This window comes from Mytilus trossulus, chromosome 6 (assembly GCF_036588685.1).
Source record: "Mytilus trossulus isolate FHL-02 chromosome 6, PNRI_Mtr1.1.1.hap1, whole genome shotgun sequence".
NCBI classification, from domain to species: Eukaryota; Metazoa; Mollusca; class Bivalvia; order Mytilida; family Mytilidae; genus Mytilus; species Mytilus trossulus.
Genome location: NC_086378.1, coordinates 88,815,654 through 88,877,279, shown reverse-complemented (window position 1 = coordinate 88,877,279; position 61,626 = coordinate 88,815,654). Strand labels below are relative to the sequence as shown.

The following is a 61,626-nucleotide window of genomic DNA, read 5'->3' as shown; positions in this document are numbered from 1 at the left end:
CATCAACATCTAGTCTAAAGAAGGCACTTTAGTGAAAGACTCTAGTGAAGGAATTTTAGTACCCGAGGAACCCTATCTAGGCGGCCTTTATATCTTATTTGTTTACTGTCCAGACATCTTTAGGAATATTGAATAAAGTATTGCACTTTATTTACTAATATAGATTATGGTCTATTAGCTATAGCTTGATATTTATGTATTGAAACCTGTCTATTCTATAGTCCCTTTATCGCATTTAGTTTATAAACCACATTTTCATTATCTGGTTATAACTGGACTTTCATTTTTATCCCGTAACTATTTACTTTGTAGATCTGGTTTAAATCAGATTTATATAGAACACAAAAGTCGATTACATTAGTACAGAGATCATGTGGCCAAGATAAATATAGAAAAAACAACATAGAAGTTTAACAAGATTCAACAAGGTCAACAACACAAGTATTTACAACAACGAAAGGCAATTAAAAAAAAGCAAAAAAAAAAGCATAAGAAAAAACAAATGGTTCAGAGAATAATAGAAGGTCTTTTTACCAGTAATGATCTATTTTAATATTAGAATATGAAAAATCTTTTAAGTGTCAGTTCATATAGCTTTATGATGTATAAATATGAATATAAAGCAAATGTAAAAATCTAGAACGTCCTATTAAACTATGACCTTGACCTTAATTTCAAGGCCACAAATCAATGGTATTTAATTTCTATTGTTAATTAGTTATAATTCACTTCATGCATAATTCTAAATATAAGATGGGTGAAACGACCATTTATTGTCCACATACCCTTTCAACCAAAATTTATAAGTTACGAAATGTCGCAACTAACAATTTAGAAAAAATAATTTATCAATATGTTATACAGTTATTGAAAATTAGTGAAAATAAGCCAACATTTAGAATATGACCTTGACCTTGACCTAATTTCCATTTTTATGTACAAGGATCTCAAATCAAAAGACCCACAGTCTCTATCACTTATGGTTTACCAGGTAGAAATGCATATCACTTATATCAAGTACATAAGGGGGAATAACTCTCATATGGAGTCTCCGGATAGCTTCGGTCTAAATGGCCAACCTAATCCTGAAGATGTAGCGAGCAATTCGTGGTAATCTTTTACGGTTGCGAAAGAATAGTGGCCACAAGAAAAACAGTGTTTGGGGAGATAACTCTTACAAAGTAAAGTGTTCGGTTAAGCAGTGTTAGTGTCAAAAGCGTATACACTTTTTATCATATTCCAAATATATAAGCGACATCTTATCAAACAATAACACCGCGCAAAGAAAAAGTTAGGCGGAATAAAAAAAATAATAATCAGAACAAAATCAATAGGTCTTTCCACGGAAAGGTGAAAAGACTTAATATCGAATTAATAAATGAAATAAAATACCACACATGCGATTTTCTAACTATTAAATGTGGTGTTGTCTTTACGTTTTGATAACTGTTTTAAAAGTTAACTCAATGAATACATCTATTGTTGAAGTAATTTTTATAAATAAGTCCATTGGAATTGTTGGAAAAGAGGGACAAAAGATACCAAAGGGACAGTCAAACTCATAAATCTAAAATAAACTGACAACGCCATGGCTAAAATTGAAAAAGACAAACAGACAAACAATAGTACACATGACACAACATAGAAAACTAAAGAATAAACAACACGAATATGGAACATATAAGTTGTTAGCTTCATAGTTTACTCTTATCATTATAATTCGACTATAAGTGGTAATTTTTGTATGCTTAAGCTGACTGATACCGTTTAATTATTTTCTTTTTAATATTAATAAATAAATCAATAAAAACAATCCGTATGTTCAAAAAACCAACACGAGTGTAATCTATATTTGACTAAACACATTCTGTTATGCTATCATAGTAGTTTATATTAACTTTAATTCGTGATATGTCAAATTTCATATTTTAAAAATAAAAAGCCACCTATCAAACGCATGACTATTACAGGAGCCAAACCAATTGTGGAGATGGTTAATAAGACATCTATACATTATAATAATTTAGTTTATTACTCCAAAACCCCCGCCCAAACATCAGCACCTTTCACCTAAAAAATGGAGTCTACTTGAAATCGCGTAGTCGCACATCAAATAAATTCACTATAAACAAATATAGTACACAGCTACTTTTGCATATCTTCTATTTTTGTACTAGAAATGTGTAGTACTGGAAATTTACTTATAATACTAGTATGTTGTACTATTTCTTTACTTTAAAATCTTAACTATATTTTGGGACCTGTTTTTTACAGTACTTGATTTGTACCTAAAGTTTTGGTACAGAAATAATACCAACAATATTCCATGTTTGCAAATTATAACTTAAAGAGAATTAAAATAGACACTTTCAAAATGCAGAAAATGTAACGGTGTAACCAAAAACCTGTAGTACTTAAACATTTCAAGTACAAATAAAGTAGTGTAAAAACATGTACCTAAATATTACAATAATTTTAAAGTAACAACATAGTACTGAATGTTAAAAGTAGATTTCCAGTACTACATATTTTTGATACAGAAATAGTACCTTTGCAAAGGTAGCTGTGTAACATACGAGTCGACATACAGGTTTATTTCACGAAAGACATCGGCAAATTGCAACATAGTATCAATTTGCAATGTTGACCTATAAAGATATATATTCTGATATCAAATGTAGAGTTACCTTACAAAACTTGTCATTGTCAATCGTGAAATTTAACATGTACGTCATTTTATCAGTGATATGGTACTACGAAACAATCCAAGGTTTGATATTGACCGTGTGTCAGTAGGTAATCCGACCTCGGGAATACATCAGTGATGATGGTCATGTTAATCTTATTATTAGACAGGTATACCTCAGGTTTACTAGAACTTGACTAAATAATTCATTAGTGTTCTATTTACTAGTAGTATATTGTATTATGTGTAAAAAGTAAATCACGAAAATAATGAACTCCGAGGCAAATTCAAAACGGAAAGTCTCTAATCAAATTGCAAACGAAAAGCTCAAACACATCAAACGAATGGATAAAAACTGTCATATTCCTGACTTGGTACAGGTATTTAGTATGTAAAAAGGATAATTGTATGATGTATTCTATTCCACCCACAACAAATGGTGATTAAACCTGGGTTGTGTGTAATCATCTTTTATAATTTGTCTGGTCTAAACATACGGGATTTACTGTCCCTTTCTCTTCTTTCATTGTGTTTAAACCGTTTTGATTTATTGTCAACCAGACCGTCTAGTAACCAGCAATCAAACACATTGCAGTTCCTCAATCTTATATGTTTAAATATCCCCTGTGTGTCTTCTGCCTCTCATTGATATCATAAACGTTTTTGGGTGTACTTACTCAAAGTCTTTTCAAGGACGGCGCTAATGACACTGTCATAATTTTGGCTACTTCTGCCAATAGTACACATAGTACAGACATTGCATTTATACAAGTTATGTGAACGTATATTGAAGAAGACTTACTGACTCATCAGTGACGCTCGAATAAAAATCAATTCAAAAGGTCAAATAAAGTTCGAGGTTCAAAAGCATTGAGGATCAAAAATTCATTAAAAGTTTAGGTAATATATTTCTGAGGTCGAAAAGCCTTAGAAGAGTTGTCAAGTTAAAACCTTTGATTAGGAAATGGTTTGCACATGCAATCACAACTCATTGATTGGTATAGTGATTTCTAACATGTATTCCTAGATTATCAATCTAAAGTAACAAACCCTCTCATTAAAGATGAGTTGTCGATTTCAATTTGTAAAGATTTATAGTCATCAGATATGGACTGTACATTAGTTATCACGTGCATTACATGAAATATTCAAGGCTAAACCGAGTTGTAGGTTAGTGATATTATGAAGTACTTGATAGTACCATATGATCCACCGAAAGCATGGAAATCAGAGGGGAAAAAATATAATGTGAACGCAAGAAGACTTTGATAAGAAAATACACAACTATATCAGGTTAGTGATATACTGTGATAAGTAAAACAAATGAAATGGTGACTTTAATTTCGACGACAACAGTTGTGAAAACGTTAGTAACTTCTGCGACTAAATGAAACATCTCGGAACTCGATGTAAACTTTTGATACTTTTGGCTTTCTCAAATGTTTGTCAAGAGGATACATACTGAAAAGTATTTATATTCCAGAAACACTTATCATGAAAACCTGCACATACCTGCTCCATGTCTACGTATATCTTGATTTTAAACCTGAAACATTTAATCAAGAAAAGAAATTGTTAAACACATGAAAATATTAAATTGTGTTTTCATTTTTACAGCACTGAATCGATATACTGCTGGTAAACTATCAGTCCAGTAGTCAGTACTTCGGTACTCTGTCTCATTTTTAGAATTATACCTCGAATTTAACATACGCGGTCATCTCAGTACCGATTTCTTTGACAAACCGAAAATGCATGTACCAAATTAGGATTATGACAGTTGTTATCAATTCGTTTGATGTGTTGATTTGAATTTTCTATTTAGAGACTTTCCGTTTTGACTTTTCCTCGGAGTTCGGTAACTTTACAATCTAAGCAGTACGTAATTAAAACCCCTTTTGAAATAAAAGTACAAGACAAAAAAAATCTCAACAAAAAGTCGTAAATGTTTTATTTATATGATATTCATCAAAAGTATGGTTATACTATATGATGGTGTTCATTGCTCAGTGTGGATACTGGTCTTAACATAATATATCTTCAAGGCGCATATATTTCTTAGTTCTTTTAAAATATACATTGAAATACAAGGACAAAATCATTACGTTAACTGATAAGACCCCAAACAAATCATTACAATAAGAGGTTATTAAAGTGATCAAAGCTATCAGAAATGTCTTTTTTATTTGCACCATACGCGCGATTCATTTACAAAAGACTCACCAGTGTTGCTCGATTAAAAGAAAAGTCCAAAAGGCCAAATGAAGGTTCGAAGTTAAAAAAAACATTGAGGACCAAAACTTTCAAAAAGCACAGTATGATTATCAGTTTTACCTCAAATGTATGATATTAAATCACACGGACCTAGAAAGACCGTAATGATATGACTGCTAATGACTGTTAGTCTATGTATTTTGATATTAAGCTGTGTATCTGGCCAATTGCCCTTTGCAGTCTTCTTCTATTCACCTTTATTGTAAACTATATTGCATCTAGTCTAAAATGCGCATGATACACAATGTTTCTTTTCAACCAATCACAAAAACTGTCGTGGCTAATAAACTGGTAAGTGCTTGGTCATGTATTCACGATTTTTTCTGAAATCTTTGACAGGACCATTCCTAATATCAATTTGTCAAAAGTCTGATCAAGATCCTGTAAATTAAGGGTGGAAAGTCGAACTTTAATTGAAATATGTAGACACATTAATTGAATCACGACAACAATCAAATATTGCTATGGAAGTTCAATAGTCCGATGTTTCCAGCCTAATTTGTCCCGATTATCCCGTTCTAAATCCGCTTCTAATTCAATTTGTATCGTGCACAAGGTAAAAACAAACCGACAGCATCTGTCCCGTAGCCTGCTAGTTCCCGAGGATATCACCAGTTCAAAATCCGGTACTTCGGTATTTGCATGCACATGCAGATGTTGTATTAACAGAAGTTGCTGTTTCATTTTTATTTTTTTAAATTAATTTTAATCAAGGAACATATCTCCCTCATGCACAGCTCTGATTCCTAACCTGGCTTTTGCTATAATATGTGCTTTTGTTTTTGGTTTATGAGCTCCTTATTGTTTTTTTTTTAAATTTTCATCGAACATTACTAAAGAGACATTATATTATCGAAATGAGCATTTGATGCTTTAGAATTGATATTGTTAAAGCTAGTGAATAAGAGGACAGGCTAAATGTTTAGTCAGCACTTCGGTGTTGACATGAATATCAATTTTGTGGTCATTTTTATAAATTTTCTGTATACAAAACTTTGAATTTTTCGAAAAACTAAGGATTTTCTTACCCCAGGAGTAGATTACCTTAGCCGTATTTGGCACAATTTTTTGGAATTTTGGGTCCTCAATGCTCTTCAACTTTGTATTTGTTTGGATTTTAAACTATTTTGATCTGAGCGTCACTGATGAGTCTTATGTAGACGAAACGCGCGTCTGGCGTATAAAATTATAATCCTGGTACTTTTGATAACTATTTAGTACTGATTGCGTCAATCAATCAATTCAGATGGAATCTGTGGAATTCAAATACATGTACATATCAACATCAATGTGATCTTAATGAGGACTCACACGTGGTTACAATAATATAGATTGACACACGATTGCGATTTAAAGAATCCGTGATATGCCAAATTATATTTCACGATCATCAGAAACACGCACAACCTTATTTGTCAATAATGTGCGCACTAAATGTGTTTCCTGAAAAATGTTCTGCAGGAACGTGCATGAACAGTAGGTTAGATCTGATTTTTATAAATATTGTCGTATCCAAATTCCAGGGTACATATGCATTGTCAACCAAAAGAACAACAAATTACATGTGTAATATGAAGAAATAATTCTGTCATCTCAAGCTTTATGCCCATCTTAACATATTTTTCAAAATCTTTACACAAAGCGCTAGTGAGGTGTAAAATGTTGAAAAGTATATTGTCTACCGATACAAAATAGTCAACACAACTGAAATTCATTATTTCCAACAACAAAATCCACAGTTTATAAAGTACTCGTATACAGGTATACAATATTGATTTAGCCATTTAATAAGAGACATTCCATTTTGCTTTTCTTTGAAGTTCGGTATTTTAAGTATTTTACCTTTGCATTATATTTGCCGACAGTTGCTGTCTTTCAAAATTATTCTTTCCATTACTTTATACCACCAATCTTACCTCAACGAAATTAAGGAGAAGAACATGATATTGATGAGAGGGTGTTTTCTCATATCATTGAACAAATTGACACAATATTTTACCAGATGACGTCTAATTTTTTATGATTATACCTAATGCCATCTAATAATTGGACCGTTATTTGAAAATGTATATACATATATATGAAGATAAATGCCGAAATCTTTAAAATTTCAAATATATCAAGAAAAGTTTAACAATGAAAGATAGCTCAGGTTCAATGTTCGCAATAATGTATACATCATTTGTAAAAGTTAAGGTCATTTACCTTTTGTATTACATAACATACCGATTAGAACTTTACCTTGACCGTGGACTACAAACATTACAATCATGAGTACTCTGTCCTCGGTATATCTAGGTGTTGATAACATTTTTCTACTGCTTATCTAAAAAAAAAACATATATGTATCCGTCAACTGAAATATTTATAACCCTATTTAGTACGTAAAGGTTATATGACTATATAAAGATTAAAAAAGTGTTTTTAATTCCTTGTCAGATTTCTTCTGCATTTTACCGTAGACATTTGAGCGATATCAAATGTAGCTTGTTAACGGTAATTATATTGTCATTGATCCGAAAAGAGATATTTAAGATATTTTATTGAAAGTTCATTGAAACTGTATTGTATCGACAAGGTCCAAATAATTGTGAAACACAATTCTAACAAATAATAAAAGTTCCCAATGTGATTATGGACTTTCCAAATTGATTTTCCTCTGAGTTCAGTATTTTTGTGATTTTACTTTTTTCAAAGAAGGAATCTCTTTAACAACTTGTTGAGTTGGTTATATCTTAACAAGTTTTATCCCCTTGATTCTATCTATAGCCCTACCGTTTCACCATGTAGTTCAAAAAGGGTATACTAATAACAATAGACTCAAAGTCTTGGTCATATGAACTGTACATAACTAATCACGTGCATGAATTTACTGTTTCAAGGCTACAAATAGTTTTGCATTTTGATCCAGTACAAACTGGTGTTCTTCCGAGTATTACCAGTTATACAAAAACAAGTAATTGTTATAAATATAAAAACTCAATTTTCGCCATAGTGTGATTTTAAGGAGAGACGGATAAAAAACTAAAAACAAAGATAAGGTTAGTATACAGTTCAATAAGATGCAAAGTTAATAAAAACAAATTGTTTGTATAAATTAGGCTTTTAGTTTTCTCTTTTAAAATGTGTCACATTAATCATGTCGTTGACAGTTCAAGGTTGTTATACGATACGATTGAAGATCGACATGTTAGTATTAGGTAGCTTGATTGAACCAAAAGCTGTATACGGAATTATGAAACGCGTCGTGCAATTCCGACCAACAATAACTATACCAATATAGCTCCTTTTTTAACCATGGTGTAAAGTTAAAAAAAAGTGCTTATTCTGATCTTTTATTTAAAATCCTGATGTTGATGTGCTGACAACCATATCAACTGAATTAAAAATTGCATCCCTTTCTAGCTTGATTTGAGAAGCAAAAGTAGGGCAATCATGTGAAGTCACTTAAACACTTTTTATTTTAAGATTTTTTTATTTGATCAATGATTAAAAGTGGATCAAGCACTTGTTTTACCTACTTACTAAGCCAGACATAACGAATAAATACTAACATGAATATATGTAGACCCATTTGATTAATTATTACAATAGACACAATTATCAAGGTGAAAGAGTGAATACCGTGAACAATGAAAGTTTAGAGGGTGGACGTAGGATGTATTCTAAAAAGGTGTTATTTGTTGTTTATCTGAAGCTTAACAAAAATGCAAAATAATAAGTTATCATTTTCATATAATAAGATTTAACTTTACTACTAAATCCCCACGCGCCTTTTTAATCTATGATGAAATTTTAAACAATGCATACAAAAACGATAGATTGCATCATAACTGGACATGTTGCTGAAAATAGATTTTTAATCACAGATAGCTATAAATTGAGATCTAACGGATTATATTGAGGATAATTTGCTTTTGTATATAAAAAAATGGTTTACGAGAAATCAATATCGCAAGCATCCGTTACCTTTGATGTGATTGTAGATGTATAACTGTAAAAGTAAAGACGTAGGCATTAAATACGAACAAAATTAGACTTTTACGTTTTTTTAAACTATACATTCTGTTTTGAAACCGACGTTTGTTATCCGCTCGTTTGATGAGTTTGAGCTTATGATTTTGCCATTTGATTAGTGACTTTGCGTTTTGAATTTTCTTAGAAGTATAGAATTTTTGTGATTTCACTTTTTATCCATCTCAATTAAGGCAACAGCAGTATACCGCTGTTCGAAATTTATAAATCGATATAGGAAAAACAAATCCGGGTGACAAACTAAAACTGAGGGAAACGTATCAAATATAAGAGAACTACGACACAACAGAAAGACGACGCTAAATGAGATATATTTGCCAATATTTTTTATTTGTCGTATACAAAGACTGACCGTCTTTTGTCTTAGATATTTTATTTCTTAAATAGATTTTCACTTGTCATCAGCAATACAAAGGTATCATTAGGGAGCAATAACTGTAACCTTTGTGTCATGCACGACAAAAGAATTATAAGAATCTGTTTATTATTTGAAACAGCGTCATTAATAATTGATCCCTGTATTACTTTGTGCTTCGGACATTTTATAAAGTGTTTATTTCATTTATATAAGGACATACGTGTCATCCGAGGAACTGGAACCTCTATCCCTTTAAAAGATATCGACTTGTTTGTTATATTAATGTAAATGTTTTCCACGGCTATTCCAGTTGATATTTTTTCTTATGATATGAACCGTCAAATCAAGCTTGTTCAATCTCTATTGTAATATTGAATGGTTGTGATAAGACTTGGTAGAGTTAAAAAAAAAACCAAAGACAATGAGACAACGAGAATAAATGTGGTTATATTTAACGCAGTTCTTTCTCCTTCTTTAACATTTTAAAATAAATTGTATGCAGAATTCCCGAGAAATAGAGCTTTCTGTTTAGAGATTTTATTAGTATATTTCAAAAAAAGATAGTATGGTGCAAAAGTGTCAAAATGTGGAAGGGCTCTGAGGTGCTTTACTGAATTGGGATTCAAATAAACAAGTATCCTTGCTAAATAGAATTTACTACAAACTGATACTTTAATCCCTTATAATATTAATCTCACAAAAACAGAGATCAGTATGAAATGATTTTTTTTAAATACATGATTATAAGAGTTATAATTATACAAAAACAATTATGTGCAGAATGACATTACATGAATTTACAAAATATGATATTTCTAATTTCTTGATTTTAGGAATTGTCAATTATGGTCGGCATGCGATATGATCATGACAATTGTGAAATGTATAGTGGTATAAGTAAGTAAATTATTACTTTCATAACACACGTGTACTATTCAAAAATGATACAGATATTATCTATGATAAATATACTATAAAACATATAGCAATTAAATTTCCTATGGAAAATAGTATTTTTCCTTTGACTTTTCTTTAAGAATAAACCCATCATATATACCAGGATTGAAATTTATATTTTCGCCAGACGCGCGTTTTTGTCTACGCAAGTCTCATCAGTGACGCTCAAATAAGCAAAGATAAAAAAGCCAAAACAAGTACGAAGTTGATGAGCATTTAGGACCTACAATTCGTACAAGTTTACCAAGTTTATAATTAAGACCATATCAATGATATTTCATGTCGGCACAGAAGTACTGCCTCCTGGGCTGGTGATACCCTTGTGGAATTAAAAACTCCACCAGCATTGGTATCGACCCAGTGATTATAAATACACTCATCATAGAATTGTCTTCTTTGGAATTGATACTGTAATGCATGACATTAACTGATTGAAGATATAAGGCATACAATAGACAACTTTCGAGTTCGGTGCATTTCACTCAAACCTTTGGTTTTAAGGAACATCACGTGTGCGTTTAGGGGCGTCGTCACTTCTGATCCCATATTGAGCGAATGGTTGGAAAACTATGATGCTATATTGCACGAATTATTCGGCAAATTGAATTCTAATAATTGACAATCAGGACTTGTGTTATAAGGGAATTGTGGTTAAGTAACTACAGAACAAGCATTATTGCTAGTTTATCATGCAAAATGACGAACACTAAGACGCTTGATGAAAGTTAATAGTGTAATGATACCGGCGATACCTTCTAGCTAGAAAATTACCTCATTAATACGCGCATAATTGACGACTTTTTTCCGGTGACAGACAAACTCGAAAGTATCAGGTGCGCGTTCGGTCTAAAATATACTCATCAGTTAAAAATTACAAATAAGATGCGAAGTTGATGAGCGTTAAGGACCTAAAATTCAGAAAGGTTTTGCCAAATTTAGATTAGGTGATCTATTCCTTGGACACAAAGGCTTCAGTGTTTAGAAAACATAGAAAACTAAAGACTATGCAACAGGAACCCCTACAAAAAACTAAGGTGAATATCAAATGATCCGGTAACAAGTCTAATTCGGTAGTATCAAAAAGGTAACGGGATTTTAGTAACGACATCAGAAACTTATCCGCATCTGTGAAATGAATATTCCATAACGGTCAATCAACTTGTGATGGCGTCCGTAAAATTTACGAAGGGTTGATTTTAACTTCACTATTTGGAACTCTTGGTTTTATATACCTTCTTTTTAAATCTATGATAAGTTTTGTTCGACTTTTGATTTAGTTTTGTGTGATTTGTTGATCTTATTGAAGACTTATACGTATGTCGTATTTGTTTACAAAAAGAGGGACGAAAGATACCAAAGGGACAGTCAAACTCGTAAATCTAAAACAAACTGACAACGCCATGGCTAAAAATGAAAAAGACAAACAGAAAAACAATAGTACACACGACACAACATAGAAAACTAAAGAATAAACAACACGAACCCCACCAAAAACTAGGGGTGATCTTCTATACAGCAGTATTAATAGATGAATACCCAAGACATTAAATACAACGTTATTTGTACGATATTTTAGGTTTGCAGTTAGATTCAAAACAAACCGGACATAGCTTTATAATATAGTTAATTGCTACCTCAGTTTGCTATTAATAAGTATTGCAATGTTCATTGTTATTAAATGTTATATCAGTATTAAGTTCAAATAGAATCTTAAATCAATCCTAATTCTATCTTATTTTTGAGAAATAGTTTTACTCATTCAAATGTGAAGTCATTTTGTGTGTGCAGTTTAAGAATTTCAAATGTGATGTCATTTTGTGTGCCTTTTCACCACTTCGTATGTGAGTCACTTTTTCACTTTTTGCGTAGAGGCCTTGACTATGTCGGCTGTGTATATTTTTTGTGTTTATTTACTGTATACGGTTTTTGTTTTCCGTAATTAGTTAATACTTTTTTTACTTTTTTAACAACAAAATTAAATATTTATTTCAAATTAGTTAATACTTCAGTTTTATCATGTATATCTTTTATACTCATTTGATAAAATTTATTGATTGCAATAGCATTAACTGTTCTAAATAATAAGGATGTTCTTATCCAAAGCAGAAAACCCTAGCCGTATTAGGCACAACCTTTTTAGAACTTTTGATCCTCAGTGCTGTACAACTTTGTACTTGTTTTGACTTTCGAACTTTTATATTTGGACGTCATTGACAAGTCTTGTGTGGACGGGGCGCGCTTCTGGTGTATTGAATTTTAAACCTGTTGCCTTTTGTTATTTATTATTCATGTGTTTCTTTGTCTAATATGTTCTCATATTTATTTGTATTGTAGTTCTGTAATGTTATGTTGTCATTTTTATGTTACATTTTACATTGCAATTAAAGCAGGAGGTTTGGCATGCCACAAAACCCACTTTTTGTTTCTTTTAAAAAAAATGTCCTGTACTAAGCCAGGCATATGGCCATTACTATATTATATTTTTCGCTATGTGTTATATTTTAACGTTGTGTCGTTTTTATTCTCTTATATTTGAATGTGAATTCACATTACTATAAGACGTGTCACGGTACTTTTCTATCCAAAATTCGTTTTGATGTTATATTTGTTATTCTCGTCGAATTTTGTCTAATGCTAAGTCCGTTTTTGTGTGTGTTACATTTTAATGTTGTGTCGTTGTTCTTCTCTTGTATTTGATGCGTTTCCTCGGTTTTAGTTTGTTACACCGAATTTTGTTTTTTGTCCATCGATTTGCGAATTTGAACAGCGGTATACTACTGTTGCCTTAATTGAACCGCTATGATAAGGTCATGTCCGTTTTTATACAAAAAATAACACAAATAACAAAGAAATTATTTAGAAATTGGTAAATTACGTTGAATAATTCATAGGTACCAGCGCTTAGTTAATTTACACCAAACTTCTCTAGAATTGTGCATATGATGACATAAGCCATCAAAGTGTTATATGTTAGTTCCCATTCAAGTCCTCTTGTTAGATTATATTTATCTTTATTATTTTTATTTCAATTGATACTTATGAGCCGACTATTTTGTGTACGGTTGGTTGCTGTTTATGTTGCTTGAAAGATTTCCCGATTATATGATGATTGCAATTTAAAGAAAAACAATACAATAAAATAGACCTTATAGATCTAATAAAATGTAATAATCGTTTATAATTGATATAAAAATAAATGATTCGATTGTCAACACGTTGTGGTATTCCCTCGTTGGTATTAAGGCAGACCTTAATCTTCAAAGTAGAAAAAACATAACAAATGGAGGTGAGTTCAACAACAAAATAGGCAATCTTTTACGAGATTAAAAAAAAACTAGGCACAACTAATTGTTTAAGGGTATATTGGAGAATATTTGAAAAAAAACATCTCTCATCTAAAATATAATCCTGGTACTTTTGGTAACTAATTTAATTGATCAGCTGCATTTGTTTGAACCTATCCTAAATCAGAAACCTGATGTTCAATTGTTATCGTTTGTTGAAGTGGTTCATGCATGTTATCGACGGGTGCCACATGTTGAGCAGGGTCTGCTTACCCTTCCGGAGCACCTGAGATCACCCCTATTTTTTGGTGGGGTTCGTATAGTTTTTCTATGTTGTGTCTTGTGTACTATTGTTTGTCTGTTTGTCTTTTTCATTTTTAGCCATGGCGTTGTCAGTTTGTTTTAGATTTATAAGTTTGAGTGTCCCTCTGGTATCTTTCGTCCCTGTTTTATCGTTATTCGTTTTTTGTACAGATTAGAACGTTGGTTTTCCTGTTTGAAAGGTTTCTCACTGGTTATTGTGAAACCCTGTATGGCTTGCTGTTTTGAATGAGGCAAGGCTATGAGTTGAAGACCATACTTTGACCTATAATGTTTTTGTGTTACAAATTGTTACCTAGATGGAGAGTTATCTCATTGGAACTCATACCAAATCTTCTTATATCAATGTACGGTTGATTGCTATCAATGTTGCTTGGAAGATTTTTCAATTGTATAATGATTGCAATTCAAAGAAAATCAATATAATAAACTAGGCCTCATATATCTGATAAACGTGTAATTATCAATTTCTCGTTCATAACTTATATAAAAATAAATGCTTCGATTGTCAACACATCAAAGCAAAAAAACAAACAATATAAACTGAGATGAGTTCAACGAAAAAATAGGCTATCTTTTACGAAATTGAAAAAGTAATCCCAAAACTTTGCCTAAAGTATTTTCGAGAACTTAGTTTATTTGAAAAAAAAACTTTCATTTAAATTGATAAAATACAATAGACATTTACCAGAGAATATGTAACGTGAATTTAAGCTATGGATCACCATATTCAACAAATACTTTTGTTTACAACTAATTGAAAAAACTAGTTAAAGATTTTGATTGATAATCAAATAATCGGACAGGTACACAGGAAGACTTTGAAGGCCAGTTTGAATAATTTGATAGTTAGACAATAAACGGTATGAATTTCACTATATGTATTTGATAATCATTGAAACAGATGAGCTGCTGTCTATATACGATTTTTCACCATATATTTAGTTCTAAAGCTTGCATTGTGTATATGCAAACATTATTGTCTTGATAGAGTGTTGCTACTCACAAGAAAGCTATTAAATCAGAAGTTCCAATTGCTGAATTCGAAAGCGTGCCTTCCAATTTACAAACACCATTACGAACTAGTTGACTGTTATGAAATATATGTTACACAGATGACAACGGAAATGTTCCAATTGTCTTTTGGTCATTACCGGTTTTTATTTACTATGGCGTTGTCAGTTCTTTTCGACTAATGAATCTGAATCCCCCCCTTTTTTTTTTTTTTATCTTTCGCATCTTTTTAAAAGTGTTTCAGCTTTTTATTTAATGCAAGGAATTCGAAGACTGAGTAAAATCAATTCTTTTTAATTTTTTAATTATTTGTTACTTTGAACTACCTTTTAGTGTTTGTGAGTACTCTCACAACTGTGTCTTTGTGTTTTTTTTTATGATTTTGTTTTCTTTTTGTTTTCTTTGGTCTGACGTTCTACTGTTACACTGTAGTCCTAGGTTAGGGTGAATTTTGTCGCCAGGAAACATGTTCTACACCATACGATTCTATTATTGTCTGCCCCAAGTCATGAGCAGATTATTGTGTGGTTGTCTTTTAGAGTTGTAAAACAAATTTGTACATCTTTTACTGTTTTTTTAAATGAATCAAACCATTAGTTTCCTTGTTTGATTTATTTTACGTTTGTCATTTTGTTGGCTTTTTAAGCTGACTATGCAGTATGGATTTTGCTCATTATTGAAGGCCGATTGTCGAACTTTGGTAGTTAACCTCGGCGTTATTTGGTCTCTGAAAGAGAATTGTTTCGTTGGCAATCAATCGACATCTTCTTATTTTTATATGAAAAATAATTATTAGTAAGAAAATTATAAAAAGTAATACATTAAAACAAATATGATTCTTTTGTTACCGAATTAGATAACTCTTGAATTTTAAGATAACTCATAATCTGCCACTTTTATTTGATCATTAAATCTCATTGTAATCTCAAAAGTGTTAATATACTTTTTAATTTAAAAGGGCCATAAAATGATATATCAATAACTACTTTACATGCATAAGCCATACATTTTCTGCAGATGTATTTTTTGCATATAGTCTTACGGTAATGTAGAATGTATAATAAAATTATACGAGCATGTTTTTCATTTAAAAGTCATACTTGAAGTTGAATTAAATTCTGTTTGTGCAATATATTTATCTATATAGAAATTTTGGCCAATTGTTTTTATATACTAAATGTTTAAATATTTAAAATAATGGTAGATAAGGCTTGATAATTATATAGAATAATATGTGCTTGTCAAATATCTAGGGGGGTATTGGTATATCGTCTTACTTAAAGTAATCGTTCTACATAAAGACATATTTGGTAAACATTAAATGTATACCTTAAAAGAGAATAATGAAATATCCTTGACATGCTTTGTGCGCATGTACTTGTAAAAGTACACAAAACATTTAGAGGTGATTAATGAATAACAAATATATGAAACTCAGACATGAAATTTTTTTTTGTCACCGTGTTGAGGAACCTCAATATTTTTTCCCCTCATAGTAACATTTTGGTGTGAATGGAATATAATGAAGTATTTTTAAAATCTTTTTGAGTACTATAACATTTTGTTATTTACTGACAACAGCAGTGGCCTTGTTCCTAGTGGTCATATCAGACGTCAAGTAATGCTAAAGTAATTTTAATAATCATAAATAAAGGCAACAGTAGTATACCGCTGTTCAAAACTCATAAATCCATGGACAAAAAAAAACAAAATCGGGGTAACAAACTAAAACTGAGGGAAACACATTAAATATAAATATGAATATCTATTACAACATTTGGAAAATGAAAATTAAATGCACTTATAATATTCCGTTTTCTGTCCAACAATAGATAGAAATACCATGGGGAATAGCATAATTTTTATGTAGATGTGCAAAGGCGATTGTTCACAGTCATCTGATATATAATTAACATCAAATAAAGTATTTGCGATCTACTGACAAGTCTGTGGGAGCATTGTCGACAGTCCATGACGGGATTTTGGGTCAATGTTTTTAAAATATGTATGCTAATGTCAAAATGTATTAAAATAAACCTCATAAATTTTTAAACTGTAAGTCAATACCACAAAGTACTTCACGATCGATATGTAAATCACTCACCATGTCTTTAACACAAGTCATTTAAATGTAGGCTGCCATATTTGGAAAGTTACAAGCTGCCATATTTGGTATGTATAAAATGTATACCTTATAAGAGATATATAATTTCGATTTGAAAAAGAACGAGATTATGGATGAATATTTTGAATTGTTTTAATTTCCTAACAATAAAAATGATAATTGGCTTTCATTTACCTGTAAAATATAACAATTTCTGACTAATGAATTTCAAATGAATATAAATTGAAAGTAAGCAAACTATCAATTTCTCACGTGTGAATTAGAATAAATCTCTTTCTTAAGCACCAAACAGTTCTTGGGAAGAATATTGAAAAAATATATGCTTTCTTTGTAAATGTTACTTGTTTGCACACAGGCTGATTATGCTTCCCCACTTACCGATTATATCGAATTTTTCACCAATATATATAAACATATAAAAAAGGAGATTTAGTAAGCTTTCAACCACGAGTTCAAATTCAAATGAAGTAGATATTAGCAAATATAGGCAACCTTACGGCATTTGACAATTAAGACATTCTGTAAAAGGAACCGAAGTGAAAAATGCAAAACAATTTAAACGCAAAAAATTATAAAAAAAAGTAATTTAAGACACACAAATGTGTTAGATATGAGCGAACAACAACCACTAAACTAAAAATAAAACTTGTGTGTTAGCGCCCAACCCTTCTCCTAGCCTGGAACAGTGATGTAACAACATAATAACATAACAAAATCAGTTGCAATGAGCTTTACTCATCGGTACAATGCACAAATACAACAAGCATAAAAACAAAGCATCGAACTAAGAGTACTCGCAGTTACTGAAACTATTGCAACATGCGGGTAAAAGATCATGTATCTAGAGATATTTAAATTAATTTAAAAAGCCGGGTTAATTGACCGTATGTCACTTTTCATCAAATCTTTACACCGGTGTCTCGATTTTTTTAACTTTATTTATATAATAGATATTCAGATAATCTTTCGATTCAATTATAAATTATTTTTGTTTGCATGGACATTTAAAAGTAAATGCTAAACTGATTATATAATTGGTTTGTATGTTTACTGGATCCCACTTGTCTACTACTTGTATACGTTTTTAGCACACAAAAAGACTTATCAACGGGTTTGTACTAACATAATCAACACGACACGTTCCAAATGGGGAACAGAATCTGCTAATAATGTGGAGCACCTGATGTTAGTCCCTGTTTTCGGTGCAGTTCGTGCTGCACAGTCTTAAGTTTTCAATGTTTTGTTTCCTGTAATGTTGTTTGTCTGTTGGTTTTTTTCTTTTTCTTTTTTTTATCTATGACATTGTCATTTTATATTTGACTAATGGGATTGAATGTCCTTTATGTATCGTTCGCTTCTCATGTGCGATTCAACAGATTACGACAATTTACGTATAACTTAAATCATTTACTTACGTTTGATTCTTAAAATTGCAACAACTCAATTCCATAAAACAAGTGTTCTCTCCGATAACACGAGGCGGATTAACCTTGTCAACTATCATATTTAAATGGAGCTCAGATTGTCTGTCTAGAACAAAGCAAACTTCACATCACATTAATATGTTCTTGGCCGGAATATGCACTTAATTTGTCATCTGTTTGTAACGAGCAAGAAAATATTTATAATTTTCCGCGTTTCGAAATATAGAGGAAAATTATTGTACTAACGGTTCTTTCAATATATTTATGGACACGTGATATTAATTGTAGTATCACGTGAATGGTCATTTTGGCGGGTTTATTTCCCTATCAGACCATTCTCTCGCCAACTTCGAACTGGTCAAGTTCAGATTTAATGTTGGTTCATTAATGTTTGATTTTTTTCTTGTTTTTTGTACTATATATTATTGGTATTTTTGTTTGCTATTACACATTTTGATGGTATTTTGTTTATGTAAACTTAAGCTAACTTTCAGTATTGTCCAAGTACAGCTCTCGAGACGATCTTCCGAGCATTAGGGTTTGGACACAGGTTTCCATATCGACTAAGGTAACTTGGTTGTTGGTTTTTCCTGGCCGGCGGGTTCGTTTATGACGGAGTCAATGTTTTCATTTCGTATTGAAAGCATTATATATATATATATGTATATAGATATTATTTGCATAAATATTATGTTTGTTATGTTGTTATGACAGATTATAATAAAATCCGGTGTCCTTCTAGTCTTGTGGGCGATCGGCAATTATAAATTGTGTTTGATATATTTATTGTTATATATAAGTATAGTGTGTACCATATAGTATTAACCAAGACCAGATTAACAAAAAGCTAAACAGGCTAGGTATGAACGATGATATTGAATGTGTAACAAACAAAATGTTTCTTTTATTTATTATCATTGTCTAATTTGTTTTTGATATTTGAAAATAAGATTTTGATTTTATATTTTGTAGTCATTGGTAATGGTTTACCTGTGGTAAAAATGAATTCAGGTTTTGACGCACAACATTCTTATGCTATCAAACCAAACGGACACATTCCAAATGGTAACTCAACCAAAGGACAAAATGGAAGCATACATCGATCTGAAAAATTGCTAAACGGAAATGAATATACTTCGAATGGCAATGGTCATATACATCATAATGACGATGTCAATGAAAAACATGTGCCGCTTCCGGAAGATGACGTTCGCATGGAGAGAAGTCTAGGGCTAGTTAGTGGAACTGCTATTATAGCAGGCACAATGATCGGTTTGTTTACTACTTTTTAAGTTTGCATGTACGTTTTAAATTTGAATTAATAGAGGCGAGAAGTAATCGTAGATGACATAGAAACCCATAAAAACATGTATAGATGTGTACCGTTCTCACTGAAATTAGACCCATTACTTGATTTGATTACAGAGCAATACGAACGGTTATGCATTTCGGTAGTATACATTTTTAATTTTTTAAAGGAGCTCGTATTTCATAAGTTAAGATTTCAACGTTATGTTGAATACACATAATAATGTCCTTAGATTACTGGATACTTATAAATAGGGACGTATTGGTTAATGTCAATGAGATAAAACAACAATCCGTGACAAATATAAGACAAAACACTCAATTAGAGGTCAAGAATAATAGATAATATATAAAGCTTTAATTTGAAGTATACTTTCAAAGATATTTGATTTTGTTACGAATTTTTCTATGTTAACAAAAACTTGAAAACCACCATATATATCCATTTTCCCAGAGTAACATATGCTAATGTAATTGTAGGTTCCGGTATATTTGTTTCACCTAAAGGTGTATTGGAAGGAGCCGGATCTGTAGGAATGAGTTTAGTCATATGGCTCAGTTGTGGTATAATATCCATGTTAGGTAGGTAACTATAACGATTATCATATACCTCGGTCATTTTCTTATAGTCTCTTTCTGTTCAATTTATGCAATTGTGTTGCTCGGTTATTAAAACAATTACAAAAAAATCCATTTCAACTCAATTTATAACATATGGGAAGAGAATATCCCACACCTCCAATACTGTCAGTAGTATAACGTCAGTTATTGAAATAAAAAAAACCAATATGGCCTTAGTGATGCTTTATTGATTTATTTTCAGGAGCCCTGACCTATGCTGAATTAGGGACAACAATCGCCCGTTCTGGTGGAGAGCATGCATATCTCATGGAAGCATTCAATCCAAACGAGAAACACAAATGTTTTGGAAGAATACCAGCGTTTTTATTTGACTGGATCAGTGTATTTATAATTAGACCGTCCATGTTTGCTATCATGTGCTTCACTCTCGGGACTTACGTTACTCAGCCTTTCTATCACGACTGTGTTCCTCCTATATACTTAACAAAAATATTCACAGTTTTAGCAATGGGTAAGATATGTAGGTGAAATATAACAAATTAAAAAAAAATACAAGTAGAACAATTTCTCTTTCTTTTTTTAGTTTTATGAACAGTTGCATAAATCACATGTCTCAATTCTTGTCGGCAGTCACGAGTGCCAACACAATTTCTTAGTTTATAATATGCTATAATAAAAAGAAGTGTTATTCAATGCAATAATTTAGAAAATTACTGAAAAGATGAACAATCACTTCAACAAAAATGTAAATAAATCAAACCACCATAATTATACTAGTATAAATCTAGTTTTAACAATTTATATTCTGTTTACTTTAGCTGTCTGTGTTTAGATAGTCAGAAATAATCGTGTGGTGCAAATCTTAACATCGTCATTTCAGTCTTACTTTGTGTCATCAATTGTATGAGCATCAAATTTGCTGAGAGAATTCAAGTTGTCATGATGGTTGTCAAACTGTTGGCAGCTGCCATTATAGTGGGTGGTGGATTTTATAGTTTGTCGCAGGGAAATACAGAAACCATTGCCAGTGGGTTCGAGGGAACAGGGACAGAAACGTCGATTATAGTTCTGTCATTTTATAACGGATTGTGGGCATATGACGGATGGTAAGTTTCAACAGCAATTGTTTTGTTTTGATTGACTGGTGTTTAAGTTCATCACGTTCAACACTATTGTGCTATTTCTTGGCGGTTACTTTATTGGTGGAGGAAGCCGGGGTGTCCATAAGAACCGCCGACCTCCGGTTGGAAAACTATTCAAAGGATTTGAGCCAGGCTAATCTGCCTCGTGCGGAGATATAACGCACAACCTCCGTGTTGGCGGGCTAGTGAAACAGTAGTTTGACTACTTGAACCACTCGCTTATTAACACTCATAGCATAATTATCCAAGAAATTTTACAACTAGTTCGCTATGCCCGTGTTTGTTGTGACGGTTTTGATTTTAACAAAGCAACACATGTATTACTGGTAAATTATCTAACCAGGGATATCGTTACCATAAGTTACTTAAACCTTTACTTAATTTTTCCATAGACAAAACGATTTGGTTTTGAAGTTTGGTTTTACCTGTAGAAAACTTATTACAAACGGGATAGCACATCCTCATTTTTACGGAAATGATGTTAGCCGTGCCCGGAAACTTGTAATGATCCATGTAAACGTTTTGCTCCTTTAGATAGACTTATTCTAAAAGGTTACCTATTCAACACTGAAATAAGATCATTGAATATTGTTTTTATTGGTATAGATATTGATTTTGTTATCAATAGATTAAAAGCTAACTAAATATTACTAGTATGTTATATACATATACATATTCATGGATCTACAATCTGTTGATACCTGTAACTTGGCATTGCACAAGGTCTCTTTTTGCTCTGGCTGTTTATGATGTCTTTACACTATATCAAATGGATGTTGGATGTGTACGGATTGATAGTTTAGTCTTAGATGCTTGATTTTTTATTAGTTGTTATTGGCTTTGAACTAGCTGTCAGATAACTGCGAGTACTCTCAGATCTATTCATTGTGTCTTTTTATGTCGGGATGTATAAGTACCCGACCACGTCCACTTGTGTTTTTGTCCATCTGATGAGGTAAGACTTTTTCAACTGATTTTGATAGTTTGTTCTTATATTGTACTGTTATAACACAGGTTAGGGGGGATCCCACTTAAATGTTTCACCCCGCCACATTAATTAGTTGTGTGCCTGTCCAAAGTCAGGAGCTTGTTATTCAGTGGTTGTCGTTTGTTTATGTGTTACATTTTTGTTTTTCGTTCATTTTTTTCAACATAAATTAGGCCGTTGGTTTTCTCGTTTTAATTGTTTTACATTGTCCTATCGTTTTTTTTTTATAGCTGACTATGAGGTATAGGTTTTACTCATTGTTGAAGGCCGTACGGTTACCTACAGTTGTTAATGTCTGTGTCATTTTGGTCTTTTGTGGATAGTTGTCTCATTGGCAATCATACCACATCTTCTTTTATATATAATATTAGATATAATTTATACAAGGTAATTACAGAAAAGTAAAAGATGGTAGCTGAATGTGTTAACTATGATTTTATTACTACGCCTTCTCCAAATAAAATAAGTTTAAACACAACCTATGATTATTTCTCCTAGTGATGTAGAAATACTAACGATACCCCATTGACCCACTTTCTTTTTAAATCAAAGAAAAGGTCTCTTTTTGTACAGAAATTAACATACTTTGCTCATTGTTGAAGGCCGTACGGTGACCTAGAGTTGATAATTAATTTGTCATTTTGGTCTCTTGTCGAGAGTAGTCTCATTGGCAATCATACCACATCTTCTTTTATATATATATATATAATATTATATTAACAAAATATCAACACAATCTTTGAATATCGCGATAATTTTTTATGTGATTTGTTGTCAGGGTATCTAAGGAGTTGTTCAAGATATTCAGATATAGACGATGCCCTATGATTATATTGCGTGCAACAATTTGAAAGTTGTGCGCATCAGGTCGAAAATCTTATTTTTAAATCTGGTGCGCACTATAGTTAAATCTCTCATCAACGAAAATAATTAGGATTCATGACACTGAAGGGGCTAAATACAATCATGTCCAAACGAACGCCTTACTGACAGATTTAACTACAATGAAACATCGTGCTTATTTCAGATAACCAATTTTTCTCGAATTTATAAACTTTTATAATGTTCTAAAGGAGGTTTTCCTTGATATCATTCTCATTGTTTGATATGTAAGTTTAAATGTGTCTTCTTTCATTTGATGTAGGAATAACTTAAACTTTGTGACTGAGGAACTTCAGAATCCAAGAAAGTAAGTTGTTCTTTAGAATACTTGACATCTTTAATATTGTTTACGTTCTTTAATTTCAATAATAATAGTAATTTAAACAGAGGTTATAATTGAGTGATATATATATTAGACTAAAAAGGGAGATAGCTTACGGTAAAACAACGTTAAAAATTCCAACAAACTCTACGGAAATGTAATTTATGTATATACTAGTAAACACATTAGCATGAATTAACGAGACAACATATCTTTTATTGAAGAAAGCCACAATTTGAAAAGTTTACTGAAGATTTAAGCCATTATAACCTAGACATTATATCACTACAGAAATATTCCACGAGCTATATGTATAGCAATACCTCTAGTCACAGTGGTTTATATAGTAGTAAATATTGGCTACTTTGCTGTACTTACTCAGGCAGAAATACTAGAGTCGGGAGCAGTAGCAGTGGTATGTTGTATATACTCAAAACAATAAATTGATTTCATTAATTGAATTCATAAATGATTTAAATCGAAGAAGCTATAACAAAAAAAAACCAAAAAAAAAAACTGATAGCATCAGAACTCAAAAGTGTCAAAATCAATCATTTATTCAACATTGCATGCACAGTACATTAAAGTGATTTGAATTTATGTCAAGTTCTAAATAGTTGTTCGTAAAAACTAGAATCGCAATAAGCGAATTGTTAAAGCAAAAATCTAGAACGAAAAATGAATTAGTAATTGATTATTTTTTTTAGTATAAAAATACTAGTATGGAAAACATAAAACTATAATTACAGGAACAGAACCATTTTTACCAGATGCACATTTCGACAATTAATGTCTCTTCAGTGATGCTTGAGTCAATACTATTTTAAAAAGTCATAAACCTACTCAATTTTGAAGAGCTGATTAATCTGACACACTTTGCCATAAGAAATCTCAAACATGTGTTTGAATTCAAAACTTATTTGATTTTACTTACAGGAATGGGGTAAAAGAATGTTAGGTGTTATGCAATGGGTTATTCCTGTTTTTGTTGTTTGCTCGTGTTTTGGTTCCGCAAACGGATCATTATTTTCAAGTGGACGGTAAGCTAGCATGTTATTTTACGTTAACAATAGGTGTTTGGTAAATTCAATGTTACTAACGTTTAAATTTAGTTGTCTTGAATCATATCATGTTATGAAAACATTATACAAAGAAGATGTGGTATGATTGGCAATCAGACAACTCACCACAAGAGACCAATTGACACAGAAATAAACAACTATAGGTCACCGTACTCTCACCTGATTTTATAGTTTTCCTTATTGTTGTGCTGTAACACTGTCCCAGGTTAGGGAGAAGTAGGTCCTGCCACTTTCTTTAAGGTGCAAGTTCCAAATGAGGATCCTGTAGTTAAGTGATTGTCGTTGGGTCAGGACTGTTAAATAATTATTTTCGTGAATTGTTTTGCTTTGAATAAGGCCGTTAGTTTTTTCATTTAAATTGTTTCATATTTTTCATCTCTGCCCTTTATAGCCGACTATACGGTGATTTTCTCATTGTTGAAGGCCGTACGGTCGGTTATGATTGAAATGGGGGATACTTTTCTCATACCACATCTCCTTACTTTTTGTAAAAAGTTGTGTTATGTTTATAGATATAAAAAAGAAATGTGGTATGAGTACCAATGAGACAACTCTCCACTCAAGTCACAATTTGTTAAAGTAAATCATTATTGGTCAAAGTGCGGTCTGCAACACGAAACCTTGGCTCATATCGAACAGGAAACTGTAAGGGTCCCAAACATGAATAGTGTAAAACCACTCAAATGTGAAAAACAGCGGTCTTATCTATATAAAAAACGCGAAACGAAAATACACTTATATTCAACATCAACAAACGACAACCACTGAACATCATGTTCCTGACTTAGATTACCTTGGCCGTATTTGGCACAACTTTTTGGAATTTTGGGTCCTCAATGCTCTTCAACTTTGTATTTGTTTGGCTTATTAACTATTTTGATCTGAGCGTCACTGATGAGTCTTATGTAGACGAAACGCGCGTCTGGCGTATAGAATTGTAATCCTGGTACTTTTGATAACTAATTAGAATAGATGCAAACAAATGCAACTGGTTGAAGCGTTTTAATAGGTACCAACCTTCACCCTTACCTGAAACTAAATAGAAAGACGGACTATTAAACATCAATCAAAAATATAGTATCACACAACAAGTGAATATACACTGAGCAAATAAATGATATGTGACACAATGTAAATAAAATATCAATAAAATAAGGGGTGAGATGTTAAACAATTTCAGAAATACCACCATCATCTTGAACAAAATGCCGCCAAATAGAATATTGTATACAGGTAAATGAAAATTATGTTATTGTTAGGTATTTTAACTAGGTACATTAACGGAGAATAATATATTTTACACATTCATTATACGGGAACAGAAATGGAAATTTATAGTCATACTAAACACTTATCAAAGCTTGTATATGTTTTAAAAACAGAGAGACGAGATTTAAGTACACATTACATTATAAAAAGCATTACAATTTGTATCAACAGGTCAAATCAACACAAAAGAACGATATGAAAGTACTCTTGTCTACTGACCTGAATTTTGCAGGTGAACACCAAATATATTGACAAGTCTTTTTTACCAAATGGAAAATATATTAGAGAAAAAAAATTCTAACGTTATCAAAAATTAGATATTAGACGAAAAACAATTTCTTGATTGCCATAAATCAATGGTACAAAATGGTACAATATGTTTTATTATACGAACTGTACTTTGAATCACGCAATATTGACCTTCCAACATTTCTTGTCAAACAGAATTCGATAGCAATGAATACCCAAGAAATGAGTTTGAAGACTTGATGTGAACATATAACTATGGTATTCACTAGGGTCCACATACAAACTTTATAACTTTTTTTTCAGATTATGTTATGTAGCCGCTTATGATGGTCATTTGCCGTCTGTGTTATCATTCTTACACTTACGGAGACACACTCCGATCCCGTCCATGATATTTACAGTAAGTTAGCAAGCACATTGATGCACGTCGTATTTAAGTTACAGTTATTGTTATTTTTGAATAAAGTTATAAATACGACGATTTTAGGAGTTCTGTTTGGAAACAATATTATTTAAAGTCATATGAAACTTCGAATTAACCAAAAAATATGTATATAATTTTTATGACTGAATAGCTAGTTTTCCTTATACTTATATACTAATATACTCTTTTGAGGATCATTCTTTAATTTTTTCAAATTTAGAAGAAATTTACTTTTTCTAAATTGTTGGCTTCTTCGTCGACATGTTTTCCGTATGCAGTTACCTCTGCCTAACTTTATTCCTATTAATCGATTGGCTATTCATAAAACCAAGTTCAACCCGACGTATTTTCGTAAAATATCCTGTACCTTTTCAGGAAAATGGCAGATGTGATCCGATTTTATGTAAGTTGGCGTTTGCTTTTGTTGCAGTTGAGTGTTTCTGTTCTTCCGTTGTTTTCCTTTTACAGTTTATGTGTTTCACTCAGTTTTGGTTTGCAACCCGGATTTGTGTTCGCTTAATCGATTTATGACTATTGATCAGCGGTATACTACTGTTTCCTTTATTTAACAAATAATTTGGTTTTAATGTTTTTTTTAGGATTCATGTAAACTATATGAAATTTCGTTGCAACAAATAGATGTAAGCCATCGTGCGCAGTTAAAAAATGTTTTTAAATCGTCTTACTTTTCTCCTTTTTCAAAAGCACCATTGATTAACAAATTAAACAGTTAAACGTGCAGAAACCGTCAGCTTTTTGATAGGTGTTTGAATATTTTAAATATGCTACCATTAGAAAACTAAATTCTCCGTAATTTGTCACAAAAAATTGTTTCACATTTTTTTCTGTTGTTACTTATTATTATATCTGAGTTAAAAACTAATGCCTTTTTTTTTTATTTCAGCTTATAATCTCAGCACTTTTAGTTGTTCCTTTTGACCTAAGTTCGTTGATTGGTTTCTTCAGTTTTACTGCTTGGATATTCTATGGTTTAACTGCCTCTACAGTACTCGTACTACGCTACAGATTTAAGCATAAAACTGAACACGACAACTATCAGGTACTTAACAGATAAAACAACTCCATTCATTTTGGGGTCCACGTCGGACAAAGTAAAAAAAATCCTATTTATATTCCCCGTATTTTCCCCAATCTATCATCCAATCAGGTCAAAGTCATTTTCCCTATTGGTCAAACCTTAGATAATTAAAACGTTAATTGCTGTGGTGTGGATGGAGGTAGAAACACAAGTTTTTGTACAAAAGACACATATCAGTGGGTGTATTGGGTAGATAATTAACAAGTAACACCACTCTGCAGGAACATTTAATATTCATTACATTTTCAGCTGGGGCAGATGATTAAAAAAGAAGCCGCCCTGAAGATCATAAAAAACATTTTATTAAAATTAAGTATGTCAACAAAGGCTTTGATTTTGTAAATATTGCCGGTATATTTAACGACCATTCTGTTAAAGAACAAATTCCTGGATATTTTGACAATACTGAGCTACCTCTTATTTGTTATATTTACAAGAAATCTACCCGGAAATTTGTGTTTAATTATAGTCAATTGTGTAAAGATGTTAATATCAGTGAAAATACACCTACTTCATGTAATTGCAGTAATTCCGAATATATTTATGGACCCATTTCCCATGTTATAACAGGAGATCTTAACATCGTTCAAGACCGAGAGTTAAAATCATTTCTCAGTAAAGGACCTAAATATCGTCCCCCGTCAATTATTAATTGGAATGAGTGTCGTAATATCATCCACGACTCACTCCTTACTTACTGTATGAAATGGATAAAACGGGAAAAAGCTGACAAAAAATCTTTGGACTCTTTTTTTAATTCAGTAATGAAGATAGTTGATATACGTATTCAACATTTTAAAGAACATTTTACTATTAACAATAACCACAATAAACCTATTTCTCGTATCAAACATAAACTAAAAGAACTAGCCAAGGAATTTGTTTTTGTCCCGGCCGATAAAGCTGCTAATAATATTATTATTGTTTGACGTAAATTTTACATCGAGGTTCTGAAAAAGGAAATCACCAATTCACCAACATTCCAACTGACTCCATTTTCAGAAAACGAAATCTGTAACAAACATAAACTTTTAGCCACCGCTTTACAAGCAGAGCCAAATACAATGAAAGTTCCAACTATGTATTGGCTTCCGAAGCTACACAAAACCCCTTACAAATATAGATTTATTTCGTCTTCAAGCCATTGTTCAACTACTAAATTGTCTATTATTCTTACCAGCACACTTGGTACAATTAAAAACCTTATAATAAATTGTTCAAATAAGGCCTTCGAAAATAGTGGAATAAATTACTTTTGGAGTGTCAAGAACTCGTTGGAAGTACTTGATAAATTGCATGCTTATATTGGTGATTTTGAATCTGTTCAAAGTTTTGATTTTTCTACCCTGTATACCACATTGCCTCACATTCTCATTAAGAAAAAAATCACACATCTAATTAAATGGGCATTCAAAAAATCAGAATGTGAATATATATGTTCAAACTCTTTTAGGTCATTTTTTAGTAGCAATAAACAAAAAAACTATGTTAATTGGACATGCTTTGATACTATATATGCCCTTGAATTTTTACTAGATAACATTTTTGTTCGCTTTGGGGATTCCGTATATCGTCAGATTATCGGAATTCCAATGGGGACTAACTGTGCACCACTTATTGCGGACCTCTTTTTGTATTGTTACGAGTTACAATTTATGACAAAAATAAGCAAAGACCCATCAAAACAACATCTGATAAACAAATTTAATAATACTTTTAGATATTTGGATGATATTTTGGCTCTCAATAATGACGACTTCAGTATGTATATTAATGAAATTTATCCTGGTGAACTCACTTTAAATAAAGCTAATACTAACAATGACCACTGCCCTTTCCTCGATCTTGATATCTATATCACTAACGGAAAGCTGAATACTAACATTTATGATAAAAGGGATGATTTTTCATTTCCTATCGTTAATTATCCGTTTTTAGATGGTGACGTTCCCTTGTCACCATCTTACGGTGTTTATATATCTCAACTTGTACGATTCGCTCGTGTATGTAACAATGTTTTAGATTTTAACGAGAGAAATTTATGTATTACTGAAAAATTATTACACCAGGGTTTTCGATATCACAAACTAGTCAAAACATTTACTAAATTTTATCATCGGTATAAAGACATCATTCGTAAATATAGCTCAACATGCAGACTTTTTATACGTTCAGGTATTTCACATCCAATTTTTTATGGAAATATTCTTTATAAAGCACAAAGGTGTCAGTATTCACCTCATAAACTTACAAAACCTTTGAATAGACTTATTAAGAAGGGATATAATTACGATACTGTTGTCAAGTCATTAAAGATTGCATATTTTGGCGTTAATATTGAGTCACTGATAAGGTCTTTGCGTCGGAACTAAACACATTTATTCTAAAAACAGTTGTTGGCATGACACGGGTTATGTTCTTCTCATATATGTTATGATGGTATGATACTAAACCCCTTACGGGAAGGATTGTGCCTGATGTTCATATGATGAAATCATAATCTTTCAGTCAGTTTAATTGAAGTCTGGAGCTGGCATGTCAATTAACTGCTAGTAGTCTGTTGTTATTTATGTATTATTGTCATTTTGTTTATTTTCTTTGGTTACATCTTCTGACATCAGACTCGGACTTCTCTTGAACTGATTTTTAATGTGCGTATTGTTATGCTTTTACTTTTCTACACTGGTTAGAGGTATAGGGGGAGGGTTGAGATCTCACAAACATGTTTAACCCCGCCGCATTTTTGCGCCTGTCCCAAGTCAGGAGCCTCTGGCCTTTGTTAGTCTTGTATTATTTAAATTTTAGTTTCTTGTGTACAATTTGGAAATTAGTATGGCGTTCATTATCACTGAACTAGTATATATTTGTTTAGGGGCCAGCTGAAGGACGCCTCCGGGTGCGGGAATTTCTCGCTACATTGAACCCCTGTTGATGACCTTCTGCTGTTGTGTTTTTTTTTTTTTTTTTTTTTTTTTTTTTTTTTTTTTTTTTTTTTTTTTTTGGTCGGGTTGTTGTCTCTTTGACACATTCCCCATTTCCATTCTCAATTTTATTAATTGAAAAATACGAATAATAGAAAAATTAAGCTAGACAACGCTATATATATGCCCACAGTTATATTCACATGTTTGATTTTAATCGAAAATACACAGTTAAAGTAAAGTAAAGTAGAACCTTTAGCAGTAAAAGTTGTTTTCATGTTAAATTTCAAAGGCCATTTTACACAACTACAAATTATTTGAGATTATGTAGTGTCAGTTTGCCGAGGGACACCTAATACAAACAAATATTTTGCTGATAACTAATTTATTAGAAGTGACATACATATACACCAAAGACGAATTTCTTGAAATTGAAATGCTGGTTTTAAAAGACTTTTAATATTGAATAGTACACTTATATTGGGGATATTTGTTAAGGATACAGATCTTAATTTTTTAACAATTCTTTCAAAAGAAAAATTGCAACTTGCACAGTGAATAACAATAATATGCGTGACATTAGAAATTTATAATTGATCATATCAGTCTCATGCTCTTTGTACTTGTTAATCTGTTAGATACATGAAGATGTGGTATGATTGCCCATGAAACAACTCTCCATTCAAGTCACAATTTATAAAAGTAAACAATCATAGGTCAAAGTAAGGTCATCAACATGGAGCCTTGGCTCACACCGAACAGCAAGCTATAAACGTCCCCAAACATTTACTAGTTTAAAACGATTCAATTAAAACCTCTTAAGAATTGTTAACTCTCCAAAAAAAGTTAATACCATTATTTTCATAAGCCTTATTTCAAAAATTATATTCTTTGATAGTAGTATGTGAGGTAGTAAGAAGCACTGTCAGAATAGTAGTAGAACTCTTACCAGTTTATTTATGTTTATTAACCTAATGTTTTATGTTGATCTTTCAGGTTCCTCTTGTGGTACCTATTCTTGTTATGATTCTCTCTGTATATTTAGTGCTCGTTCCTTTAATATACTTACCGAAGCCAGAATATATACATGTTCTGATATTTATGGCTGTTGGACTATTATTGTACTTTCTGTTAGTTTACAAAGAAGTAAAGATTCCATGTGTTGGTAAGTTATGTTTGAATAATTGTGGATGTAACACTCACACCACATCTTCCTATATCTATTCCTATTGGTCAAAAGTGTTTTGTCTGTCATCTCATAGATTCAATATGGTCATGTGCCCGCCACGCCATTAACGTTTTTATCTTTATTTATTTCTTTTTAGAATTATATTATAAGGAACAACATGCATATGTTTTCTGTCTATTTGAAATAACTTACATATGGTGCAAACTTTTAAATAACACACTCAAATCAATGATTGTGTTCGTAGATAGTAGATGTTTTTGTGTTCTGTTAAATTGTTCCTTTTAAAATTGTTATACGATGATGACTGATGTACCCATATTTTAACTATTTTATTTATGGTGTCTCTTTATTTAACGCATCAATGTAAATATAATGTAAAATTTAACAATCACGTGCACTGCTTACTTATTTTTGTATTTTATCTACGTATTTTAAAACAATCCATAAAGGTTTGTAATATTTTGAGTCCTGTTACCGAATGGCTAAAGAAACACAAAAACTTACACGGACAAAAGAGGGACGAAAGAAACCAAAGGGACAGTCAAGAAACAAAGCACACTACTAGTGACTAGCAAAAATGAAAGATGATAAAAATAGGTTAAAACAATTTTCATCATCTGTTTTTTACTGTAGAGTTAAAAGTTTAAATTCACTCAAGTAAAAAAAACAGTCAGCATGATATAAAGTGTCGAGTCTTGTTTCAATATATGAGACAACCAGTTATGTGAATAATTTTGAATTGTTTCAATTACAGGTTTCGCAACTGAATTTATGCAGAAACTTTTTCTTATTGTTCCACCATCCGGGAAGACAGAATAAGATATATAGATTATTCAGCAATCAAAACTCAATGCAAATCTGTTATGAGATGCTACATACAGCAAGTTCATATGTTAAATTTTATTTGAAGTATTGTTTCGTATAATATTTGTAGCTTGAATCTTGCACGAAAATAAGGACATCGACAATATCTTTTCATACATTTTTCTATATCATATACCATTATGAACATTGCATTTATTTTTTCTCAACGGCATTATCAGTTGTACTTAGGATATTATGTGATTTTTAAACAAACTGGTATGTGTATACCATTTATCTTCCTTTTTCATATATGTATATGTACCCAACCATTTAGTAAATAAGTTCTAAATTGGAAGTTGACCTTATTTGTTTTACATTAAAAAGAAAGAGGCAGGAACCATAATTTCCCAGTAAAAACCAATGTCATCACATGGAAAGGAAATGTATTTTACAGAAATAGTCTATCTTTGTTGTACATACGACAAATGTTAATAGACACAAAATAGTCAAAATGTTACGTAATTGTTTTGACATGATGTAACAATATTTTACTTTGAATTGTTTGTTCGCAGTGGCGGATTCAGAAATTTTCATAAGGAGGGCCTGAATGTCTAAGAGGTAATGCTCAAGTCATGTCTAAGTGATTCCATAAATAATAAATAAAACATTACCACCAAAGGTGGGATAGACATCGCTCTAAATCCGCGTCTGGTTTTGTAAAATAAAACAATTATGGCCTATTGATTCGGTGAGTTACCCTCACTCGGGTTATTAATTTTTGATATTCATCTCCTTACCATGCCATTGTTGTATATTATTTGTATAGCTTATAGATAAATAATTGCTCTCCATGGAAATTGTAAATTTTGTAAAAATACATTGAAGTCATCAAGATTTTGAAGGCTTATTTGCAGTATTAAGCATGACAACTTTTGTATTGCATCTTATGTTTTTATTTTTGTTATATCATTATTTTTGTGAAAGATTTTTTTTGGTCATTTAATACAACCATTTGCGAATTATCTTTATATACTTTTATGATAATAAAGTTATTTGATTTTGTTACAAGATGAATGTTTCTTTATTATTATTTGTTTGAATATTTAGTTCATCAAATCATTAAGGCCGCACTAATTATTCACAGTTCCCCTTACTCAATAATAGAGGAGTGTAAATAATTTCATTTTTTGCACGACATCAGCGTCATTCTCCTCTTATATTTAATGCGTTTTTCTCAGTTTTGGTTTGTGACTCGGATTTGTTTTTTTCTATCGATTTATGAATTTTGAACATCGGTATAATACTATTGACTTTATTGTAATACCTGATATTACTCCCGGTTTTTGTTGGAGTTCGTGTTAATCAGTCTTTAGTTTTCAAAGTTATGTTTTGTGTAAAATTGTTTGTTTATTGTTATTTTCTTGTTTTGGTAATGCGTTGCCAGTTTTGTTGCTTTTGTGAGTTTGAATGTCGCTTTGATATATTTCACCTCACTTTTGGACTGATTCGGGTGTTTCTATGCTGTATTGAACTTAGCATCATGTATTTGGGTTTAGTTTTCTGTAATAAGTTTATACTCCAGTTTCATTATGAATATATCTTTCACATTCATTTGTTAAAATTTACTGTTTGCAATAGCATGAATCGTTTTATATAATAAGAATGTTCTTATCCCGGGCATACAAACAATGCCGTATTTGGCAAAACCTTTTCAACTTTTGATCTTCAGTGCTGTACAACTTTGTACTGTTTTCACTTTCGATCTTTTATATCTGGGCGTCACTGGTGGGTCTTGTGTGGACAAGACTCGTTTTTGGCGTATTGAATTTTAAACTTGATGCTTTTTGTTATCTATTAATCATGCTTTTCTTTGTCGAATATGTTCTCCTTTTTATTTGTATTGTAGTGCTGTAATATTATGTTGTCATTTCAATGTTATATTTAACTTTGCCATTAAAGTGCGAGGTTTGGCATGCCATAAAACCAGGTTCAACCCACCACTTTTATTCCCCTTTAAAAGTGTCCTGTACCAAGTCAGGATGATGGCCATTGTTATAATATTGTTCGTTTCTGTGTGTGTTGCATTTTAACGTTGAGTCGTTTGTGTTTTCTCTTATTTTTGAGATATTGAGATAAGACGTGGCACGGTACTTGTCATCCCAAATTCATGTATTTGGTTTTGATGTTATATTTGTTATTCTCGTGGTGTTTTGTCTGTTGCTTGGTCCGTTTCGGTGTTGTGTCGTTGGTCTCCTCTTATATTTAATGCGTTTCCCTCGGTTTTAGTTTGTTACCCCGATTTTGTTTTTTTGTTCATGGATTTATGAGTTTTGAACAGCGGTATACTACTGTTGCCTTTATTTGCGAACGACACTATTTATTATGACCCACCTAGTGGTATTATGATGTTTGGTCTGTGCGTCCGTTCATCCGTTCGTCCGTCTGTCCCGCTTCAAGTTAAAGATTTTAATCAAGATAGTTTTGGATAAAGTTGACTTTTAATTAATTTGAAATTTAGTACACATGTTCCCTAAATTATGATCTTTCTAATATATGTGTCAAACTATGATTTTGATCTCTAATTTCACGGTTTATGATACGATATTTCTAAATGTAATGTTAATTGTCCTGCGATAAATGTATCAACCGCCATTTCACATACAGTCAAAAGGTCACAATAGATAATCGGACATAATCGGTAAAATTACAGATCTCATGGCTATACTTGTATCTGAAGACCAACACAACATATCGTTAGTTACTTCAGCTGTCATACATTAAAACTTTCTTCATAATGTTGCTTTTTCAGGAAAATAAAAATATTCCAGAATATTATATCCATCAATTATGACAGTATTTGTTCCTTACAGAACAGATCAGTTTCAGTTGAGTAATTTTGATGGTGACTATAAAACGCCTGAACATGCACAATAATAGCTGGTTCACTCAGATATGTAGTCAACTTTTGGCAGAGTAAAGTTTATGTTATAGATGTCTCCATTGAAAAAATTAAAACAATTAAATGACAAATTTAAACAAAGCTGATTTCAGTATCAATTTAGAAGAGGTTTCATCGGTTCATAATGAGTCACGTCTGTCGTTACCTACCCTCTGCATAGTTTGTTGATCTAGAAAACAAATAGAATATGTTTTTTTTTTACCAAACCGTTTTATTCATATGTGTCGTTCAATATTGTGAACAGCTATACAAAAATAAACTCTAAAAATACAAATTATTATATCTTTGATTCGATTTTTACTTCATTGTTATCTAATCTTGTGCAACATAATTGCAAGAAAGAAATACTCATGGGTGTTCCCAAACATTATTCGAGAAATTCGAATTGTTCTGTCAGGATTGTGAACAGATATCGAAAATGAAACTTATTTATAAGTGTAATAAAATTTGATTGTTTCACACAAGTATTTTCAAGTTTATTGATGATTTATATCTTATACTATACAAGTACTTATTAATTTTATAGACATTTGCATATTGTATCTACCTAAAAGAGGAAGTTTAAGTTGCAAATAATTAGTTTCGATTTACGTAAAAATGCATTTTTTCAATTTGATTGTAACTGGAGTTATATTAATGAATAGGCAAACATACTGTAAGTAAAATTAAGGCACTAATAGTATACCAGTGTTCAAAAGTCATAAATCTTATTCCTTTTTAGATGTTTTGTGCTCTTTCATAATACACTGAACATTTGAAATGTTAAAATATAAACTCATTAAATCTTTCACTGTTCAATGCCTTGTATTGACTGCATATCCATACACAAAAACATCATATCTTGTTGAAACGCGCGTCTGGCGTGTTAAATTATAATCCTGGTACCTTTGATAACTATTGTCAAGATATAAAAATGCAGATACAATCCATAACATTTTTTCTAACATAACGGTTTAATGAAAAGGAAAAATGGAAATTGCCTGGATAAAGAAAAGTCAACTTTCATGTCAAATGTTCGAAACATCTTTCCGTTATAATTATAATCATCTTCCTTGACACAAAAAGTTGAAGTTTTCACTGGCCTTGGTTATCTCACAGAAAGACATTTTTGATTTACCAGCTAACGATTTACAAAATTAAAAAAAAATCCCTATACAAAAGCAATTTTATTCCACCATTGTAATAAAATGTTCATTCAGTGTTCTATTTTTTTCTGTTGTTAAACTAATCACCGTAACTGCAGTTACGATGATTCCAACATGGCGGAGCCCAAAACAGGTAAAATGTTTTTTTTTTTAATTTCTCCGTCCACACGCATTGTTTTTACAGAACTATCCAGCCGCTAGGTTAATTTGTACAGTATTTTTGTATTTTTGTATTCTTAATATAATATGTGACCTTGTTGCCGAAATGATAGCAATTGAAATTTACGGAAGATTATCGTAACTCCAAGCATTTTGTTTATTATGATAGGGGTAAATTGGTTATTAGATAGTCGTAACTTGTACATGAACATAGTAACTTGTCATAACTTTTGCATCATTGTGTGTGTCTGAAGATTAAATTTTATCGGGAACACTTACACTTGAATAATCGAAGCAAGAGGTGTCAAAAATGAAGAAAAGTTAGAAGTTACCGAGCAAGCTGAATGACCGGAAGTTATCTAAAATAATGCAGAAAACATGTTACTAGTAGTTGCATGACAAAATTATTTAACGAGCAAGCTGAATGACCGAAAGTTATCTAAAATAATGCAGAAAATATGTTACTAGTAGTTGCATGACAAAATTATTTACCGAGCAAGCTGAATGACCGAAAGTTATCTAAAATAATGCAGAAAACATGTTACTAGTAGTTGCATGACAAAATTATTTAACGAGCAAGCTGAATGACCGAAAGTTATCTAAAATAATGCAGAAAATATGTTACTAGTAGTTGCATGACAAAATTATTTACCGAGCAAGCTGAATGACCGAAAGTTATCTAAAATAATGCAGAAAACATGTTACTAGTAGTTGCATGAAAAAATTATTTACCGAGCAAGCTGAATGACCGAAAGTTATCTAAAATAATGCAGAAAACATGTTACTAGTAGTTGCATGACAAAATTATTTACCGAGCAAGCTGAATGACCGAAAGTTATCTAAAATAATGCAGAAACCATGTTACTAGTAGTTGCATGACAAAATTATTTATCTCTTTTAAATCATTTATTTTTTAGATGATATTGTATCTTGTCAAGGTGTATCAATAGTAACAGCAAGATACGTTAATTATCAGCAAGACAAACTTAAATTTGCATGTAGTCTAACCCAAGTGTCTATGTGGAATGGTGTAAATAATATCACACTCTCTAAAAATACATCAACTGGTTTTCAGGACATCGTTATGGTTTATCTTAATATCAGTACTTTCCCATGGTTGCGAAATGAAACAGTTTGGACTCAGCAAGGATGGCAGCAACGTGCCATTATTATTAAGGAATACATTCAACCACTCAATATCAATTCTGGACTTGAGTTTGACATCCGGCCCGAAAATGTTTTATGTTCAGATGAAGGAGCATTTCGTTGTAACGCTATCGGTCATTCATATACGAACGAACCAATCGAAAAAGAAGTAATTGCACCTGTGAAATTATTAGGTAAACAATTAAGATAAGATATTGAGGGAAATGAATAGAAATATTCAAATAAGTAATGTATCACAGACATTCGAACATTTCAAATATTCTTTATTTGGGTTAGGAGATAAAAACTTTCGAATCACCGTTATCATTTAGAAAATGTCTATACTCAGTCAGTTTTTCTTTATTAATGAAATTGATAGCTCTTTATATGTCAATGTATGTAGATCTTCTCTTTTGGAATGTTCCTGTGATTTCGGTTCCGTTTTTTTCCTATACAATTTTCGAGCTATTTGTTACAATTCATTCCAACTAAGGCATTGTGAGATCCCTATCATTTTTCATTTTGAAATTACTAATTACTATAAATATATGGATGTGTTCGGCATACGTCAATCAGACAGTATTTTAACACGAAGATATATATGGAGACATGTCTACATATCATCATATGGTCTCACAATACATGTTTAACCACGCCTTATGTTAACGCTTGTCTGACGTCAAGAGCCTCTGGCCTATGTTAGTCTTGTTCGATTTTTAATTTTAGTTTATTTATATTTCGGAGTTAAGTATGACGTCCATTAACACTTAACTAGTACACGTGTTTGTAAAGTTACCAGCTGAGGCAATCTGGCTGTGAGATTTCCTTGCCGTGTTGAAGACCCATTGGTTGCTTTCGGCTGTTTTCTGCTCTAGGTCGGGTTATTGACTCTTTGGAATATTCCCTAATTCCATTATCAAGTGTATTCCATAATAGATAGTTGTCAAATCAATAGTACAATGTGTCGATCACGGGAAGACTAAAACAATCAAATTATTTCTCAACAGCATATTCTTCAAATGACGTATTATACAATTACTGTCTTTTGGTGAGGTAAATGTGTGGTTTTATTGACTTTTGAAAAAATGATATTCACTGAGGCAATAAAGTCAATAAAACCACATATTTACCGAAACAAAAGACAGTAAATGTTTTATTCCATATTCCGAAAGAAATTAATGTAATGGAAAATATTTACCAAAACCAATTGTACATCAAACGTTTTTTTACCAAAATTATACACGTAAAAGCACGCGACGTTTTGCGCGGTGAATATCCTTTTTCTGCAGGTGAATATGCTAACTTATTCAAAATCCCATTCATATAGAAAAACCTACTAATATTTTATCAATATGGAATAATACAAATTATTCAAATTTGATCATTGACTATTTCGTTTATAATTGAAAGCACGCCGTGTAATATTCGCCAACAGGAATTATATAAAAAGACATAATTATATCGAAGTTTACTAGTACAAAATAATTCACATATTAAACGATTAATTCCAGAGTACTTGAATTATATGTTATTATGTTCGCTCTAAATGAGCATGAAATACTTAGACAATAAGCAATTTCAGTCATATGTTACAGATTAAATTTGCAATATTTTATTTATGCTAATCATTAACAACTGGCATTAAACAGAATAACGCTAATAAATGATTACTTCATCAAATGTGTCCCCGATCACAGAATTGCCGTAAATGGGACATGCATGTAATTAAGCGAAAAAAGACGTGAGACGTTCTGGCATTTAATAATGGACACATTTTGGCGAATAACAATTACCAGACACGTTTGGGGGTTATGAACTCGCATACGTTTGGGGAATATTGAATATTACGGAAACGTGGGGAATATTGAATATTACGGAAACGTTTGGGGATAATAGACACGTTTGGGGGAATCGAACATATTGGGGGGATGGGGAAGGACAGAATTGGGGGTGTTACATATGTATATTAAAAACACTTAGTGAAAATGCACTAATATGTATTTTGTTTCATCTTTTTATTGAACAATAAATAATACAATATTTTGCTAGTGAAACCAACAACCATCAATCAAATAGAAGTAAGTCCGAAACCAGAAATAGAAGAATTGTATAAACCTAATACATTGATTGAGTTGAGTTGTACGGGAACAGTAGGAAGAGATCCTGCTGGAATGTTAAGATGGTGTTACAAAAGAGATGATATGTTTAACTTCGATGTTTGGCCAAATCCCGACGACTATGACCATGGGACGTTGGTTCCGCTAGACTGTCAGAATAGCCAGACGTCTACGTTGAGATACAATGTATCTGATGATTACCAGTATACAGAATTCAGATGTGAAACAGGCGGTTCAATATTCAGATGTGGACATTCCAGCATAATTGCATCCAATATTACAATATACAGGTGTAAGTAATTTACACAATTAACAAAAAGAAAGTTTCATAAATTTATCTATCATAAACCATGTATTTCTTTAAAGTCAATGATAACCCGATTTAAGCTAATATACATAAGTATACGTGAAGCATTGTTCAAATCAAGAATGGAGTGCTACGTATCAATCATAAGTCAGTCATTTTGCTCTATCTTTTTATTTACATATATATATATATATATTTAGACGAGTTGTATATATATATATATATATATGTAGTAAGTATTAATCCTTAGTTATGACATTTCAAACTGAACAAAAAGTAGATTGTATCGAAAACCCTAAGAAAAAAGAACGAGTTCTCTCGGATATGAACCTAAAAGACGCTAGAACAAATTTAAAAATAACTGACCAGATTAGCCATTTTTATTTATTTAAAATCAAATACTAGAATTGTTGAGAAAAATTCTGAATGGTTACATGAAGTACAGACATCTCGTTTGACTGTCAGACACTGGATCTTCAAAACGTGTGACTGTCATGTTCTGTTTTTGACGTTTATAGTACAAACCAGCGAGTTAAAATTAACAGGGTTCGTATATAAAATGGTTGTTCTAACTCCATTCCTTTAATATTCTATTGACAATTTAAAAAAAAAATCCTCAATACATAAAGATGAAAACAGTCTGAGCTTTTTACATTTAAGCACAAATTATGAAAACTGCATTCTAAATTCAAAAAAGTAATGTCTTTTGTAAAAACTCAGTGATAATCTGAAGAATATCAAAATGTTAAATTTCAACCCACGAAACATCAACAAAAAACTATTCACAAGTTAGTTTAAGTACTATAAAGAATCAAATATTTTTTTTATGAAATACCAGAACGACGACTTTACAAAAATACTCATTTCCGGATTTTATAGTCATTTCCTGTCCGTGTACAGATGATTCTATTTTTACTTCATTCGAAAACATATGACGCCGTTTTTTCACATACGAAAATCGCAGAATAATCGGAAAAAAGTTTATAAAAAAAACCCAAAAAAATCCCGCTGTGAATAGGTACGTCATCAAATAATTTACATGGCCGTAAAGAGCAAATTTATTCAACTTGTCCTTTCATATTATTCTACTTTAAAAAAAACTTTATACTGACTGTTTAATATAACGATAACCATAGTTTACATTGTTACATACCAAATAGTTACTTAAACTGTATTGCTTTATATTATGATATCAATATCATAACAGTTTCCAGATCGGCGTATTTTCAACATCATTGATTTATTTTCAATTGAAAAACATACTAATAATAAACAATTTAGTGTTGTCTGCTTAATAAAACGAGAGAGAAAAATAAGAACATTTTTAAACCTCAAATTTGTCGCAATGAAAACTCCAATGATACGTCTGAAAGTAAAATAAGACACATACGGCGTATTTCAGGTTTGTGTTATCATTTCATTTAGATACAAACTTGTATTGCAGAGAGAGAAAATAAACATATTTTTGAAATAGTCATTATAATTAAAGAGAGATTCCTCTCCCTTGTCGCTTAACAACATTCTTAATACCTGTTTCATGAGGAGCAATTAGTAGTTGTTTCGTAGCTAAATAGTTGAAGCAAACTGTTTTCAAAAAGTTCCCTCTTCCTCTTTTTCACTGAGAAATCTTGTGAATTTTTGCTTTACATTAAAATATACTAATTCATTAAATTGAAAATAGAAATGGGAAAAGTATCAAAGAGACAACCCGACCAAAGAGCAGAAAACATCACCAGGTTTCTGAAAATACGTTTGTCTGTTTATTTGCTTGTTTAGGTGACCAGCTGCTTAGAACTGGTAAATTTATTGGTCTACAACACATGCATTAGATAATTCTTGTACCAAGTTTGTTATTTCAATTGATAACCATCCCTGTAGCCTTGAGTGATAGAAACAAAACTCTGTCTTAAATACGCCATATTGACTACAATATAGCAATATTCAATCATCCATAAGATGCGAGTCTTTTTTTTAAGCAGTGACATGTGCCTCAAAGAATTTTCCAGTCCAAAGTCAGTACTACATTTCAAAAGCAAAATAAGGATAATTTAGAACCAGCTGAGAAATCTAAGAATTGCAATCATTCATGAATCAGTGACAACTTCTAAAAAAAGGTTCACACAATTGGGTACAGATGCTCAATTAATTTCAAGTAGGCAGTTATGGCAGTCTTTTTCTCTATACCTTATTGTAAACCTGGATATGAATGATGGCTCTTCTGCAGCTACTACATTTTTCATATATTTAGTTACATTTCGGGGTAAGAAGTGCGATTCTTTTTTCCCTAATTACGCACAACTCGATAAACCTTTAGTAATGCGTCATCCTGAGGTTATTGTTAACAAATTATTCTTTGAAAAAAATACTTATATCTTCTTACAATTAAAATTAGATTTGTCTGTGTGCTTTTTTTTTTAAATGAAATAAATTGCATAACTATATGTTTCGAATAATAATGAATAAGACAATGTTGACTGCTGTACCCTATTTTTGACATTTTTACTTGTTATGTCTGTTCGTTTTGTCACAAAATCGTAGTCAGAATAATGGAATTATGTGTGACTGTCATTCAATGTAAGGATTATGTGCACGTTGATCTATAAGCCTCTGCTACATTCTATATTAACCGGTCCAAATGAATTATCAATGTCTTCGGCTGAATTGTGAGAACTATAAAATGCTAGCTATACCACTGTCCAAGAATAGGGGAGGGTTTGGACCTTGCTAACATGTTTAACCCCGCCACATTATTTATGTATGTGTCTGTCCCAAATCAAGAGCCTATAATTCAGTGGTTGTCGTTTGTTTATGTGTTACATATTTGCTTTTCTTTCATTTTTTTTTAAATAAATAAGGCCGTTAGTTTTCTCGTTTGAATTGTTTAACATTGTCTTATCAGGGCCTTTTATAGCAGACTATGCGGTATGGGCTTTGCTCATTGTTGAAGACCATACGGTGACCTATAGTTGTTAAAATGTGTGTCATTTTGGTCTTTTGTGGATAGCTGTCTCATTGGCAATCATACCACATCTTCTTTTTTATGTTAACAGGGAATGGAGTAAAAATAGAAAAAAAGTTTTGCAAGAATAACAAAAACAAATCTTTTTTGACTATTTGGTAAATGTTAAAATACCAAGATTCCTACACTATTTTAATAATGGAATATGTTATCCAGGATAGATGGATAAAAAAATCATTTATAGTATTGATGTTTATGTTCTGTCTCTGTAAAATATATTACCCCATTTTTCAATCATCTAAATAAGTCTTCAGATATGTTTATTAATGTAGCATAGCTCTAAGGAATGATATCCTCAAATATTTCTCTTTGACAGATTCAGAACAAGTACAACCCACTACGACAACTTCAGGTAAGTTATTGTTGATTATTTATTTTGTGTGGGAATCATCTACAGCCAGTTTTGTCGTAATATAATTTGTAATAATTCTTTTGTTGAAGCACATGAATTCTTATGTAGCAGCTGGAGCAAGAGGTGTCATTTACATGTATAAAATATATAGAGCTTTATTGACTATTTCCTCAGTAATATAGCATTTCTACAGATACTGACTAAGTGGTCTAAGAAGTCTAGCTGATTAGACTGTCAATAGTTATCAAAGGTACCAGGATTATAATTTAGTACGCCAGACGCGCGTTTCGTCTACATAAGACTCATCAGTGACGCTCATATCGAAATAGTTATAAACCAAACAAATACAAAGTTGAAGAGCATTGAGGATCTAAAATTCCAAACGGAATGTCAACACCGAGGTTGTGAATTCACATTCGGCACATTTTTGGTGCGTTCTACTCCAATCTTAATTGACTAGAATTATCAGCTTTTTCTACCGAAAGTCATTAGTTCTCTCCAACAAAAAAGGTAACGGACGCGAAATATCTTTGAATATTATGCAAACAGGAAAATTCAAAACAGGAAGTCATTCATCAAAAAGTAAAACGAAAATCTCAATCACATGAAACGATTGGGCAACAACTGTCATACTCTTTACTTGGTGTATGCATATTCTTATATATACAACGGTTAATTAGACCTGATTTTATATCTAGACAAACTTCCTACTTGTATGCCAGTTTTCTAAAAATAAAACTCATTATATTGACAACGATTTGTGAACAAAACATACAGACATAAAAGATAATACAGTCAAAGTTGTATTATTACCTTAATCATTATAAAACATGTATTTTAAACACATATTTACAATGACACAATAACTCACTGACGTGATGTATAAGTACAGAGCCACTTCACATACAAGAAAGAAACACAAAAAGACACACAGACAAAGCGCATTAGCTAAAACGAAAGTCAAGAACACAGGAATTATTATAGAACAATATTACAATGCCGGGATATATAGGTACAGATCCACGCCATATGTTTCCAGGAAAGACGAAAAGGCATGCAAAGAAGCATATTATCAGAAATGAAGGACGAGAATACAAATATTATCATAAAACAATAACAGTATGTACTATGACGCGTCGACGAAAATTCGTTCCAAACCGAGGACAATTAAATGGACATTGGGGAGAACAAAATCACGCATTGTTTTGATTATTATTCCTCCTCGTTTTTTCAGTCTCATTCAGTAATTAAACACATAGTACATAAGTATATTAATGATCAAATTTATTAGTTCATAGTGTTATAATTTAATTTTGGATGTAACACTTCTTCTGATTGGCTGACGTTATTTTGTTATCAACCCATATACATAATTTAGTCATGTCACCGTGACGTCATCAACGTTTTTTCATGGTTTTCTAAGGTTTAAAATGGAATTTAGAATTAAATTATAAGAAATGGCTGTAATATTTTTTTCTGTCTATTCGAAATAACATAAAAAAATGTGATGTACACTGTTTGATAACTCTCTACGCGCGTTATTTAGTTAGTGTGCACCAATTTTTTTATTATATCTCGTCATAGACAGAAAAAATATTACAGTCATTCCTTATTTAATTAGCGGTTTATGATGGAGTTAAGCCTGCCAATTGATATTTTATTTCTTCCTTTTTCTGACACAATAGCATATCATCACAACAAAGAAAAACATACAATAAAATACGCTAGAAATTTTGGAGCCCTTTAATGCTTGTTGTTCGGTGTGAGCCAAGGATCCGCGTTGAAGGCCGTACATTGACCTATAATGGTTTACTTTTTTAAATTGTTATTTGGATGGAGAGTTGTCTCATTGGCACTCACACAACATCTTACTATGTCTTATGACATATCGTTTGCACTTCCCGTACTTAAGTAATTCAATACTGTTTTTATTTTCAGTCTGTTTATCAGATACGAATACTATTTTCATAGCTTGCATTGCTATTCTGGTGGCATTGATAATAATAGGATCGACCATATCAGTTCTGTTGATCAAAAGAGGTGAGTTCATTCCACATACTAAACTTAAAGATCGACTGAAAGAACTCGTCAGCTTATGTTTTTTTTTTAACAAAAAGTGCACTAGGCGTTTTAAATAACTAGTTTTGGGCTGGAATTAAGCTTACTTTTGGTAAAATCATACAGAGTCAAGGAAAAAAATATACCGACGAAGAAATCACTGCCATGATGGACATATTTGTTAAATTTGGTGGTTGGTCTTTCAACAGACTCTCAACGGGTACCAATAGCACTCCTCTACTTGCAAATTTGTTTTGATATTCCTATGAAGCAGATTTTATCCAAGGGCTTGTACAAAAAGGAGAATAGAAAAAAGCCGAACCTTTTGATTTCACCTTTCGGTATATTGATGATGTACTGTTTCTTGATCATAAAAGATTCAGTGATCTCTTACATTTAATATATCCAAGTGAACTTGAAATTAAAGATACTACACCGACACAGATAAATCTGCTTCATATTTATATATTTTTCTCGAATGACAACTGATGGTAGGTTGAATACCAAAATTTAAGACAAACGCGATGATTTCAATTCTTCTATAGCCAACTTTCCATTTTTTTGTACCAACATCCCATCGGCACCAGCATATGGAGCATATGTGTCTCAATTGATACGTTACTCTAGAGCTAGCTTAAAGAAAGTTGGTTTTGTAGAACGAGGAATACTGCTTTCTCAAAAGTTGCTAAGACAGGGCTATGAATCAATCAAATTAAGGTCATCACTCAAGGAATTTTACGGTCGTCATCATGAGCTGATTGGCCATTATGACAAAAGTGTGTCAGAAATCATATCTGATATTTTTCCTCAGTCATAATAAGCTTCCATCATTACCGAACTGGACAAAGGAATAACACGACGAGTGCCGTATACCGTGCAGGAAATGCTTACCCTTCCGGAGCACCAGATTTCGCTACGGGTTTTTAGTGGAGTTCGTGATGTTTCTAAATTATTATTTATGACTGTTGATGTAAATATCCTCGTTTTGTGAGTCTCTGTTTACTCTTTGGTTTTGATTGTTATTGTCTTTGTATCAATTTACGTATTCTTAGTTCTAAATTTTTATTGATCACTATAAGAATAAGAAGATGATGTATGATTAGGTTTGTTTTGTTTAATTTGACGTTTAACGACACTTTGACGGAAGCCAGGTAGCCCATAGAAAACTACTGAACTTTGATAGGGAAACTGATAATCCTAGTCAATTAAGAATGGGGTCGGGTGAAACCGAAAGAGCGGTGTTCAAACACAGAATCTCAGTGTTGACTAACTAGTGAATTTAATAGGCCCATCGTCATGATTGGAATTCAGGCAATTCTCCATCAGAGACAAAATGATATATATTTATAAAAGTATATGTAACGATAGACAGCTTTCGAATTGGTGCACTTTCCTGTTATCTTATGTGACAATGAATATGTTATTACGCCCATGTCGAGCCAAGTGATCAGAGTCAGACTGTATAACTAATTTATCAAAAAAAGATACCTCGAAATTTGTGCAAATTATGTTTCCTTCAAATTTCTGCTGTCCCTCGGTTTGTTATGTGGACTATTTTATAAACAATACATTTTTTGTTTAACTTGTGAATTGAGCAATAAAGCATTTTAAAACTATGATGGGTGAAAAAGGCCGTGGAATAAATGCTCTATAACTCGGTACAACAACATGGTATTTTGTTTCCTGCAAGATATAATCTTGAACCCATAACATAGTATATCATTAATGAAAGATTATCTCTTGTACCTACACGAAGATGTTCTTAATCACACAAAATAATGGCGCGCCATATACCAATAGTATAGAATTTACTTCCTCATGATATTTTCTTGTACATGAAAGTTTTTAAATATTATTAGTGTGCAACATATAATATAGACACACCAAAGCTTAATTAGCATTATTGTTTCCTGGATTTGGGTTGGCATCCACAGACTGTGACGGAGTTAAATATGTTTGCTTGTGCCTAACACTACCATTTACCTGCCATATAATCATCAGTTACATTCCCTGGTCCTTGTTCCATATATGAACAAGTTATCGTAAACGATTTAAGTGTTTTTGTTTATATTCAGTTTAGATTTTTATTATATATGTCGTGTATATGTTATTATTTTGTACAAACATTTTATACAAGTAATTACTTGTATGAAGCCATCATACATGTTATTACTTGTACAAATACGATTGTACAAGTAATTACTGGTACAATTTTTACTGAGAAAAAGATAATAACTTGTACAAATCATTATTTTACCTCGGTCTATTTGAAGTTCACAACAAATCGTTTGTCTTTTAACAAATAATTAATAACGTAGCCAAAAGGTACAAACATTTAATGTGTGAGTACACTTTATATGAGCAAAACTGTTCAGTTTAGTAGTCAAAACTAAAGTGTAAAGATGGGAAACAGTAAGGAAGAAATTTCATGATGAAGTACCTATATTGTGTGATGATAATAAATCTTCTAATAATTCAATACATACAGAGAAATTTTTAGTATTGTAAAAGAAGCAACATTGATTTCCAAAAAGACTGCACTTCAAGGATACTTCTTGGACAACTGACTCGTAAAGGAGACGAAATAGTTCATCATTCTACAGTAGATGGTTTTTACCCTTTGATTAGACCTGCACATCCGGAGTTGAGCATGGAGCGAAGCATCCTGAAAACATATAAAGAGTTTTAAAAAATCCAATATCAGCAGAGCAATTATCAGACTTTCATTCAGATGTGTGAACAGTGTGTGTTTTGAAAAAAAAGTCGCGCTGAAACCAAGTTGATCATGCACTACCAAGATCACCAATTTCAGGGTACTGCACACTTTAAAGACAAAAAGAGCAGATGGAGTGACTTACCAACTCACTGACATTTTTGTTTGTTTACCTTTGTGGGCTCTACATATTCTGCAAAGTGATAATTGACGTGAATGTACGCGTACGTCTAATGTACTACAGAACTAAAACTACTTTTGCCAGAGCAAAAATTGGTGCATGGTAGACCATGTTACCCTCAAGTCAGTGGTCCGTCGAAAGGGTAAACACTGGGGTTAACGTCAGGAAAGATGTAAAATTGCATTCGTAAAGTGTTGGCCAAGGCCACGTTTACTGCAGCTGTCTGGTGGCTTTAAGACAGGAAAATGTAAAGACAAAAGATTGATCTTGCTGTATAATGCCAGATATCATGCTTCCTTGTCGTGTGCAAAGAAATACGATATTTAAACAGATAATTATTTAGATTAAGAGTTTATTAAGAATTCTAGAAAATGGAAAGGTTTAGACCATGGGATGTTACTCCAGTGTTGTCATTAATTTTCTTCTGAAAAAAGGCCTTCCGTTGGCCACATACATTATTTTGACCATGTATAAAATTGAGAATGGAAATGGGAAATGTGTCAAAGAGACAACAATCAGACTATAGAACAGACAACATGGTTGTAATGATTTATGTTTGAAAATAATTTGTAGAAGGGTTACAATTTATTTTTGCTTTAACGGCGTTGTCACTTTCCCCAGAAGTCCGTATTTAGGTTGCATCAAGCTTTTTAGCTAAATTAAGGTGTCATGTTAGCTTATTTTATTTCTTTGCGTCCGTCGTTTGTCTGTAAACCTCAAACATTTCAAAATCAATACATGTACTAGTAAACAAATGAGAACAAAAATTCAGACTAGCAAACTCAAAGATAAGAGTTTTAGATAAGAAGAAACAAATATATCTAAAAGATAGTGAGTTGTACAAGTTATTATATTTTTCTCCACAAAAAATGTACAGGTAATTACCTGTACAATTATATTTGTATAAGTAATAACCTGTATGGTAGCTTCATACAAGTAATTACTTGTTTAAAATATTTGTACAAGTAATAACCTGTACAAAATAATAAAATGTACGCGACATATATAGCAATTTGGTTTTCCAAACATTTTGTTCGACTGTATAGAAGTTGCAAGTAAGCAGTTGCCAAATCATTGTTTTGTTATTCCAGGTATAATTGTTATAAAGTGGAGAAAGGAAAGGTAAGATCTTAGTTTTATTATGTATTCCCTGTCCAATAAATAAGAATTATAGCATAGATTAAATAAGAAAGGTTTTCGAAATTGAAAAACAAATTATATCAACTTGGTTAATTTTAACGTGTCTTCATATACAATGTTTTTGTTGTTGTGGTACAGGAAATGTTGATTTAGGGGAGATGTTTGCTATATCATTGGGACAGGATTTTTTATAGATTGAAAAAGTTGTAGTATGTTTGAGAAGCAAACCGACGTTCGGTAGGAACCCTAGTTGTAATTCAAAAAAAGGCAAAATGGCGAGGTTCCACTTCACAACAGTTGATAGACTGGTGCTCACTGAATGTGAGCTACCTTACCCCTTTTGTTCATCGTTGCCTTAGAATGATAATACAAGATGGGTTCCTAGTTTATCTTTTTATTTTCGCACATATTAATATTAAGTACATTATTATTCCTAATGAATTTGAAATTGACGAAAGAGAAAAAACGAAAAGCCGAAATATCTAATTTTCGATTATCAATATTTGCAGAATGTATGGAGATCCAAAGGCCCAGACAACAACAGAGCATGTTTATGATACAACAGCAGACTATCATATATACTATACAGCAGAAGGCTGATCCGTTTTTCATTTGATTAATAACATTGAGATTTGAATTTAAATTTTGTAAATATATATTAGTACATTGAAACCATAGTACATCATATTGTAAAATCATATTGCTTTGATATCGTGTATACAAATATGTCAGAATTCAACATGAAGCAGACATGCTGTCTTCTATATTACTCGACCTCAAAAGACAAATGCACGAAAGAAGTGTAACACTTCTAACAAAAACACATACGCACACACAGCACAATACAGCCACAACTTTAACGCAGAAACTTTATAAACTTATGACAAATGCTATAGTGAAAAATTATAATTGGAACGTACATGTACATTAAACAAATTTAACTTTTTCTGAAAAAGACTATTAATGAAAACCGATTTATAGTTTTTTCCCCTAATGAAAAATTGATTGGGAAAATTGACCAGAGGTATCTTACATTAATCACAGAGAGGGTTTAGCAAACAATTTTTAATTTTAGCTAAACTAACGGTAAAACAATTTTCCACTAAAAATGAATGTTACTTTATTCAAACAAAAAAATATATAAGGACTTCGTTATCTAAATCTACTAATTAGATATGATGAATTTTCATAACAATAGATAAACATGCTACATTTTGATAATTTAATTTTATGATTGACCTTTGGATTTGCATTGCATGTCAAAAAATATTAAAGAATACCGAGATTTTCTAACCTGAATCTTATATCCTTTTAACATTTCTTGAGACATTTTGCATATTGTTTATACCGATTTCGATCTGACTGTATAGTTATAGATTTATAACGTAACAAAATGGCAAAAAAAACCTCTTTAAAACTTACCATTCGTTCGGTTTAGATGCTTACTAGATTATTGCTTCAGGTTAATAATCATTAGGTCGGTCACTACAGCATATTTGATAATTATGTTATAAAAAAAGGAACGAAAGATACCAGACGGACAGGCAAACCCATAGATTAAAAGTAAACTGACAACGCCGTGGCTCAAGATAAAAAGACAATAGGAAAACAAGAATACACATGCATGACACAACATAGAAAACTAAAGAATAAGCAACACAAACCCCAACAACAAGTAGTTGGGATCTCAGGTGCTCCGAAAGGGTAAGCAGATCCTGCTCCACATGTGGCACCCGAAGTTTCGTCAGTTTCGATTTATTTTGTTATGCAAACATAAAAGATTTCAAACCACTCATGGAATGGACGAACTGACGGAAATGTAAAAAAAACTTAGGATAATAGCCATTAATTCTTGTTAAAATTTTTTTTATTATATATATTGGTAAGATTTTGCTTTCAAGCAAGTAGGTGTAATGCTTTGATTTGTATGTCCGGCCTTGTGGTCATCTATCCGTTCAACAAAAGTATGTCACAAGTCAATGATCAGCCTGTTTGAAATTGAGAATTTGAGACCATGTGATGCTCATTGCTGATTACATGTAACTTCCTGTTTACCTAATACCTCTAGAAGTACTTATCTAAATTGGTATCCCGAATAGTTTAATATTTTAAACAAATTTTCAATGAAATACTATTTTATAGAAATTTTAAATGAAATTATATTTTATAGCAATTTTGAATCAAATGAAGATATGGTGAAATTAACGAGTTGTATCGGAATCATGATGCAAGAATGAACTTTAAGAAGATATCTTGAAATCAACATATGTTCCTGGAATACAAAATAATAAGAAACGATCCATATCTCATACAGTAGTATGAGAGTGCATTTACCATCCATATCACCCTCATTCGGTATAATATTTGTCTCACAACTTATCTGTCGAACCCATAAAAAATGCATTCTTATAAAAAACAAATATTCAGATTTCAATGATCTTTTTTGATAGAGGTTATTAAGTGGATAAAATCGGGACTAACATAATTCTTGCTGTCAGACATGTACTTATTTTTTGTTTGCTTTTAATTTTTTTTTATAACAAGTGAGTGTACGCCAAGCTAAATAACACTGTAAGACATCTACTTTTATACTTACTGGATGTGTGATGAGGTGATTGATGCTTTCAATTTTCTTGTTGATAATACGTATGTGCGTTTCGGTAGAAAAGTTTAGCGACATGATGCAGGTATTCTTATTGATACCAATTTTGTCAATTTGAAAGCAGACTTCTTGTAATGTTATGGATCGGAGTTTATTACCAAACTCAGTAAAGACCCGTCTAAAATGCATTACAATGATAATTGCAACAACACTTTTTTTTTATGATATTTATATGCTAAATAATCAACAATTTTCTAAAATAAAAACCAGCCGAAATTTATCCAAAAGAACTTTCTTTATATAAATCAACTGTAAACACGAAAAAAAGTCCTTTCCTATATTGAGTCATTTTGGTTATACACGGGAAAATCCATGATCAAATTAACGACAAAAAGTACGATCTTTTGTTTCCTATTGTTAATTTTCCCTTTTTCGATGGTGTTGTTCCTTTGGTCCCATCTTGCGGGGTTTATATTTCACAACTTGTTCGCTATGCCCGTTTCTGTTGTGAAGTTTTAGATAATAATGAACGTTATCTATATATGTTTTCCTGGTAAAGAATTAAGTCCGGGATTTCGTTAACTCAAATTACTTTAAATTTTAACTGAATTTAGGTTGAACCTTTATAAAACTTATTTATACGAAAATGATGTTTACTGTGCCCGAAAATTTAGAAACTATCCTGCAAAAACTATTGATCCTTAAAGGAGGTACAGCTCTGAGGGGCCAAACATTTCTAGAATTAAATCTTAATCTGGTTTTTTGGTTTATACGACTGTAAAAAAATAATAGGTGAAGAAAAAAATATGGAAGTGCACTTCTATTTTTACTACTGCCCTTTGAAAGTACACAATTTTGATGATTTTTCCATTCTTCATAAATTTTTACTCATTTGGGGCTTTTAGATCACAGTTCCACAATTATACTTTTTCCATATTGTTAATAAAGATGAAGTTAATCATTCTGAATTTATTCAACTTAGAAAGACTTCAGGTATGTGTTTACATTAGAAAGGTTTAATCCTATTTTGATGCTTTTTCGTGTCTAATTTACAATTCTGCAAAATTTGTAAATTTGAGAATTTTCTCTGTTTTAAGAGCAAAGTGAAACTTCTTTGTTATAAATGATTGAAACCATAAAAAATTAGGAAAGAAAAACAGGATATGGTATGAACATGTTTCAGGTAAAATCATTCCTGTGCCCCTCCCCTCACCCATTTCCCCAAAATTTTGGCTAAAAACTGATTTGATTGGTAATAGATTTAGAAAAATATATTACTGAAAAACTTCTAATTGTAAATACACATTTTTTTTTCACAGAACTTAGTTTGATTATGTCATTTTAAAAACTCAGTGCTATTTTTTACTTGTACCACATGTTTTGGTAAAAGTTCTAGAATTAGATGTCAACGAGACTGAAAAGAATATATCCGCGGTTACCAATCCAAAACTGTCATTATATTTTTTTGTGCATCAATATTGATTTCATTATCAGTAAATTGAATGCAAACTCAATATTATTGTTATATTTATAAGCATGTTTATGAATCTACAATCTGTCAATTCCTGTGTCTCGGCATTGCATAATATTGTGTTTTTCTCTGACTGGTTATGACGGCTTTAAACTAAATCCATTGGATTAACACTGATTGATAGTTAAGTCTTAGATGTATGACATTTTTAGTTGTTGTTTTTAGCTATAAACTAACTGCGAGTACTCTCATATATGTACTCAGTGTCTTTTTGTTGTTGGGATGAACATTGCAAGTACCCGGTCCGGTTCATCCTATGTGTTCGTTAGACGTATTTCTATTTGTATCCATCTGATGAGCTAAGCCTCTTTTCAAATAAATTGTATAGTTCTTTCTTATCTGAATTATACCACCGCTGTCCCAAGTCAAAGGAGGGTTGGAATCCAGCTAACATGTAAAACCCTTCTCATTCTGAATGTATGTGCCTGTCCCAAGTTAGGAAACCGTAATTCATTGGTTGTTGTTTGTTGCTGTGTTGCATATCACCACACCAATAATCCAACATTAAGTAGACCGTTTCACAGACAAAGAGAATAGTACTGGATCAGAGAATAAGGTACTGCAACACCTTATTGATGTAACGATAAAATAGATACTTAAGGTAACTTGAGTAGCCCTTTCTGTAGTTCAGTGAACGTGATGGATTTATTCAATATGTTTCTTCGTCGGCCGGGGAGTCATGGACATCGTCGCTATATTCCTATTCCACCTGATATGCATGATGTTTCTATAGATGGCCTTGCCGAACATATCAATAAACCTCTTGAAATTCATCACATTCGCTCTAAACTGTGAACCCTTCCGCTTTCTAGACTGAACTCTCTATTGAAAGCTTGAAAAGAATGCCACACTACAGATAGTCGATCTACGAAGTATAAAATAGTTGCCATGGTAATGGATATTGCTAACCATAGATTATTCAGACCAGTTTTTGAACATTCGGAGGAACTACTAAAACGTTCATTCTTCAATTTGAAGTTCACAAACAAGGGTATTGATGCTATAAATATAAGTAATAATCTTCACCATAAAAGAGTAAAAAGCAACATTCCTTCTTACTTTAAGTACCAATCTTCTCCTATAGTATCGTATTCCTACACCAACCCTGTTGCATCAAAAACATTTAATCACAAAAAGTGTTGCAGAATTTAAATATTGATGACCTCAGAACTAAAACAACTGATTGTGCCTGTTCACATTCCCATCCCGTGTAAACATATAGTCAATATCTACAAGTTAAGACAACTTTGTCCAAGGGTTAGAAATACCAAGAGTCACAGCCAATCAATTGGAAGCAGAACTTTAAACTACTAATGGATTCTGTTGAGGGTTATCCAAAAGATCTGGCAAACAGAGAAGAGGTTGAGGTTGACACTCTTTCGGACTGGGTAAAATCAGTGAGGTCATTGATTCAGGTAAGAGTAAGTAAGCTTAAAGGTTCAATAAGCACTATAGCTCATTCCATCTTTAAACACCATAAGGTCATAGAGGAGTTATCATGCCTCCATGAAAAATATGTTGTCGTTCCAGCTGACAAAGCCTCAAACAATATTTTGTTTGTTTGAAAAAAACACTACATCGACTGCCTGATTAAGGAAATGGGGATAAATAACACGCATTGAAATCCTGCATATACACTTAGTACGCTTATGAAGCAGGAGATTCTGGAAAACTACAAATCGGGTCTAATCGCTTTTGGTGTTAATCCAAAGGATAAAGACCAAGATCTTCCATCCTAAAATTGGATTCCTAAGCTGTATAAGAATCCTTATAAGGAAAGGTTTATTGCAGATTCTTCCAAGTGTTCCACTAAACCCCTTTATTTAAAAGTTCTTACTGCCATACTCACTGCAGTCAAATAAGGACTTCAGAAATATTCCGAAACGACATATTCAAGAAGTGGCGTTAATCAGATGTGTATACTGAAAAATTCAAAAGAGTTATTGGTAAATTTACAATCTCAATAATCAAAAACATTGTACCAACATTAAAACCTTTGCTTTTTCAACTCTTTATGCCCCTATCCAACATACATAACTTAACGTTTGACTGAAAGAACTCGTCAGCTTATGTTTCTTTAACAAAAAGGCCACTAGACATTTAAATATCTAGGTTTGGGCTGAAATTCAGCTTACTTTGTGAAAAATCATACAGTCAAGGAAAAATATAACAACGAGAGTATCACTGCCATGCTGGACTTTTTGATTGACAACATATTTGTTGAATTTAAAGGTTTGATCTTCCAACAGACTATTGGAATCCCAATGGGTCCCAATTGCGCTCCTCTATTTGAAGATTTGTTTTTATATTCCTATGAAGCAGAATTTATACAAAGGCTTGTACAGAAAGGAAATAAGACATTAGCCCAGTCTTTTAATTTCACCTTTCGGTATATTGATGATGTACTGCTGTCTCTTAATAATAAAAGATTCAGTGATCACTTACATTTAATATATCCAAGTGAACTTGAAATTAAAGATACTACCGACACAGATAAAATTGCTTCATATTTAAACTTTTTTTCTCGAAATGACTACTGATGGTAGGTTGAATATCAAAATTTATGACAAACGTAATGATTTTAATTTTTCTATAGTCAACTTTCTATTTATGTGTAGCAACATTCCAGCGGCACCAGCATATGGAGTATATGTGGCTCAATTGATACGTTAATCTAGAGCTAGTTCAAAGTAAGTTGATTTTGTTGAACGAGGAATACTTCTTTCTCAACAGTTGCTAAGACAGGGCTATAAATCAATCAAATTAATGCCATCACTCAAGAAATTTTACAGTCGCCACCATGAGCTGATTAGCCATTTTGCCATAAGTGTGTCAAAAATCATATCTGATATTCTTTCTCAGTCATTTTAAACTTCCATCATTACCGAAATAAACAAAGAAATAACACGACGGGTGCCGTATACAGTGCGGGAAATGCTTACCCTTCCGGAGCACTTGATTTCACTCCCGGTTTTTAGTGGAGTTCGTGTTGGTTCTTTATTATTATTTATAACTGTTGATGTGAATGTCCTTTGGTTTTGTGTGTCTTTGTTTACTCCTTGGTTTTGATTATTGTTGTCTTGTTTTTGGTTGATCTTTTTGTACATTAATTAAGCCATTAGTTTTTTCGTTTGAATTGTTTGTTGATTTTGGAGCTTTTTATAGCTAATTAATCGATATGGCGTTTGCTTCTTGTTGTAGGCCGTAAGGTGACCTATAGCTGTGTTATTTGGTTTCTTGTGAAGTGTCGTCTCATTGGCATTGTATCACTTTTTATATTTTATATTACCTTATAATACAAACATCAGGAAGAATGTGGTCAACTTATTAGTAAACCATGCACAAGTTGTCTATATATCATTTTTCGTAAATATTCAGTCAATTATGATGATGGTCAACATACTGTATACTAACAAATATAAAAAAAAACATTATCGGATAGAAGAAATGGCATACAACGGTAAACATGAAATCGTTTTCAACATTGCAATATTGTAATATAATTTCAATTTAGATATTCTTCCTGTATATCTTATAACTTATATATTAGAGATACTCAATACAATGGTTTACACTATATAAATTGTCAACATACTAGTGTACAGTACAATGTATTAGTCAAGTTAAAAAGACAGAACGACCTTTAAAATATAATTCCAAATCAGAACAGTTCCTTTTACAGGACATTGTATGCACCTCTTACCATAATTCTGTTACGCTTTAAAATCTGTTTGTTCAGACTCTGGAAGATTTATAGAGCTTTTTATTTTGTACGAAACCTGTAGTATCCTGACTTCTTGATCTCATTTGATTTATGTCGTTGGCCTTAATTTTTGTTTCATGTTTACTTATTACAATTCGCTTCCTTTTTTAAATGTGTCTTTCAAAATTGTATATAGTTATGAAAAAGAATCGAAACTAATCATTTATTCAAATATTTGATTCGGTTTTTCCTTCAATATTTACTCGTCTTGTGTACTTTTATTGGAGAATTACATCCTCATGGATGTCAATGAATATTTAATGAGAGATAGTTTATAGACTAGTTCATATATTCAGATATCGAAATAAGACTTATCTATAACTGTTATAAATTTGAATTCTTTCACATAAAAAGTATTTTCTTCTTTATTGTTGAGGTATATCTCATATTACGCAAATACCTGATGTTAGTTATAGTGATTTGTGTATTTACTCTTCAAGATAGTGGACGTTTTAAAAGCAACTATTTTGTTTCAATCAACTTAAAATGTCTTTTTCTTATTATATTTTAACGGGAGTTATACTAATGTATAGACACACATGCTGTAAGTAAAACCTTTTTAGATGTGTGCCTTTTTATTACACATTTAATATTTAACATGTTCACGTATTTTGTTTACAATGTGCAAGGCCTTGTGTTCACTGCAAAATAAGGGTCTGGTACAAGTAATCGTAGGTCAGTTGAAAACATCCTATTTTGCTGGTCATTAGAGTGTAGAAAAAATATATAACAAGTTCTACAAATAGGTAAAATGAGAAATGTCTAAATCTGAGAAAAGAAATTTATGCAGGAATAAAATAAAACAAAATATTTGTAATCGAAAAAAGAGACACCTTTTCGATTTCTGAGACTCATTCCTCGGAGATCAGTATTTATTATAAGTTTTACCTTTTGCAGGATATGACCACAAGTGGTTCAACATCATTAGTTGCACTAAAACGTTCTCGAAAAAAGAGAAAATTTGTAAATAAAAAGTCCCAATGCTAAATCAGAAGCTCAATCACATGAATTGTCATTGATATTGTTATATTCATAAATTAGCTGTTTACAAAATTTAGATTTTTTGAAATACTAAGGCTTTTCTACCTCAGGCATAGATTACCTTAGCTGTATTTGGCAACACTTTTAGGAAATTTGGATCTCAATGCTCTTCAAATTCGTACTTAGTTTGGCTTTTTTAAACTGTTTTGGATTCGAGCGTCACTGATGAGTCTTTTGTAGACGAAACGCGCGTCTGGCGTATATATAAAATTTAGTCCTGGTATCTATGATGAGTTTATTTAAAACCACTGGGTCGATGCCACTACTGGTGGAGATTTATTTCCCCGAGGGTATCAAAAGCCCAGTAGTCAGCACTTTTTGTGTTGACATGAATTGTCATTGATATTGTTATATTCATAAATTAGCTGTTTACAAAATTTTGATTTTTTTGAAATACTTAGGCTTTTCTACCTCAGGCATGAATCACCTTAGCTGTATTTGGCAACCTTTTTAGGAAATTTGGATCTCAATGCTCTTCAACTTCGTACTTTGTTTGGCTTTTTTAAACTGTTTTGGATTCGAGCGTCACTGATGAGTCTTTTGTAGACGAAACGCGCGTCTGGCGTATATATAAAATTTAGTCCTGGTATCTATGATGAGTTTATTTATATGAAACGACATGATAACAGCCGTCATATACTTGAATTGGTACAAGCATTACAAGGTTTAAAAGGTAGCTAAATTTCACACTTGTTTAATGACAGTCGCATGAACACTATTATTTTTAAAACAACAATGTGTTAACAAACTATTTTGGCATTCTGTTTGATCAATATACAAAAGAGATGATTGTAGCGTTTAAATAAAATCAAAGTTGATTTAAAACGTCATTAAAATAATTAATAGTGACTTTCTGAAATAAAGAAAAAAATCAAGCTTTTTTGTAAGCTAGTGATTAAATCTTTTAATTGGACAACAATAAACCAAACTACCAAATTATCTTTAATTTTGCAAGATCAAAATATAATTGAGATAAATTGACTGAGTCATACCAGTCGGGACCAAATTCAAAGAATAATACTGAGCCAAGACAGGCCAAGACTTGTCAGACAGGTCGACACTGGTCGAGACAATTTCAGACTATGCCAAGATTATCAAGTACTCAATCAGTCATATTAAGTAAAGTTGAGACCATAGTAGAATACAGTTGAGAATAGTAACGTACTGTCGAGATTATGTCGAGTCTTATTACGAAAAATCAGTGTTCGACCCTAATGGTCCTGCACAAAATATGGCCTTTTCAGACTCTGGGTAGTGACAATAATGTAAAGAGGAGTTGATGTCAAATTTATATATTAGCAAAAGCAGACTAAACAGAAAAGCCAACTAAAATTGTTATTGCAATCATTAGCGAATGTCACCTTTCTCCCGTTGTGATTAAGCGGCAGCAATTTAAAAAAAAAAATGAAACAACAAGGAATGCACATTCATGCGTGTCAAAACATTTTTTTGTAAATTTTAAAAACACTTTGAGAATTTGTAAATTTACACATATTTGCTATTTCAATGGCAATAGCGGCATTTTTGAAATTTAAAAGTCCAAATTATCATCTACACTTGCCAGTTCATTGAGTTTAGCGCATATGAAATATTGGACATTTTATCTGTTTCTATGGTAACAGTGACCATTTCCAAATTTTTATGACAGGTACGCCATTTGTACATGAGAGGGAACATTCATTTAACGTTTTATGAGTTTGACCACCCATTTGCTGAGAGGAAATGCTACTTGAAGTTTAAAGAAGAATTTCAAATTAGAGCATTTGACTTTTTTTGACAGTTTCCATTGTAATGACAGCCATTAAGGAAATTCCAAAACCATTTAACATTACTGTGACATTATATCGAGTTTGGAACAAATTTTGATTTTTTCTTATCGTTTCCTGCAGTTCCCATGGTAAAACAGTAGTTCAAATGATTGTCCAAGTCATCCAAAACTATAAAGTGGACATCTACAATGCATAAAATTTACCAATATTGTGTTCAGGCACACTAAAATAACTCAGTTTTTATTTTTTCGTTTTTTATGGTAATGGCATTCATTTTTGTTTCAATGAAAAATTAAAAAAAAATCAAAATATTGTGATAACCATTATGCTCAAGTTTTGTTTATTTTTGCCTTTCAGTTTTAAATGAATGCTCCAGCAACAAAAGGAGAAATAATTATAAAATTAATAACATATCTTGGCCTAACTTATAGCTTATCACACTAATTTATAAAAAAAACAATGTGTATGAGAAATTTCGTAATCAATTACGAGTGTTTATTAGCCACGTCTGGTAAAATAAAAATTGCTTCCGGTATCAAATAATAGCTTTCTTATTATTCTGATTCTAAAAACATATGGATTTTATATACTTTTTCTATTGACAAGGGAGATGAATTAATGCTTCCGCTTAAATAAAGTCACTTCTGGTTGACATTTCAAAGGTGTTATGTCTACTAACATAGTGCAAAAAATCCCAATGCTTTATAATGTATATAGTTATCAATGTATAAATATGAATCTACATCAAAAGTGAAAATCTAAAACATTAACTTTACCTTTGACATTGAACTACATTTCTATGTCATATAGCAAGGAACTCAAATCAAATTATCTTTAGTTTCTACTATTCAATTGAAATGTGGTGTATCCGAACACAGCTTATTT

At 31.7% G+C, this 61,626-nt stretch overlaps 1 protein-coding gene across 5 annotated transcripts; it reads left to right on the top strand.

The window, feature by feature from the left end:
- The first annotated feature begins 3,842 nt into the window (after positions 1 to 3,842).
- On the top strand, positions 3,843 to 33,748 carry LOC134722169 (b(0,+)-type amino acid transporter 1-like). Of its 5 annotated transcripts, none has more exons than XM_063585740.1 (13): positions 3,843 to 3,979; positions 10,187 to 10,250; positions 19,451 to 19,750; positions 20,267 to 20,368; positions 20,610 to 20,879; positions 21,249 to 21,474; positions 23,643 to 23,687; positions 23,994 to 24,117; positions 24,639 to 24,742; positions 26,606 to 26,702; positions 27,631 to 27,786; positions 31,743 to 31,911; positions 32,690 to 33,748. In XM_063585740.1, exons 2-13 carry the CDS (start codon positions 10,199 to 10,201, stop codon positions 32,752 to 32,754), a joined length of 1,710 nt encoding a protein of 569 aa, XP_063441810.1. In that variant the 5' UTR covers positions 3,843 to 3,979; positions 10,187 to 10,198; the 3' UTR covers positions 32,755 to 33,748. The 5 variants fall into 5 exon arrangements, with proteins under 5 accessions (XP_063441810.1, XP_063441812.1, XP_063441811.1 ...); XM_063585741.1 differs by lacking the exon at positions 3,843 to 3,979 and adding an exon at positions 7,861 to 8,001; XM_063585742.1 differs by lacking the exon at positions 10,187 to 10,250 and having other exon boundaries at positions 3,846 to 3,979.
- Positions 33,749 to 61,626: the final 27,878 nt, after the last annotated feature.

Coding starts and splice junctions, on each gene's coding strand:
- LOC134722169 (XM_063585740.1), top strand. CDS start 10,199: ATGGTCGGCATGCGATATGATCATGACAATTGTGAAATGTATAGTGGT. Junction 10,251..19,450: donor TGAAATGTATAGTGGTATAA/GTAAGTAAATTA, acceptor TATATTTTGTAG/TCATTGGTAATGGTTTACCT. Junction 31,912..32,689: donor AGTAAAGATTCCATGTGTTG/GTAAGTTATGTT, acceptor TTTCAATTACAG/GTTTCGCAACTGAATTTATG.